The sequence below is a fragment of the Dendronephthya gigantea genome, unplaced genomic scaffold (genome assembly GCF_004324835.1).
Source record: "Dendronephthya gigantea isolate DGI-Jeju-01 unplaced genomic scaffold, DenGig_1.0 000094F, whole genome shotgun sequence".
Classification (NCBI taxonomy): Eukaryota; Metazoa; Cnidaria; class Anthozoa; order Malacalcyonacea; family Nephtheidae; genus Dendronephthya; species Dendronephthya gigantea.
In genome coordinates this window covers 839,413-911,501 of record NW_021163104.1, presented here as the reverse complement: position 1 = coordinate 911,501, position 72,089 = coordinate 839,413, and the positions used below count along the sequence as shown (strand labels likewise).

General features: G+C 34.6%; 5 protein-coding genes and 1 pseudogene across 6 annotated transcripts; all 6 read left to right on the top strand.

The window, feature by feature from the left end:
* The first annotated feature begins 7,441 nt into the window (after positions 1 to 7,441).
* On the top strand, positions 7,442 to 8,058 carry LOC114533753. Its single transcript, XM_028555347.1, has 2 exons — positions 7,442 to 7,673; positions 7,880 to 8,058. Exons 1-2 carry the CDS (start codon positions 7,442 to 7,444, stop codon positions 8,056 to 8,058), a joined length of 411 nt encoding a protein of 136 aa, XP_028411148.1.
* Positions 8,059 to 11,657: 3,599 nt separating this feature from the next.
* Positions 11,658 to 13,347, top strand: LOC114533752 (ryncolin-1-like). Its single transcript, XM_028555345.1, has 2 exons — positions 11,658 to 12,123; positions 13,056 to 13,347. Exons 1-2 carry the CDS (start codon positions 11,658 to 11,660, stop codon positions 13,331 to 13,333), a joined length of 744 nt encoding a protein of 247 aa, XP_028411146.1. The 3' UTR covers positions 13,334 to 13,347.
* A 14,097-nt stretch (positions 13,348 to 27,444) lies between these two features.
* On the top strand, positions 27,445 to 35,177 carry LOC114533767 (techylectin-5B-like). Of its 2 annotated transcripts, none has more exons than XM_028555360.1 (6): positions 27,445 to 27,508; positions 29,934 to 30,084; positions 30,791 to 31,023; positions 31,660 to 31,708; positions 33,528 to 33,905; positions 34,844 to 35,177. In XM_028555360.1, the coding sequence occupies exons 2-6, from the start codon at positions 29,973 to 29,975 to the stop codon at positions 35,119 to 35,121; spliced, it is 1,050 nt and encodes a 349-aa protein (XP_028411161.1). In that variant the 5' UTR covers positions 27,445 to 27,508; positions 29,934 to 29,972; the 3' UTR covers positions 35,122 to 35,177. The 2 variants fall into 2 exon arrangements, with proteins under 2 accessions (XP_028411161.1, XP_028411162.1); XM_028555361.1 differs by lacking the exon at positions 27,445 to 27,508 and adding an exon at positions 28,536 to 28,596.
* Positions 35,178 to 42,344: 7,167 nt separating this feature from the next.
* Positions 42,345 to 45,995, top strand: LOC114533751 (annotated as a pseudogene).
* Positions 45,996 to 46,219: 224 nt separating this feature from the next.
* On the top strand, positions 46,220 to 46,594 carry LOC114533750 (putative nuclease HARBI1). The gene has a single exon (XM_028555344.1). It carries the CDS (start codon positions 46,220 to 46,222, stop codon positions 46,592 to 46,594), a length of 375 nt encoding a protein of 124 aa, XP_028411145.1.
* Positions 46,595 to 60,321: 13,727 nt separating this feature from the next.
* On the top strand, positions 60,322 to 63,642 carry LOC114533749 (microfibril-associated glycoprotein 4-like). The gene is made up of 4 exons (XM_028555343.1): positions 60,322 to 60,492; positions 60,673 to 60,721; positions 60,918 to 61,295; positions 63,312 to 63,642. The coding sequence occupies exons 1-4, from the start codon at positions 60,322 to 60,324 to the stop codon at positions 63,584 to 63,586; spliced, it is 873 nt and encodes a 290-aa protein (XP_028411144.1). The 3' UTR covers positions 63,587 to 63,642.
* Positions 63,643 to 72,089: the final 8,447 nt, after the last annotated feature.

Sequence of the window (72,089 nt, the reverse complement as noted above, 5' to 3'; positions counted from 1 at the left end):
TATAATGCAAAAGGTCCATTAATAGGACATAGGCCCTGGGTACGAGGGCCTGTTGAAGAATTGGCAGATTTATTTAAATATATTTCGCGCCAAAACAAACTTGCGCAAAAACAGACGTAAAATAATAATGACAAAACTAACACAAAGGCATTTTTCTGCTTTGCTGCTTACTCCAGAGCATTAAGTCAAAATACCTACTGTGAAGGAGAGTAGTTTCATTTAGTTTTCGGCTCATTGACTGTCTAAAAACTGACCAATAATAGATGCTAATTCTCAAGATGCACTTAAAACAATGTATTAGTTTGCTGTTGTTATGTATATTACTGATCGTACTGTTGTCTCTACGCAAACCAGCTGTTTGAAATAAAGTCTTGAAATAATTCCAATATATCTTGATCACAGTCGTGGTAAGTCATTTTAAACATTATAATTTTATTTCACCGACTTTGCTTCAGAAAATGTAGCCAAAACTTCGATAATTTTGCTATATTTTTAGGTTATAGATGTCCTTAGATAACAGGTACTTAATCACATTTTCCTCAAGACCAAGTTAACAAAGAAACTATATAAAAAGAGTATATCAGTATAATTTGTATCAGAACATATACATCAGCTTTCTCGACATGCAATTGAAGAGACTTGGTCGGCTCCATTTAAAATTTTGAAGTAAAAAGCAAATTTTTTGAAAAATACAATAAAAATTAAATTAGTCAGCCGTTTAAGATTGCATGTTACCAGCGTTTGCCGCGAAATTACGACACACGAAACTGAGGTTATCTTAGATGACACAATAGATATATTCTTAGCTTTAGAATATTTCAAGCCTTTTATTGTGAGCAAGGCTATTAGCCGGGTTAACAAATACGGTAATGAACCACATTGTAAAGTAAAAAGCAAATTCCGAACAAACAAGACATCTTGAGAATCAATATATAATTCAAACAAGACACAGATTGAGACTGTAAATTTTCGACTTTATTACAAAGTCATCTTCAGACGGAATGAAATACAATACTTTACAACGCATATATATACAACACAGAGAGAGAGCGCACGTGTCAATCCAGCATGTAGGCGGAAGGCCGGTAAACCAAGCAGAGCGAAACATGATAAGGTTGTGAATAAAACTAAATATGTATGCTATATTTACAACAATATGTTAGATAGATTAATTTAAGGAAAGAAAGACCCGACAATTAAAATAGAGAGATTAAGTGAACAGTTGTAGTTCTTTGCTAGCTTTAAGTCCAGTGTTAAGGAAAGGTTTGAACCACATTGTATTCCTAAAGAACTACCTCATTTAAGAAAATTTTGCTTTTGTAAAAAGACTAATGTATTCAAAGATTATGTACCAGTGAAACGAAACTAACTAGACATATTTCATGCAAAGACTGCATGTTGTTATATATTTAGGAAATTGAACAATTGCCAATTTTACTGAGTTTAGTATGCACGTTTCGGAAGTTTCCTTTTTGTCGCCTAAATCAAAAGTTGGTCTATTATTTAAAAGGTCCATTAATGGGACATAGGCCCTGGGTACGAGGGCCTGTTGAAGAATTGGCAGATTTATTTAAATATATTTCGCGCCAAAACAAACTTGCGCAAAAACAGACGTAAAATAATAATGACAAAAATAACACAAAGGCATTTTTCTACTTTGCTGATTACTCCGGAGCATTAAGTCAAAATACTTACTGTGAAGGAGAGTAGTTTCATTTGATGTTCGGCTCTTTGACTGTCTAGAAACTGGCCAATATCAGACGCTAATTCTCAAGATGCACTTAAAACAATGTATTAGTTTTGCTGTTGTTATGTATATTACTGTTCGTACTGTTGTCTCTACGCAAACCAGCTGTTTGAAATAAAGTCTTGAAATAATTCCAATATATCTTGATCACAGTCGTGGTAAGTCATTTTAAACATTATAATTTTATTTCACCGACATTGCTTCAGAAAATGCAGCCAAAATTTCGAATAATTTCGGTTATATTTTTAGCTTATAGTTGTCCTTAGATAACAGGTACTTAATCACATTTTCCTCAAGGCCACTTTAACAAAGAAACCATATAAAAAGAGTATATCAGTATAATTTTTATCAGAACATATACATCAGCTTTCTCGACATGCAATTGAAGAGACTTGGTCGGCTCCATTTAAAATTTTGAAGTAAAAAGCAAATTTTTTGAAAAATAGAATAAAAATTAAATTAGTCGGCCGTTTAAGATTGCATGTTACCAGCGTTTGCCGCGAAATTACGACACACGAAACTGAGGTTATCTTAGATGACACAATAGATATATTCTTAGCTTTAGAATATTTCAAGCCTTTTATTGTGAGCAAGGCTATTAGCCGGGTTAACAAATACGGTAATGAACCACATTGTAAAGTAAAAAGCAAATTCCGAACAAACAAGACATCTTGAGAATCAATATATAATTCAAACAAGACACAGATTGAGACTGTAAATTTTCGACTTTATTACAAAGTCATCTTCAGACGGAATGAAATACAATACTTTACAACGCATATATATACAACACAGAGAGAGAGCGCACGTGTCAATCCAGCATGTAGGCGGAAGGCCGGTAAACCAAGCAGAGCAAAACATGATAAGGTTGTGAATAAAACTAAATATGTATGCTATATTTACAACAATATGTTAGATAGATTAATTTAAGGAAAGAAAGACCCGACAATTAAAATAGAGAGATTAAGTGAACAGTTGTAGTTCTTTGCTGGCTTTAAGTCCAGTGTTAAGGAAAGGTTTGAACCACATTGTATTCCTAAAGAACTACCTCATTTAAGAAAATTTTGCTTTTGTAAAAAGACTAATGTATTCAAAGATTATGTACCAGTGAAACGAAACTAACTAGACATATTTCATGCAAAGACTGCATGTTGTTATATATTTAGGAAATTGAACAATTGCCAATTTTACTGAGTTTAGTATGCACGTTTCGGAAGTTTCCTTTTTGTCGCCTAAATCAAAAGTTGGTCTATTATGCAAAAGGTCCATTAATGGGAGATAGGTCCTGGGTACGAGGGGCTGTTGAAGAATTGGCAGATTTATTCAAATATATTTCGCGCCAAAACAGACTTGCGCAAAAACAGACGTAAAATAATAATGACAAAAATAACACAAAGGCATTTTTCTACTTTGCTGCTTACTCCAGAGCATTAAGTCAAAATACTTACTGTGAAGGAGAGTAGTTTCATTTAGTTTTCGGCTCTTTGACTGTCTAGAAACTGGCCAATAATAGACGCTAATTCTCAAGATGCACTTAAAACAATATATTAGTTTGCTGTTGTTATGTATATTACTGTTAATTTCGTACTGTTGTCTCTACGCAAACCAGCTGTTTGAAATAAAGTCCTGAAATAATTCCAATATATCTTGATCACAGTCGTGGTAAGTCATTTTAAACATTATAATTTTATTTCACCGACTTTGCTTCAAAAAATGCAGCCAAAACTTCGAGTAATTTTGCTATATTTTTAGATTATAGTTGTCCTTAGATATCAGGTACTTAATAACATTTTCCTCAAGACCACTTTAACAAAGAAACCATATAAAAAGAGTATATCAGTATGATTTGTATCAAAACATATACATCAGCTTTCTCGACATGCAATTCAAGAGACTTGGTCGGCTCCATTTAAAATTTTGAAGTAAAAAGCAAATTTTTTGAAAAATACTATAAAAATTAATTAATCGGCCGTTTAAGATTGCATGTTACCAGCGTTTGCCGCGAAATTACGACACACGAAACTGAGGTTATCTTAAGTGACACAATAGATATATTCTTAGCTTTAGAATATTTCAAGTCTTTTAGAGATTTAGTGTAAAATACAAGTTTATACTTTTATCTAATAAAGTCGTTCACTTAAAAGGAAGCAGTACCTAGTTGCCTAGCGCCGTGAGAGAGGAATAAACAAACTATGTGTGCTTATTGTTACGCAAATGAATGTCAGTCACGAGTTTGCCTCAATTATGTCGCACAATTAATCTTTAACTTAACGGCTAAACTGACGTTCGAAAAATATCTGCTGTTGCAGCGTTGTTTAAGTATGTTAGAGTATTTTCCCCACGAGGCAAAAATCTCAACTTTAGCGGTAATCTGAATACATATCATGCAAAATGTCACGTTTTAATCAATTTACCAAAAATTATTAAAATACTGCTTCACGCAATTTAAGCAAGTGAATATAATTTTCTAATTACTTTTCATTCCCATGCAGTAAAGAAATTTCAGGGTTATATGAGTTAATTTTTATTTTCATTGTAGGAAAATTTTTCTTACTCCAACTGAAAGTTGAAGAACCATGCAATTTGAACATTTCTTATGCCTATATGTCCCATGTATATCACTTGTAGTCGTAAATGCCTTATCAAATGAAACAAGTGCAAACATTTGCTACAATTCTAGTCTTGAAGGTAAAGTAAAGTTTATCAGTATCAACATATTGTCAGAATCCAGGAAATTTGCACGTCTGCAGGATCTTCAGAATTTTTTGTTTTAAATAAAACTATATACCTCGCTAAAGCTGTTTCTAACTGATATAAATTACGAATGAGGACTAAATAATTCATCCCTTTTTTTATCAATCATCGAAGTATAGGCCTAATCTTGCATGGAATGATGACAGTGAACTGATCGAAAATTTGTAAAATTGATTCAGAATTTCTTCTTCATCGACATGAAGGGATAGATATATATTTCCGATGCTAGTTTTGCAAGTCACAAATTTTAAAATTTATAGATGAATTGTATCAGTATAACTGAATTGTTGGAATACAATGGTTCAATGCTTGCGGAAAACTTGAAATAAACGCATTGAGCACACCTAACACAGGTCTCGACACAAGACAAAATTGTCAAGAAATATGGTATTGTTTTTTCAGAATCATCCGATATGTGGATATATATCCCACACTTACGCCTGTATTCAAAAAGCTCACTCACACTCATACTCATCGAGTGTGAGATATAATTTTCGTTAATGCTGATCAATGAGAAAGTTTTTTCTGAATAGATGGAAAGATATAAGGTAAATCACTGAAAATCAAGCCCCTATTCGGCTGGAAATACCGCCATTGAAACTTTATGAGAAGATTAAGATCTCCCACTCAATGAGTTTGAGTGTGAGTGAGCTTTTAGAATATACAGGCGTTAGATTATTGCATGGGACGCAATTGGCGTCTCACTTACCGATCGTTTCCAACGGTTTCAAAATAGAGCAGCTAGCGTTATTACTAGCAGTAAAACTGAGCATGGCCAATCTGAACTCGCTATGGACGAACTGAGATGGAAACATTTGGGGAAATGACATTGAAATGCCTTAAAGCTTAGCAATGCGAAGGTTTTCCTTAAAATAACTATTTTACACTTTAGGATTCAGACTGAATGTAACAGTTGTTAACACAAAAATCGTTTCTGAATGGATAGATTGCGTAATGGAGTGTGCAACTGAGATATGTTGTAGATCTATCAACTTCAAGAAGATATTGGCTTCAAAAAATGATTCAAATTGTGAAATGTTACACAACGTGGTTTACAATACATCTGAGACATTACTGGAGAAGAATTCTTCCTATAATTATGTTTATCTTGTTAACCCACAGAAGGTATGATTTATTGGCATACAGTATATCTTCAACATTATATTAATTAAATTAGGCATTTGAAATAAATGACAAAATTTTAATAGCAAACTTGTTTCGACTTAACTATACGCCATCTTCAGTGCGAATGAATTACTATTTTCATTGTGAAATAATTATATAAAGTAGAAATATTATACAGGCGAGGTGATACTCGATGATTTACAACAATGATTGACAACATAACAGGATACAAGATATGCATAATAAGTAGAACAACACGACAGACAAAAATTAAACTTGAAAATAGTATTAAAATGCAGAACCTGTTTGTTAATTAAGGTCTGGTTTGTGTTTATATTTTACATTATATATTTCACAATGAAAATAACTAATTCATTCGCACTGAAGATGGCTTATAGTTAAATCGAAACATGTTGGTTATTAAAATTTTTGTTGTTTATTCAAATGCTTATAATTGCTGTTGTGCTATTCAGATCATATGGTAAGATTATATAAATCAATTCTCGCTATAACATTTAAATAAAAAGAGCTGAACATAAACCTGACGGCGTTAATAGCAAGGTTTCATTTTGTTGGATGGTTTAGCGTTGTCATCATCGTATATAGCAAAAAAGCAAGAATTCTTCTTCATTACAGGGTTACAAGAAAACCTGTTTAAAAAACACGTCGGATGAAAATGAAAGAGGTATGTGTTATAAAGATATAAAAAAATTAAACAATTCAAAACTGTAAAAAAATTGCTAACTATATTACAAGGCAACGAACGGGGAGAAATAAAACATATCTTGCATGTGAGCATAGACAATCCAGAAGACAGGGACTGGAAACGCAAGCTAAAACACTTATAATGATGACGCGCCATCCGTGATATGGCTTTATCACGTCAATTTTTAAGTTGCTACGCAACCGGGCTATTTATCCAGAAAAAAAAATGCAAAGTAGATTCAGCAAAAGTTTGCATAATTTTTTTATTTGAAGGATTTTTATTTTGAAATATTATATTTCTACCTGACCTTTAAGTCAGATAAATTTTCAAGGTAAGTGCGTTTTCATTTTTTATTTTGTGTGTAAACAGTGCTCATAGTTCCAGTTCCAGAAGTGTTTGCATAAAAAATATACACACGTAAAAATAGATAGTTTTTTTGGGACCGGGTAACTTAAAATCAAAGCTATAAATTTTCTTTGACCACTTAAAAATAGCATCTTATATTACAAAGAATGCATTAGAACCAGGACTGCAGCTTGTAACTGCATGCAGATTAGTGTGTCAGCCCAACAGTAAGAACCTTTTTCAGTCCCAACTACAAAAGGATCGCCATGTATGCACTATTAATTTGTACACTGTAACTACAATTTTGATAAATTGAGAAACTTTGCTTTATACAGTGTAAAAAAAAATAATACAGGGTATACATCTGTTATCAGCCTCAATAACTGCATGCGTCGTGATTTGATGTTAAAAGGTGACTATTAATTTTTTGTTCTCATTGAATATGTACCTAGTTGGGACCCTATAAAATCTTTTCGACCCAGTTTCATTGGATCATTTTTATATATTTGACACAATAAATGAACTAATTGTGCACTAATCGCATTTTCCAACATCGTCTTAATCATAGTTACTCTAGGGGAATGGTCTGGAAACTTCATGACGAATTCCATGGCCTATCCTATTGTCTTCCGTTTTGTGGTGTGACGTCATCATTACCGTGCACATCTGCATATGTCTTCAAGTACTTTAGCACAGAGATTTTAGCATAATTACAAACTATACACAAATTTACAATTAAATAAGGAAAATTTTAATTTTTTTTGATGCCGGGTGATAATTGTACCTTTAATCAATGCGGGACAAACCGTAGGACAAAAGGATTCGGACTGTTTAAGCTTCCAACGGCGAAGGACGATGCGAGCAAGAAATGGTGGCAAGATTTTTTGAACATCCTTACTAAATATGGAGTTAAAGACAATGATTTTAAAAGCCAGTTTGCTGCTGATTCGCTACACGTTTGTGAGAAACACTTCCTCCCTGAAGAGATCAACACTTGTAAGTCAATCAATTTAATAGATGTAATATTATACATTTATATAGCAGCAATTAAGTTGCATCATTTGCAACATAATAAACATATTGTATTACAGTGTTGACAACTGTGTATAAATCTTGAACTCATGCGGCGCACGACTGATCCTGGTTTGTTATCGTTCACTGGATTTGCATTTATATTTGAGTGTGACATTTCATAATTTCAGATCACGGCCAAAAGCTGAGCAAGAAGCAGCTTGTCCATGGAGCATTGCCTACCCGAAATTTACCAACCAAGCCATCCGACCCTTTATTACGAAGCCAGAAAAAAAGGAACGAAAGCATCAATCCATTGTGCAAGAACGTTTACCAGACTCCACAACAATTTGTTATAGGACTTTGTTAAGGAACTTGCAGGCAGGTTGAAAAAACTTGTATTAAATGAATGGAGTGTAACATGTACAGAAAATGTTGTTCGAATATGGAAAGTAGATGTCCCACATATTATTCCAATTTCCATCTTAAGACATTCAAAAAGACGATAGTTTGGGATTTACTTTAATTGTATATGGCTGGTTTTTTCCAGAAGGTCATATGATCTACAGGAGTACTAAGCGTAGTCTTAGAGATATCACAGTTTCAGATTTGATCAGCAAAATACTGCAACTTAAAATCTGTAAAAACAGAGGATGCTTTCACCGGCAACTCAGTGCATCATGTTCTGCCAATCAATACTGATCCATTTGAATGATCTGAGGCATCAAGTCCTTTTCCGTGTAACGATATAACAGGGCAACGAACTGTAAAGTACTCATCAATGAAGGTGAAAGTAACTGTAGTGTTTGTCAAGACAGCAATCGTATTTAGGAGGTGGCAAATAGAAGAAAGCGAGCCAGAGAGAATGTTCCTGCATCACACAAAGCTCCTGTAAGCTTGACATCATCCAACCGCATTAAGTTAACTCTTCAAGTTCAGAGGTTACAGTGCAAACAACCTGAGCATGAAATAGAGAAAATGAAGGTTGAGGTTGAATGAAAAAGCATACCAGTGACAAATGATCTTATAGTAATGATTTACTGAATATAATTTCTTACAATAGTGAAAAAATGACTCGATTTGTTAAACTGTTTTGGGATTAACAAAAAAAAATTGCATCACGTGCAGCTGAAGGACGTCGGTATCACCCAATGATTATTAGATAGTGTATTTCTATAGCTACTAAATCGGCATCAGCATACGATGAATGGAGGGAGACATTTAAAGATAGCACAATCATATTGCCAAGTAGAAGGGTGCTTCGAGATTACGCTAATGTTATACCACCCAAGACTGGCTTTAATCTTGGAGCAATTAAAGAGTTGGTGCAAACTACGCAAGGATATAATGATTGTCAGAGATATGTTTTCATTCTTCCTGATGAAATGAAGATTCAATGAAACCTGATTTGGGACAAACATTCTGGAAAACTTATCGGATATGTTGACCTTGGTGATCCTGACATAAGTTACGCAACTTTGGAAAAATCGGAGGATCCTGCATCTCACGCTCTTATGTTTATGGTGAAAGGTATTACAACAATTTTAAAGCACACAATTGGATATTTTGCAACAGCTGATGTTACTGCAGTGCAACTTTTTCCACTGTTTTGGAGAGCTGTTAGCATATTGGAGATGACATGTAACCTGGCAGTTGTCGGTACTACTGCTGATGGTGCCTCTGCAAATAGGAAGTTCTTTTGTATGCATGAAATGATGCAGGGCAGCAGTGACAAAGATTTAGTCCATTGTGCTAAAAATCTGTTCCAGCTTGACAGAAATATTTACTTCTTCAGTGATCCACCACATTTGTTAAAAACGGCACGCAACTGTCTCTTTAACTCTGGATCGGGTAATTATGCCTAATATTATGCACTGAAGCTTCGGTTCTTTTTACAGATTTTTATATTTTCTATTTAAACAATTAACCCTTTAAGTGGCAATACACCCTGATGCACCCACTTTATTATTTTACTATCTCTAACACCAAACAATTTTACTCATGAAGGGAAGAGAGTTGTCACTCAATGGTTAATCAGTATCCTGTAAAATAAACAACTATTTTTCCATATGATCAAATCTGTGAAAAGACAAGGCTGGAGAAAATAGTTCAGAAGAAATTGTGACCACTTTATGCCAAGGGTAACAAAGAATACTTTCGTTGATTTTGTGAGCCTTAAATTGGCATAATTTTTACTGGTGAAACATTAAATAGCTGAAAAACTGAAGGTAGATTTTCTGGCTTGAATTGATTCATATTCAATTTGCGACTCCTGATACGGTCACCCCCAAAACTGTGATCCATAGCCGCAGCTTGGAAAGCAAATTTGTGCAAACTCCTGATTGAAATTTAAACTACTGTTCTAATTTGTACACTTTACGTGTTTGTTTATTTCATCTTTTAAAAATCCAAGAATCTATATGACTGCATACAAAGTTTGTATAAAAAATTGTTATATTTTACTCTGTCTAGCTTCATAGAGACTGCCAGATAGTTTTACTCTGTTGAATGTCAAAGTACTCGCTTCACTTGCACCTTAACACCAAGCACTCTCCACTTTTCAAATAAGACAAAAGTAAAATAGCAATGTACTGGTGCACTATGAGGCATTTCAATTTGCCAGATGTCTTAACACAACTTTTTACCCTTTTAACTCATAACTATATCTATTTGCTATTTATTATTATTTGTCTTACCTTTTTTAGGTAATCACAAAAGGCTTCTTTAGAACAAAGGAGATACTCTGTTGTGGAATCATATATCAGAGATGTACTTCTCTGATCTTGAAGATGGGCTACACCTTCTTCCAAGGATAACCACCGACCACATTAACCTGACATCTTATTCTGTGATAAGGGTTAATCTTGATTCTCAAGTGTTGAGCTCAACAATGGAAAGTGTGCTGAAAAGGTTTGGTCCACTGGAAGCTGGAGGAACAGCGAAAATTTGTGAAATGATGGACAAGTTTTTCGACTGCTTCCATGTGCGCAGTTTATCAGAAGGTACCAAGACACGCAAGGCGTTCCTGCTACCATATGAAGATGAAAATGACAAAAGATTTTCATGGTTAACAGATGAGTTTCTCCACTATCAGCTTGAATGACGTAAAAGCATTAGAGAACGACCTGGTAACTTTGATGAAAACGCACGGTTAAGGTTCAATATGTTCTATAATTCAGTCAAGACAATGTCAACTTACTTGTTCAATCGCTTCTTCAAAAGCGTGTTGTAGTTCTTCCTCCCTGTCTAAAACATCAGAGTGTAACGCTCTGAAACCGCGTCGATCTCGATGATCTCATCCTCGCATGGCTCTCAGATGTCTCTTCACATTCTGCCATCTTTATTTTTGTGCACGTTGTAGTACCACGTGACACCCTAATTTGCGCGGCCCAATATTATATCGACGGCATCCTTTGAAGTTCATGAAGTCTCCAGAACATTCCCCTAAAGTTACTATGTCTAAATAGTCTAAATATATTAGAAAAGTTAAATTATCAAAAAAATGAGTCCGTTGTATTTTTTGCTACACCGAGAGTCGCCATTGTTGTTCTCGAAATATGTGCCCATTAAATTTACTTTAGGCAAGTTTTAGAGCCTCATTTGGAGATAGTTTAAACAAAAAAACAATAAACTCTTAACTTATTGCTTTTACCAACATATTCTTTGCGTTATTGAGGCTACAAATCACCTAATAACTGCGTGCGTTGTCTTTTTGCTGAGAAGTGTCTCTATTGTTGTTCTCAAAAATGGAGTTCTACGTGAACGGCAAAATATGCGGACCGTATCACGGAGGGCGCACGCAAAAACAATACTGTTTCCAGTCCCTGTCTTCTGAATTGTCTATGATGTGAGTAATAGCCTTTGGCGCTTTATTGATTTTCCATTCTTATTAAGAACGGTCATTTTAATGGAAACGATAGTCTGGTAGAGTTTGCCCTCACCAACAAGTTTGGTCAATGAGTCCGCGATATGTTGCTGTTCGATAGCGGATGCACCATTGAACACAAACAATATAAACTTATAATTTTCAAGCTAATTTCCATATGCAAATACTTAGGAAAAGACTGTGCTGATATTTATCACAAAGGTTTAAAACAAAGTGGAATTCATGTAATTAATCCTGATGGAAAGGGAAGTTTCAAAGTGTTTTGTGATATGACAACATCAGGTGGAGGATGGACTGTATTTCAACGTCGTCTTGATGGAAGTGTTGATTTCTACCGAGGATGGCAAGATTACAAACAAGGTTTTGGTAACTTGAGCGGGGAATTTTGGCTTGGTCTTGACAGAATACACATGATGGCCAATATTTCACAAAATGAACTTCGTATCGACTTGGAAGATTTCTCTGGAAATACCAGATACGCTCATTATGATTCATTTAATGTCAGCAGCGAAAATGAGAAATACAAGTTGAATGTTGGAGGTTATCATGGTAAGCATTTTACACTAAACTGAGTCTGATTTTATAGGATTCTCCAGCTCTCTTTACAATCTCTTTACAAACACCTTGTATTAAAGTCACATTTCAAAATAATGCATCCAGGTTCGTTCTAACCAATTAAAAAAATTTCAGTGAAAAATTTATCTCTCATTCTCAAGACTTTACGAACGTCGACTTTTATTCAAGTATTTAGGATGAAATGTCAGTCAGCTTGTTGTGACATTTTTATTAATATTTTTCTTCAAGAAAATGCGATATCCATTGCGTATTTTACCCCATATTCGTTCCGCATTTTATCCCCAATATCCGTTCCGTTCCGTCGATAAAGTTTCGCATTCGTATCCGCATTTCAACGCTGGTAGGCGACGAGGCGCACTGCGCAGCGTTAGCTATTAGTCATATACGACGAGTGCGAATAGAATAACTGTTTTATTATATACATAAGCGTGGGATGAAAACAAATTTCAAACTTATTCGTAATTGGAACAATGGTGAATACATTTGTTTTATAAAAATTAAATAATTAAATCCCGTATCGTGTTTTTTTCTTCCAACGTTTTAATACAGAAAAACACACACAAACAAATTAAATCGTTTTTGTAAAAACAATTTGTAAACATGTAGTTTTTAACCTACCTGTTGAATTCTTTTGGTTCAAAGTTTGTCGCTCTGTCTGTGCACTCTGGTGTACTTTTAACAAGGAAAACTTGAATTTCATCGTTCGTCACTTAACTCCCCAAATGTTGCCACAATTTTGTTCACGTTTACCTACTAGGTAGATATTAGCATTAATATCTCATTATATCTGTCAAGTAGAGAACCAATCAATTTGCACGTTAGCTCATATCTGCTTGTGTATATTGTATTTTGATTTCTAATTTTATTTTATTTTTAAGAGGTCGTGCATATACTTTTGCATTAAGGTACAGCAAAAGACTCCTTGAGAATACATGACGGAATGGCTTTCACCACCAAGGACTCTGACAATGATACTTGGGATGGTGGTAACTGTGCAGTGTTATTCAAAGGAGCCTGGTGGTATTATGATGGTCATCATTCCAATTTGAATGGTTTGTATCATTATGGCCCACACACATCGCACCCTGATAAAATCATCTGGCAGCATTGGAAAGGATATAAATATTCTCTGAAATCAACATCGATGAAGATACGACCACGTGAATTTGGAAAGAAGAAATAGAGTTGATGAACAATGAAGAACTAAAAAGAAATAAGGTTTACTTTATAAAAAATGTAGTGTTTTTTAAAAAAGTAGTTTTCATAAGTACTTGAAACAGTGTATAAAAATATATATATAGGAGATTCTTCTCCTACGCTTAACCTAATCTTAGTTAAATAGAATATACATGGTTTGGCGACCACATAAAACTTCTATACAACTCTATACAACTCATTAACTATGTTAAAGCAAAAATTTTTTCCTTTGTCATCACGTGTCTATTGTATTTTGCTTTGCACAGATAAACCAATAGCAATCTTATAATTAACATATTTTTCGTGTTAAAGTTGAGGAGCTTAGCAAAACGAATACCATTGGTACGTCTGGCTGAAATACAATAGACACGTGACGAGCCATGTTTTGCATAAACCTGTACCATAACATAGTTAATGAGTTGTATTGTACTTTTATTTAGTCTCCAAACCATGTATATATATTCTGTTAACTGTGGTCTAATCCGAGATGAAAGTTCAAAAAATGAATCGACTAAATGAAAGTGTATTTTAAGTTGTTTATTATAATTACAAGCATCTAATTTTCATGACAGCTATATCTTCGCTTGTCACAGTAAATAAAAAGAGAATAGCTACGAAGGTAATAGTAAACTTATGTAATTTGAGTTTTAAAAATAGACTATATGCATGCATGTGTGCACGGGCAGATGGGTTTGGCAGACTTTCCAAACCATCAGGTAATGACGTGCACGCAATACGAGAAAGATGGTGAATTGCCAGCAGCAATATGACATGGATGAGGCACACAACTTTGAATGTTTAGTATTAGTTTGAGCAATGTTGAGGACAAAACAAAGACTTAATTCTATCCAAAGTTGTCCCTCCTGTGTATTCTTATCCTAGTTTCGGCTTGGTTATTTTTATTATTATTTTGCTCTCGGTCGACCCCCAGCGTCGCTTGCTGCAGGCTACATCACCCTAATCCAGGCCCTAATCGGGGACCTGCGCACAAGCTGCCAGGCTATGGTTAACCAAGACTCTGTCATTGGAGCTATTGTTATATCACGTGTTGTATTCACTTAGTAATCTAATAAAACTGAATAAAATCACAATACAATCACACGAGATCCCACTGGTATATCACATGAAAACTCTAGTCATCATCATCACTTTATTTAAAACACGTTAGCCCCACTCAACTTTAGTAATAGTTGATTTCCAGGAGGGGCGTGTGAATAATACAAGGAAAAATTGAAAATAGTACAATATTTACAAGAATAGAGATAAATGTACGAAAGACTAATCAATTATTCTATATATATTACAGATTAAATGGAAGGCTTGAGATTAAACGCTTGAAGTGCCTAACTGAGGTAGCTTTTTTTGCTTCTGTCGGAAGATTATTCCACATACTTGCCGCACGTAATTGAAACTGCGTTTTAAAAAATTGGTTCTTGGTTTTGGTAATTTTAGATCAGTGTCATAATTTCGCAGATTATAGTAGCCCTCCAAATCTCGGAATTTTATAAAATTATCATTAAGGCCCGGAGCTGAAAAGTCCATTGAAAACTTTATACAACAGAACACTCTTTAATTTAGCACGTCTGACATTAAGAGTGTCTAAATTTAATTTTTGCAATATCATGCTGGGACTGGCATCGTAATTTGCACAGTTGTGTAATCGAAGTACAAGAACGAAGACGACAAGTCATATGAAAATGACTCAAAATGCGTATATCTCAAAATATAGTATCCCGAAGGTCGTGGGTTCAATTCGCAGCCAGGTCAAGTAAAGTTTTCTCTTACTTGCCCGGTATGCTTTCAACGTGACTAAAAGTAGCATTTGCCCGACAAATCTCGTATCGTGTTCTTCTATGTATCAATAAAGACCATGATTCCATGCGATGTGCTCATGTAAAAGTAAAACTTAATTAATAAGTTTGAAACGCCAACACTTCTATAAGTCAGTCAACAAGACCTCAAGATGCTAGATTTCTGTATGAACGACGCGATCTTAACGTCCAGCAGGCGTCTTGTCGACTGGTTGTATGAATAAAATGCAAATTTGTCAAACAAGCGATCGCTCGATTTTGTTCTTAAATCTAAATTTTGGTGATGGTCATGACATCAAACGAGTATTATTTTCATCAATATGTGTGTTACCACATGCAGGCTTTAGTTAAATAATAATATTAACATCGACAAAAACCTTTTTTGCTAAAAAGGAACAGTGATATTTATGAGCAGCTGCAAGTGTAAGATGTTTAAATATTTGTTGACGCTGATACAGTATTTCAGTTTTAAACAGGTGAAATGAAGTAAACTTTTTTAACTTATTGCCGTGTTTTACGGAAACATTCAAAATAAAGTGTTGAAGATAACCCAACTTTGACAAAACTGTCAAAGGCTAAAATGGCCCTGGGTATACAAAGTTTGAAGAAGAATTGACAGATGGAGAGTAAATAAATAATAAATAATAATGTAATGCTCGGCGCTATACGACTGTTCATACACTGCCAAATATTAGACGTTGATGCTTATTATGCAGCTTGCACTTAAATAATTTATTTGCTGTTGAGTGCTACTAACATGCATATTAGTATTTTACTATACTGTGCGTCCATGCATCACAAAGAGTGGTACTTAAAAAAGCTAGCAGTATTATATATCAACAAGGGTCTTAACTTCGAGTGGAATTATACAAACTTCAAATTCAAGCCAGGAATAGTTGATGGAAAAATGAGTCAACAATTAACACATATACACCAGCTTTCTCGACATGCAATTCAAGAGACTTGGTCTGCATGTATAATTTTAAAAAATCTAACTCTTAGACATGAAATCGGCAGTTTGAGATTGTTAACAGGGATTGCCGAAACTCCGAAAAACATCTTCCAGAGTTACCAAGTCAGACAAGAGACGATTTAAACGATTTTTGTAGCGGCCAGCTTAAGCTTGCTGTTGCTTGCTATTGGAAACATTTCAGCAAACCAATGTTCCCCGACGAATTACGACATAATCATCAGAGGTGAGCAATCTTTGCGCGTTTGTTCAGTAAAAATATTGTCGCGAAACACCTTTTAAATACTCCATAATGGTAAAACACATAAATTGTACCAAAAGCGCTACTAAAACACATAAATTTAGTTGAAATTTGGATATTAATTTGCAATAATTATTGACTTGTTAAAATTTTAGGAGGTCCCTCATTGCCTGAGGATGAAATAATATCAAGACACAATGTTACATCGTCAGTTGTCATGTTAGGATGTCACACTCGCTGCAAAGACGAAGACAAATGTGTTGGATTCAACTACAAAACAAAAAAAAATGTTGAAAATTGTCAACTGACCAACGTTACTAGAAAGAAAGAAGAAACGAAAACGGGAGATTGGAAATTGATGCAAGATGTTGAAGCGGTAAGATCGATAAATTAAATGATATTATATTTTGGACTCCAAATATCAGCTAGTGAACTATTATGTAAATCAATAAACAAGGCAAAGTCAGTGATATTTAACTGTTTCGATTATGCAAAACACAATCATTTCAAACATTGATAGTTGTATACCGATGATGAACATACGCAAAATATAAAGGATGAAAATAATAAATTGACATTCGACAGTTTCAGTATTTAACAAAAGGTGTTGCTCGAAATTTGTTTACGATTGTGTTTGAAGACGTCAAAAAACTGTTCCGAAGAAATTTGGAACTTAAATCTTTCGGCACAAATTAACTAACATTATTAAACTATGGTTTTGGCAGATTTTTTTTGTTCTGCGAAGAAGATTAAATTGTTCGCATAAAGCATCCGTAGTACAAGTCGATGTACGAATTTCAGAAATCCGTATATCTCCAGGCAAGGTATATTAGCCAGTCAATTTCATTTATACTTAATTAAATAATTTCTCCGCCGCCCCAAATTCCGAGGCCTTTACGTCCATGACATCAGAGATTTTCATAGCAGCAACAATGTGAAAGATAGCAGAAGTGATTTACTAGTTTTCCTCACTTCACAGGGTACTTTATGTACAATTAATGCATGGTTAATAGTTTTAGTAATAGAAAATTAACAATTTCGTCGACCGTATTTGATGCCAGACCCCTGACACCCACCTAGCTATGGCAAAGATCCTGCCTGTTTACATCAAGTTAAACTAAACGCTAACGTTAACTGGACCAGATCCAGATCGAGGCCCCGCATTCAATAAACAAAATAGTATGAAATCTGTAGAATAAGTTAAGAACGCACAACTTTCAATTTTGAATTCACGAGAAAATACTTGTTATTATTAAAATGTAAGAAAATATTTTCTTTTATCTGCGATCTTTGGACCACTCTTAATACGTGCCAAAATACCAACTCTTTCTCTCTTAATTCATTCCCGTCCGATCTCATTAATTTATGACGTAAATGTCATACTTTTTTCAAGTCTAATAACTCCGTGAGTTCGCGCGCAAAAAACAGCTTGAGAAAAGTACGACTAGGGTACCCATAGGGTAGGGAGTTCTGCCTGTGAGTAAGCCATGCAATGAAAACATTAAACTTTTAGAAGAACAGAAATCACAACTACCGTAAAATTTTTTTACGTTCAAGAAGAGATTGGAAATATAAAATATAGTACAAAGTGCTTAGCTTCAGCTTAATATCATTATTTAAGGAAAATGACAAAAACAATATTGTTCCAGAACAGAAATGTTCTACGAAACCTATCAATAAATTGTTTTTTATGCAACGGAGCCCCCAACAGAACTTAAATTTGTCAATTAACTTTTGATGATCTAGTGAGTGTCTTAACAAGACACAAAAACGAGGCGCAAATACAGCAACAAAACAGAAGAGTCAGCAACTGATGACAGACAATAATTCAAAAATCAATGCATTCAATTACTGATGCAACTGAGAACAAAGACTCCATTATATAACAAGAGTTGAAGCCTCACCTTCGGACCAAAATATCAACCTGGAAAATATAAATGAACAGTTAATAAACACCGCGCGCTAAACAAACAAAACAGACGCAATTTTTAATGATATATTCAATGATCGCTCAAATAAATGCACTATCCTAGTAGTCATAATTCGGCATAAAAGGCCATATGTAGCCAAAACGTAGAATTACGTAAATTTCACCTTCTGTCTAAAATATCAACTTATAAAATATAAAAGAACAGTTAAATATGAATAAAACATTGAATAAATATGAACTTGATTACAAAAAACTCACCGAAATAGTTTTCCTTCTTCGAAATAAATTCGCCAAAGTTTATGCAGCCAACACGTGGAATGGTATAACCTGACACCGAACTCCAACATGCAATGCGTCAAAAATTTTCACCGCATTTGACAAGAGTATTATGTTTCGTTTATATCGAAAATCTACTGGCACCCGAATACGCTAATACAATGTTCCAAAGCACGTTTTCACCTTTATTCACAATATAAATTAACATACCATACACGTGGTATCACGCACCGCACCGCGCAAGGTAAAAATCGTAGCCCTCCCCAAAATACATGAAAGAATTTCACAAACGTGTAACAATAAGGTCGTCAACAATAAGGTCGTCAAATTGCTGTTCGCCTGCTAAAATACAAAAGAAATATCCTACATTGTGTTCTGGTGAATGTTAATATTTCTCTCTTACGCTACATAACATATGCTCTCAGCGTGTCAACTATGGCCGGAACTTAAATTCAGCCACCCCCAAAATAAAATATGTTCCTCCATCCCTGCCACTGGTACCGTCATGCAATGCGCCAAAGACAAATTTTGATTTGCGCCCCCATTTCTAAATTAGGATCTGCTGCCTTGCTCGCTCGCTTCAGGCTCGCACGCTGCGGCAGCAATAACCGATTCACTTTTGTTGTAAATGGTAAATTAATAAATATTTCTGTTAATATGACACACCGCAGTGCAGCTGTCAAAGTCATCTCAAAATGCAAGGTGATGACAACCGGAAATATAACTCGCCTTTGGAATTTTGTTATATTCTTCGTTATTTAATCTTTATATTAACCGCCCTGTAATATCCGTCCCCGAAGACGGGTGAATTCAAAATATAAAAACTTGGGCAAAACGAATACTTGGGACATGAAAATTCTACAACTGAATAGTAAATATCATAATCTTACTTTTGTGTTGATTTCGTAAATTTTCATCGCGTTTTAGGCGAGTTATCGCAATATTTCAACAAACAAATGTCTCACTCAGTCTCAAAGATGCATTGTGGAAAGTATGAAGCAATGCCTTATCTTTGTAGCGTTGTATCTTCGTTTCTTTTGAGCCAAAAGCGACGGTTCGCCCACCATTTTGTTTATAAAATTCTGCTCTATTTTTGTACTAAATATCATACGCCAGAAGTACATATTTTTCCCTAAATGTGGGAATTTGAATTTGTGCAAACACTCGGTCGGGCGGAAATCTCCTTCGGGCGTCTTTCGGGCGTCTTTCGGGCTGTATGTTTTGATATGTGTATCCTAGGAAACCAGATGCCCCGGAAATCGATTTTACCGGTAAAAATTATTCAGACGACGTATTTTAGTTGATTTTCAGCCAAACGTGTGGCTGTTCTTCGCAATTTTTAACGATGCGGTCGCATGTAATTTTGGGATTATGTTCAATCCGGACGGGGATAGTTATGAATTGCAAAAACAAATACATCAGATGAAAGATCATACTTTAAGCTTTCAAATGAAACCTTCTGAGTATTCATAGGGTAAATACTTGATAAGATAATCTTATATGTTATAACCTCCTTCAAATGCTTCTCTTATGAATTAAAAAATATGCATATTCAGCTAAGGCAAGCTGTGTTGAGGTTTACATATGAGATGCCTGCGGAGGAGGCTAACTCCATAGGGGAGTGTCACTTTATGTCGTGTGTTGTGGGTAGAAAGTCGTGCGTCGTGGGTAAAAAGTCGTAGGTAAAGTCGTGGGTTAGCCTCCTCCCCAGGCATCTCTTATGTATAATAATTAAATTACATTAGACACAGCTAACCCATGCCTAATATAACTTAATACATAAGATATGCCTTCGAAGGTCGCTAGCCGTGAGCCATAAAATAGCTTTTTTCCAAATCAAAAGTTTTTAAACATTTAAATAGCTGAGTCGAACACTCTAACCACTTTTTGTATCAAACTACATGTCGCGCACAAATTTAAAGATGTTGAGGCTTAAGGCCAACACGACCGGACGCGTTTTGGCAGTGCGGCGCGATTTTTCAAAGTTTTTCATGTTCCAAAAGCAAATAAATTTTAAACTACCATTATTTAACGATAATACACTTTGACTACTCCGGCGGCCATAGAGTCCAGATTTTGTTTCAAGAAATTAATTTATGTGCTTCTAAAAATTGAAAATTCGCGATGCGGCAACGCATTCTAGCTGTAGCTACAGCCTAGAAGGAGGCTAGAAGAGTCAGTTTATATTTATCAGCAAAGAAAAGATTCACTAGAAGTAGGCGAAACCTTTAGTTACCTTTCGGCTTGCGGTTCTCACTGTTCTTAGTTGCGACTGGGCGTAATACACACAGTAAACGAATACTGTGTTACTAATAAGTTACTCTCAGTAAGCCACATGTATCCAAGCAAATTACCGGCTAATAGAAATGCTGCTGCTGGTTGTCTATATTTTCTTGACCCTTCGTGCAACATCGGTCTTCATAAATTCCCCAAAAGAAAACGATTTAGTGGGGTAAAAATTGTTGTACAAGCGTTTCAAATATACCGTAGTGATATTATATTTTTTCGCAATATCTTAACACGAGCTCCTCGCGCACGTTACTAGTACCAGTTTCCGCTTACCCCTTAGTCCACGACAGCATTCAAAGTTTGGTCCAAATATCCTAAACCAAATCGTCGGATCCTTATTATTATTACCAAACTAAACCTCTCATTTATGAAATAAAAAGAAATGGTTGATATGCACTTTAAATGTTTAAAAACTTTTGACTTAGCGAAAAAAACTATTTTATGACCCACGACGCGCGACTAAAGTGACACTCCCCTGGGGGTAAAATAAACCCGGAAATCGATTTCTGGGGTAAAATCAGTTGGTAATTTTTTGTTTGTAAGAACCTTTTTTTTTGTTTTTTGTTTTTTTTTTTTTGTCGAAAATATTGCCAAACATCGAGCAAAAATTAGTGTATTTCAAGCAAAATAGATGAAAATATTAATCAAAAAGGGGAATTTGGCACATTTAAAAGGTATAAGATCGGCAATAAAATATCTTTGGTTACAGGAAAGCTTTTGAGATAAACAAAACATATACAAATAGATAAATGTTTTGGCTTCAAGATAATACATTTTCTATTTGATTTGATAAACTTCTTGCGGATAAAATCGCAAGATAAAAGCGCGTCGATTAACAACCGGACGGAAGATAATTATGCCGTATCTCATGTTTCTTTTGTCCGTCTATACCGACAAAAATAGATATTAAGAAAAAAAAATAAAGAAATTATAATATATACAATCGTAATTTTCATAATACTCTTGTATTAGTGTGATTAGTGTAGTGATATATTAAAATCCATACTTTCCTAATTGCAGTAAATTTGTAATAAATTTTGTAGAGGCAAGAAATGGAATTGATAAAGAAAACGTTACCTTGACTATATCCGTGATGTGTTTGCAAAGTTCAAGAATAAATTAAAGTTTTTTTTCTCGTTCAACGGTAAGTTGAATTGAAACAATTAGGGCCGTCGTTATAAGCCCAACCGGGAACGGAGATGTATGTTGATACTCAGACCCGTCTTCATATTACTAACTGAAACGCGAAAAAACAATAGCTTCAAAAAAGAAAGCTCTTTCAATTTTTTACACTAATTTCAAACTTCGCAACCTAATTTGGTGGGTGGTGGTAGGGAGTGTTTATTCATACATATTGATGCACAAAAACATCGCAATGAAAAGAGATGAATCGGGCATAAGACAAATATAAAGGGAGTTCCGTCAAATTTAGTTCCCAGCGACGCCCCTGTTGGCAGAGGCCTATATATTTAACATTTCTTTTGCGTTTTACAACCCTGGATTTTAATTTTACTATACGTTTGGAATTCTCTTTATGAAATAACATGTATATAACGTGTGTTCTGATTGATCGAAGCCCGTGTTTGGCTATTCAAGCACAGAATGAACAATTAAGAATGAACTATTTAATCCAGTTGTACAGCAGAGCACCGATGAATTTTCCGAGTTAAACGTTTAGTTTAATAGAACGAAAAATATGAGTTAAGTGGATTGTTTTTGGCTAATTAGTTTTGCCAAAGTTAACGTCTGCAGAAACTAAACGTATATAGTAACATTGAAGAGACTGATGAGAGTAAAACATGTTGACTAATGATTGTTGTATTTTTAGATCGTTTTTCAGCGCACGATTCCAACAGCGAAGCAGCAAAGATTGAACCAGATCTATTATCACTTCTTCAAGACTTACGACAGAGCAATCATTTAAATAATACACTACTTGTAATAATGGGAGATCATGGACCTCGTTATGGCAAAGCACGTGCATTGATGCAGGGAAAACTTGAGGAGAGACTTCCACTTTTTTCAATGTCATTTCCTTCGTGGTTTATGAAAAAACATCCGGAAATTTCAAAGAATTTAAAGATAAACACCGACCGTCTGACATCTTGGTATGACGTTTATGCCACATTTCGTCACATGATAAGTTACCCAAACGTTCCGACGGGTCTAAAACGTGGTCAAAGTTTGTTTAAAGAAGTTCCTATTTCTCGTACGTGTTCCCAGGCTGGGGTTGAAAAACATTGGTGTCCATGTTTAGAATGGGCGAACGTGGATCTTGGACACAGTCATGTGAAGAATTCTGCACTTGCCGCAGTTGTAGTTTGTGTCACCTACAGACCGCCTGACTGTCCCACCTCTTGTTTGGAAGATTACTTGAAGCCTTCGATGATCCATGCTTTAGCATTCAATAAGCCCATTACTATCCTAGGCGACCTAAACTGTGATCTTTTACAGGAAAACCATAATGGATTAGAATTGACAAATTTTGTTTCTGAGTTAAATCTTAAACAAGTGATTGATACACCCACAAGATTACTGGAACATTAGATCATTAATAGACGTCGTAATAACCACGACCCCGGAACATAATACAGGAAAGTGGCGTTATCAACAGCTCTATAAGCGATCACTTCCCTGTGTACGTAGTCTTGAATTTAAAACTACCTAAACAACCACCAAGCTACATTACCGTGCGTAGTTACAAAAACTATAACCCTACGTCATTTACTACGGTCAACCTGGTTCAGCTCAATGTAAAATCAATACACTTATTGGATCACCAGACTGTGAAATGTTTTTTATTTATGTGTATATTATTTCTTTTCACTTAAATTGAGTTGTTGCAGCTTATAAACTGACCTTATGTCATTTTATTTATAGTTTAATATTTATATATATATATATATAATATATAATATATAATAATAATTATATATATATATATATATATTATATTTGTAAATACTGGTCACCGATTGATACCAGTCAATCTATGATTGACTGACCGGTTTATCAGTTTAAATAAAGATCTTATTATTATTATTATTATTATTTACAGCGGATCTTGCATCTAAGAATGAACAGCTCATACAATCAGTTTTCTTCGAAAGAGAAGTGAATGCTAAACTATCAAAATTCAATGATGCTGTTTTACCCACCCTGAAAATACATGCGCCAATCAAAAGAATTAGGGTCCGTCATCGACCATGCCCATATATTACCCAAAGAATTAAAGATTTGATGATTAATAGAGATAGACTGCATCGACAATTTCAACTTACACGTGATACTATAGATTGGAGAACTTATAAACATGCAAGACAATCAGTCAAAACTGCTCGGAAAAAAGCAGAAAAAGAATATGTTCGTGGCGAGGTTTTAGCTCATAAGAACAACGCCGCATCCTTATGGAAAATTATAAACCGGAGCATACCTACCAAAGAAAGATCAATTCAACGTTATAGTAAAGCCCTAGAACTGATTGCAAATGAATTTAACCAATTCTTTGTCGCTGTTGGAGAAAAATCCGCAACGCTACGGCTCAATTAGCCCTGGAGAATAATTTCGAGAATAATTTTGACGTATCAAAGACAAGTCCTATAATTCCAATACCCACTGGCTATGCGTCGCATGAAACGTTTAAATTATTACCTGTGTCTTGTACCGAGGTCGAACGAATCATCATTTCTATGTCTTCTAATAAATCGCCATGCCCCGACAAAGTAAGCATGAGTGTTTTAAAAGATTGTCTTCCTGTCGTCCTTGGTCCTATTACCGACATCATCAATTGTTCTTTTGCCACATCAACGTTCCCAGATGACTGTAAACTAGCTGAAGTCATTCCTGTATTAAGGGAAGGGGACCACGAAGTCGCCTCGAACAATCGTCCTCTCTCCCTGCTAAATGCTGTTTCGAAGATCTGCGAGAGAGTTGTTCTTAATCAATTTAATTCTTATTTAATCGGTAATAAACGATTAAGTTCACAACAAAGTGGCAACAAAAAACAACATTCTACCGAAACTTTAAATTTATCAACAACCGATCACTTGTTGGAAGCGATGGACAACAAGAAACTATCTGCACTCATTTTAATCGATCTCTAATTTTATTAGTCATCAAATTCTGCTAAAAAAATTGAACGACGCTGGTGCATCTTAGGAAACGGTTAAGTGGTTCGAAAGTTACCTAACTGGACGTACTCAGAAGGTCCGCATCGGGTCATCTTTATCTGCTGCCCTTCCTATTACCCACGGTGTGCCTTAGGGAGCCATTTTGTCACCATTGCTCTTTTGTATATATACAAACGACCCGGCTTCCAACAGTGACACAAACAAGTGAGCTGAACTCGTTTGTTGACGACTCCAAAATATCGCTGTCATTTCCCATCGAAGAAGTGCTACAAGCTAAACATAAGCTCGAGTTTGACCTTCGTTTTGTGGCTGAATGGTGTTGCAAAAACGCGCTATTAATTAATCCCGGAAAAACCAAGTTTCTCCTTGTTGGAACACGTTAGTTGTTGAACCCATTGCCAGAAAATATGTCTTTGGATTTTTCAATAAAACAATTTGAACCTGTCACCTTCGTAAATGATCTTGGAATGACCCTAGACTGCATAATAAGCACATTAGTCATCTCACATCAGCTTGTATGGCAAAACTTTGCCAAATAAACCGTGTCAAACACTGCTTCGACAGAAACACGTTGACCTACATTATTTTCGCTGTGGTCAAAGGCAAATTATATTATTGTTCTACAGTCTGGTCAAATACGAGCTCATCAAACATAAAGAAATTACAAGCCGTCCAGAATTTTGCGTGTAGAATCATAACTAACGGAAATAAGTTTGATCATATCACACCAATTCTACGGAATATTGGTTGGCTTCCTGTCAAAGAGCACCTACTGTACATGTATAAATGCATGAACGGTTAGCTCCTCCATATCTGGCTGACCGATTTCATAAACGCAGGGTATTAAACGATCGTGTTACAAGAAACAATAATTCTCTACATATCCCTCTATATTCAACCACAACAGGACAGAGGAGTTTTAGATATAGAGCTGTAAAGTTATAGAATAATTTAGATATAGAATTAAAAAACCTCCCACTAACAGCATTTAAAAGAAAATTAAAGGGTAACATGTCAAATAAATACTTTGAAAGGTTAACAAAATCTTAAGACCTCATTTTATGAACTTGTTATATATTTTAGCTTTCGTATCTTGTAAATATAGTATTAAAATAGTCATTTTATTTTAAATAGGTATTGAAAAACCCTATGGGGAATACTTATCTTTTATAATAATAATAATATATTAATAATATAATAATTCATAAACAATGCCAACGAGCAACATAAAAATAGCGTAATAAGTAAAAAGTTATCACTAAAAAGTGTAAACTACGCTGCGTTAGAACAGCCAAATGATAAACTGATGTCATTTGAACAGACAAACGATCTCTTACCTGTGTTCAGCTACAAATCACGACCCAAACACCAAGATTTTTGTCGCTATCAAATCCAATTTACGACATCACCAAATAATGGGATTTATGAAGCAACTGTTCGCTACCACAAACAATGGTTTATTGTGAGCAAAGCTATTAGCCGGGTTAACAAGTACGGTAATGAACCAGAATATATTGCTAAAGAACTACCTCATTTAGGAAAATTTTGCTTTTGTAAGAAGACTAATGTATTCAAAGATTATGTACCAGTAAAACAGTTAGTTTGTAACTAGACATATTTCATGCAAAGACTGCATGTTGTTATAAATTTAGGAAATTGAACAATTGGCAATTTTACTAAGTTTAGTATGCTTAGTAACTTTGCTGCTTACTCCGGAGCATTAAGTCAAAATACCTACTGTGAAGGAGAGTAGTTTCATTTAGTTTTCGGCTCTTTGACTGTCTAGAAACTGACCAATAATAGACGCTAATTCTCAAGATGCACTTAAAACAATGCATTTGCTGTTGTTATGTATATTACTGTTCGTACTGTTGTTTCTACGCAGACCAGCTGTTTGAAATAAAGTCTTGAAATAATTCCAATATATATTGATCAAGTCGTGGTAAGTCATTTTAAACATTATAATTTTATTTCACCGACTTTGCTTCAGAAAATGCAGCCAAAACTTCGAGTAATTTTGCTATATTTTTAGGTTATAGATGTCCTTAGATAACAGGTACTTAATCACATTTTCCTCAAGACCAAGTTAACAAAGAAACTATATAAAAAGACTATATCAGTATAATTTATATCAGAACATATACATCAGCTTTCTCGACAAGAATTGGCAGACTTATTTAAATATATTTCGCGCCAAAACAAACTTGCGCAAAAAGAGATGTAAAATAATAATGGCAAAAATAACACAAATGCATTTTTCTACTTTGCTGCTTACTCCGGAGCATTAAGTCAAAATACCTACTGTGAAGGAGTAGTAGGAGTAGTTTCATTTAATGTTCGGCTCTTTGACTGTCTAGAAACTGACCAATAATAGACGCTAATTCTCAAGATGCACTTAAAACAATGCATTTGCTGTTGTTATGTATATTACTGTTCGTACTGTTGTTTCTACGCAAACCAGCTGTTTGAAATAAAGTCCTGAAATAATTCCAATATATCTTGATCACAGTTGTGGTAAGTCATTTTAAACATTATAACTTTATTTCACCGACTTTGCTTCAAAAAATGCAGCCAAAACTTCGAGTAATTTTGCTATATTTTTAGGTTATAGATGTCCTTAGATAACAGGTACTTAATCACATTTTCCTGAAGACCACGTTAACAAAGAAACTATATAAAAAGAGCATATCAGTATGATTTATATCAAAACATATACATCAGCTTTCTCGACATGTAATTCAAAAGACTTGGTCGGTTCCATTTAAAATTTTGATGTAAAAAGCAAATTTTTTGAAAAGTACAATAAAAATTAAATTAGTCGGCCGTTTAAGATTGCATGTTACCAGCGTTTGCCGCGAAATTACGACACACGAAACTGAGGTTATCTTAGATTACACAATAGATATATTCTTAGCTTTAGAATATTTCAAGCCTTTTATTGTGAGCAAGGCTATTAGCCGGGTTAACAAATATGGTAATGAACCAGATTGTATTGCTAAAGAACTACCTCATTTAAGAAAATTTTGCTTTTGTAAGAAGACTAATGTATTCAAAGATTATGTACCAGTGAAACGGTTAGTTTGTAACTAGACATATTTCATGCAAAAATTGCATGTTGTTATAAATTTAGGAAATTGAACAATTGGCAATTTTACTGAGTTTAGTATGCACGTTTCGGAAATTCCCTTTTTGTCGCCTAAATAAAAAGTTGGTCTATTATGCAAAAGGTCCATTAATGGGAGATTGTTGAAGAGTTGGCAGATTTATTTCAATATATTTCGCGCCAAAACAAACTTGTGCAAAAACAGACGTAAAATAATAATGACAAAAATAACACAAAGGCATTTTTCTACTTTGCTGCTTACTCCGGAGCATTAAGTCAAATTACCTACTGTGAAGGAGAGTAGTTTCATTTAGTTTTCGGCTCTTTGACTGTCTAGAAACTGGCCAATAATAGACGCTAATTCTCAAGATGCACTTAAAACAATGCATTTGCTGTTGTTATGTATATTACTGTTCGTACTGTTGTTTCTACGCAAACCAGCTGTTTGAAATAATGTAAAGTCCTGAAATAATCCCAGTATATCTTGATCACAGTTGTGGTAAGTCATTTTAAACATTATAATTTTATTTCACCGACTTTGCTTCGGAAAATGCAGCCAAAATTTTGAGTAATTTCGGTTACATTTTTAGGTTATAGATGTTCTTAGATAACAGGTACTTAATAACATTTTCCTCAAAACCACGTTAACAAAGAAACTATATAAAAAGAGTATATCAGTGTAATTCATATCAAAACATATACATCAGCTTTCTCGAAATGCAATTCAAGAGACTTGGTGGCTCAATTTAAAGATGATGTAAAGTCCGTTGTGCGCATATATTCCGCACATAACAACGCTTGTTTACGTTTGTTATATAATCTTTACTTGACGTACGGGTCGTATTAATTTTCTTAGTTTCTTCTCAATCTCGCTCAACCAGCTGTGATGAATTTGCTTATTTTATATTATATTTTGAAGAAAATATTATTATATTTTGAAGAAGATATAAAGCGAAGCTTGTAAATTAACCGTTACTTTAAATTTTATATATTTTTAATTGTAGCACAGCGAGAAAGTAACGTCTGTAGCGAGTCGACGATAAATAGCCTCGCCATCTCGTGTCTTCATTCGACAAATAAATTCTTGAAGCATTCCTCTATGCATAATATTGCTTTTTTCTAGCAGCCTTATCTTCATAAATCGCAATTCGAGGCTCTTCGCCTTGCGACATAAAATAAAATAATTGTGCTCCCGAACTGTCCGTTTGTAATACAATTAAAATTTTGATGTAAAAAGCAAATTTTTTGAAAAATACAATAAAAATTAAATTAGTCGGCAGTTTAAGATTGCAGGTTACCAGCATTTGCCGCGAAATTACGACACACGAAACTGAGGTTATCTTAGATGACACAATAGATATATTTTTAGCTTTAGAATATTTCAAGCCTTTTAGAGATTTAGTGTAAAATACAAGTCTATTCTTTTATCTAATAAAGCCGTTCATATGAAAGCAAGCAGTACCTTGTTGCCTAGCGCCGTGAGAGAAGAATAAACAAACTGTGTGTGCTTATTGTTACGCAAATGAATGTCAGTCACGAGTTTGCCTCAATTATGTCGCACAATTAATGTTTAACTTGCCTAAACTGACGTTCGAAAAATATCTGCTATTGCAGCTTAATTGTTTAAGTATGTTAGAGTATTTTCCCCACGAGGCAAAAATCTCAACTTTAGCGGTAATCTGAATACATGTCATGCAAAATGTTGCGTTTTAATCAATTTACCAAAAAAATACTGCTTCACGCAATTTAAGCAAGTGAATATAATTTTCTAATTACTTTTGCTTTCCAGTAAAGAAAATTCAGGATTATATGAGTTAATTTTTATTTTCATTGCAGGAAAAAATTTTTCTCATTCCAACGGAAAGTTGAAGAAACATGCAATTTAAACCTTTCTTATCCCTATATGTCCCATGTATATCACTTGTAGTCGTAAATGCCTTATCAAATGATACAAGTGCAAATATTTGCTACAATTCTAGTCTTGAAGGTAAAGTAAAGTTTATCAGTATCAACATATTGTCAGAATCCAGGAAATTTGCATGTCTGCTGGATCTTCAGAATTTTTTGTTTTTATTAAAACTATATACCTCGCCAAAGCTGTTTCTAAATGATATAAATTACGAATGAGGACTAAATAATTCATCCCTTTTTTTATCAATCATCGAAGGCCTAATCTTGCTTGGAATGATGACAGTTAACTGATCGAGAAATTTTAAAATTGATTCAAAATTTCTTCTTCATCGACATGGAGGAATAGATATATATTTCGGATGCCAGTTTTGCCGGTCACAAATTTTAAAATTTTATAGATGAATTGTATCAGTATAACTGAATTGTTGGAATACAATGGTTCAATGCTTGCGGAAAACTTGAAATAAACGCATTGAGCACACCTAACACAGGTCTCGACACAAGACAAAATTGTCAAAAAAATTGGTATTGTTTTTTGATAATCATCCGATATGTGGATATATATCCAACACTTAGATTATTGCATGGGACGCAATTGGCGTCTCACTTACTGATCGTTTCCAACAGTTTCAAAATAGAGCAGCTAGCGTTATTACTAGCCGTAAAACTGAGCATGGCTAATCTGAACTCGCTCTGGACGAACTGAGATGGAAACGACATTGAAATGCCTTAAAGCTTAGCAATGCGAAGGTTTTCCTTAAAATTATTATTTTACACTTTAGGATTCAGACTGAATGTAACAGTTGTTAAAACAAATGTCGTTTCTGAATGGATAGATTGCGTAATGGAGTGTGCAACTGAGATATGTTGTAGATCTATCAACTTCAAGAGGATATTAACTTCAAAAAATGATTCAAATTGTGAAATGTTACACAACGTGGTTTACAATACATCTGAGAGATTACTGGAGAAGAATTCTTCCTATGATTATGTTTATCTTGTTAAACCACAAAAGGTATGATTTAGCGGCATACAGTATATCCTCAACATTATATTAATTAAATTAAGCATTTGAAATAAATTACAAAATCTTAATAGCAAACTTGTTTCGACTTAACTATACGCCATCTTCAGTGCGAATGAATTATCATTTTCATTGTGAAATAATTATATAAAGTAGAAATATGATACAGGCGAGGTGATACTCGATGATTGACAACAATGATTGACAACATAAAAGGATAGAAGATATGCATAATAAGCAGAACAACACGACAGACAAAAATTAAACTTGAAAATAGTATTAAAATGCAGAACCTGTTTGTTACTTATGGTCTGGTTTGTGTTTATATTTTACTTTATATATTTCACAATGAAAATAACTAATTCATTCGCACTGAAGATCGCTTATAGTTAAATCGAAACATGTTTGTTATTAAAATTTTTGTTGTTTATTTAAATGCCTATAATTACTCTTGTGTTATTCAGATCATATGGTAAGTTTATATAAATCAATTCTCGCTATAACATTTAAATAAAAAGTGCTGAACATAAACCTGACGGCGTTAATAGCAAGGTTTCATTTTGTTGGAAGGATTAGCGTTGTCATCATCGTATACAGCAAAAAAGCAAGAATTCTTCTTCATTACAGGGTTACAAGAAAACCTGTTTGAAAAACACGTCGGATGAAAATGAAAGAGGTATGTGTTATAAAGATATAAAAAAATTAAATTATTCAAAACTGTAAAAAAATTGCTAACTATATTACAAGGCAACGAACGGGGACAAATAAAACATATCTTGCAACGACTAGGTGCATGTGAGCATAGACCATCCATAAGACAGGGAGGGACTGGAAACGCAAGCTAAAACACCTATAATGCTGACACACCATCCGTAATATGGCTTTATCACGTCAATTTTTAAGTTGCGTCAGAAAAAATAATGCGAAGTAGATTCAGCATAAGTTTGCATAATTTTTTTATTTTGAAGGATTTTTTAAATATAAATATTATATTTCTACCTGACCTTTAAGTCAGATAAATTTTCAAGGTAAGTGCGTTTTCATTTTTCATTTTGAGTGTAAACAGTGTTCATAGTTCCAGTTCCAGAAGTGTTTGCTTAAAAAATATACGCACGTAAAAATAGATAGTTTTTTTGGGACCCGGTAACTTAAAATCAAAGTTATAAACTTTCTTTGACGACTGAAAAATAGCATCTTATATTAGAAAAGAATGCATTAGGACAGCGACTGCAACTTGTAACTACATGCAGATTAGTGTGTCAGACAGGGTATACATCTGTTATCAGCCTCTTTTTGCGCTTGTAAAGCTAAGAATCGCCAATAACTGCATGCGTCGTGTTTTGATGTTGAAAGGTGACAATTGATTTTTTGTTCTCGTTGAATATGTATCTAGTTGGGACCTTATAAAATCTTTTCGACCTAGTTTCAGAGGGTTATTTTTATATTTGACACAATAAATAAACTGTGCACTTATCGCATTTTCCAACATCGTTTTAATCATAGTTACTCTAGGGGAATGGTCTGGAGACTTCATGATGAAGATGAATTCCATGGCCTATCCTATTGTCTTCCGTTTTGTGGTGTGACGTCATCATTACCGTGCACATCTGCATTTGTCTTCAAGTATTTTAGCACAGAGATTTTAGCATAATTACAAACTATACACAAATTTACAATTAGAATGAGGAAAAATTTAATTTTTATTGATGCTGGGTGTTAATTGTGCCTTTAATCAATGCGGGACAAACCGTTGGACAAAAGGAATCGGACTGTTTAAGCTTCCTAAAGTGACAATATTAATGTCTAAATATATTAGAAAAGTTAAATTATCAAAAAACTGCGTCCGTTGTATTTTTTGCTACACCGAGAGTCGCCATTGTTGTTCTCGAAATATGTGCCCATTAAATTTACTTTAGGCAAGTTTTAGAGCCTCATTTGCAGATAGTTTAAACAAAAACAATAAACTCTTAATCATCAACATAATCTTTGCGTTATTGAGGCTACAAATAACCTAATAACTGCGTGCGTTGTCTTTTTGCTGAGAAGTGTCTCTATTGTTGTTCTCAAAAATGGAGTTCTACGTGAACGGCAAAATTATGCCGACCGTATCACGGAGAGCGCACGCGAAAACAATACCGTTTCCAGTCCCTGTCTTCTGAATTGTCTATGATGTGAGTAATAGCCTTTGGCGCTTCATTGATTTTCCATTCTTATTAAGAAGTTATTTTAATGGAAACGATAGTCTGGTAGAGTTTGCCGTCACTAACAAGTTTGGTAAATGAGTCCGCGATATGTTGCTGTTCGATAGCGGATGCACCATTGAACACAAACAATATAAACTTATAGTTTTCAAGCTAATTTCCATATGCAAATACTTAGGAAAAGACTGTGCTGATATCTATCACAAAGGTTTAAAACAAGAAATAATTATTTTATTGGACCAATAAGTAGTAATACCATGATATAAAGCCATGTAAAATCATGATATTTTTTAGGTCTCCACTGCGCTGATTTGTATGAAAACGGAAATAACCAAAGTGGAATTCATGAAATTAATCCTGATGGAAACGGAAGTTTCAAAGTGTTTTGTGATATGAAAACATCAGGTGGAGGATGGACTGTATTTCAACGTCGTCTTGATGGAAGTGTTGACTTCTACCGAGGATGGCAAGATTACAAACACGGTTTTGGTAACTTGAGCGGAGAATATTGGCTTGGTCTTGACAAAATATACATGATGACAAATACTTCACAAAATGAACTTCGTATCGACATGGAAGATTTCTCTGGAGATACCAGATACGCTCATTATGATTCATTTAAAGTCAGCAGCAAAAATAAGAAGTACAAGTTAAATGTTGGAGGTTATAAAGGTAAGCATTTCACATTAAACTGAATGTGATTTTATTGGATTGTCCAGCTCTCTTTACAATATCTTTACAAAACTCCTTGTATTAAAGTCACCTCTCAAAATAATGCATCCAGGTTCGTTCTAACCAATTAAAAGAATTTCGGTGAAAAATATTACCTCTCATTCTCAAGACTTTACGAACATCGACTTTTATTCAAGTATTTAGAATGAAATGTTAGTCAGCTTGTTGTGACATTTTTATTAATATTTTTCTTCAAGAAAATGCGATATCCATTGCGTATTTTACCCCATATTCGTTCCGCATTTTATCCCCAATATCCGGCCGTTCCGTTCCTTCGATAAAGTTTCGCATTCGTATCCGCATTTCAACGCTGGTAGCCGACGAGGCGCACTGCGCAGCCTTAGCTATTAGTCATATACGACGAGTGCGAATAGAATAACTGTTTTATCATATACACAAGCGTGGGATAAAAACAAATTTCAAACTTATTTGTAATTGGAACAATAGTGAATACATTTGTTTTATAAAAAATAAATAATTAAATCCCGTATCGTGTTTTTTTCTTCGAACGTTTTAATACAGAAAAACACACACAAACAAATTAAATCGTTTTTGTAAAAACAATTTGTAAACATGTAGTTTTTAACCTACCTGTTGAATTCTTTTGGTTCAAAGTTTGTTGCTCTGTCTGTGCACTCTGGTGTACTTTTAACAAGGAAAACTTGAATTTCATCGTTCGTCGCTTAACTCCCCAAATGTTGCCACAATTTTGTTTACGTTCCTCTACTAGGTAGATATTAGCATTAATGTCTCATTATATCTGTCAAGTAGGGATCCAATCAATTTGCACGTTAGCTCATATCTACTTGTGTATATTGTATTTTGATTTCTAATTTTATTTTATTTTTAAGAGGTCGTGCATATACTTTTACATTAAGGTACAGCGGGAAACTCGTTGAGCAAACATGACGGAATGGCTTTCACCACCAATGATTCTGACAATGATATTTGGGATGGTGGTAACTGTGCGGTGAAATTCAAAGGTGCCTGGTGGTATTATGATGGTCATGAATCCAATTTAAATGGCTTGTATCCTAATGGCACATACAAATCGGACGCTAAGGGAGTCATCTGGGACACTTGGAAAGGATTTCATTATTCTCTGAAATCAACATCGATGAAGATACGACCACGTGAATTTGGAAAGAAAAAATAGAGTTGTTGAACAATAAAGAACTAAAAAGAAATAAGGTTTACTTGATAAAAAGTGTAGTGTTCTTTAAAAAAGTGGTTTTCATAAATTCTTGAAATAGTGTATAAAAATATGTATATAGGAGATTCTCCCCTACGCTTAACCTAATCTTAGTTAAATAGAATATACATGGTTTGGCGACCACATAAAACTTCTATACAACTTATTAACTATGTTGAAGCAAAATTTTTTTCTTTTGTCATCACGTGTCTATTGTATTTTGCACAGATAAACCAATAGCAATCTTATAATTAACATATTTTTCGTGTCAAAGTTGAGGAGCTTAGCAAAGCGAATCCCATTGGTACGTCTGGCTGAAATACAATAGACACTTGACGAGAAAGGAGCCATGTTTTGCATAAACCTGTACCATAACATAGTTAATGAGTTGTATTGTACTTTTATTTAGTCTCCAAACCATGTTTATTCTGTTAATTGTGGTCTAATCCGAGATGAAAGTTCAAAAAATGAATCGACTAAATGAAAGTGTATTTTAAGTTGTTTATTATAATTAGAAGAATCTAATTTTCATGACAGCTATATCTTCGCTTGTCGCAGTAAATAAAAAGAGAATAGCTACGAAGGAAACAGGAAACTTATGTAATTTGAGTTTTAAAAATAGACTATATGCTTGCATGTGTATACGGGCAGATGGGCTTGGCAGACTTTCCAAACCATCAGGTAATGACGTGCACGCAATACGAGAAAGATGGTGAATTGCCAGCAGCAATATGACATGGATGAGGCACACAACTTTGAACGTTTAGTATCAGTTTGAGCAATGTTGAGGACAAAACAAAGACTTATTCTATCCAAAGTTGTCCTTCCTGTATATTCTTATCCTAGTTTCAGCTTGGTTATTTTTATTATTATTTTGCTCTCGGTCGACTCCCAGCGTCGCTTGCTGCAGGCTACATCACCCTAATCCAGGCCCTAATCGGGGACCTGCGCACAAGCTGCTAGGCTATGGTTAACCAAGACTCTGTCATTGGCACTATTGTTATATCACGTGTTGTATTCACTTAGTAATCTAATAAAACTGAATAAAATCACAATACAATCACACGAGATCTCACTGGTATATCACTTGAAAACTCTAGTCATCATCATCACTTTATTTATATCACCTCATACGTCATTAACATTATTTCAAAATCCTCGAAACGGATATATTTCTTAGTTGAATTGAAACGTGCAAAAGTATCTGATAAAGACATCCTACAATTCTACTCCACTTGAATTCGCCCTATTTTGGAATACGCTTCAACAGTGTTTCATCATGCACTGCCAAAATACCTCAGTGATGAAATTGAACGCGTCCAGAAACGAGCTCTCCGAATTGTCTATCCGTCTGCACATTACAAGGATGGATTGATCGAAAGTGGGTTAGAAACATTACACGCACGAAGGGAATCCGCATGTAAGAAACTTTTTAATCAAATTTTAGCTGATCCAAGCCATAAATTGAACGAGTTAGTGTGTAAATCGGAATCTCCCCTAACGTATGAGTTGCGTACGGAGAAACATTTTTATATCCCCAAATCTCTTACTGACCGGTTCAAAAACTCTTTTATTGTTAGTAGTTGCCTAAATAAATAATTAAATTTTATAATCTATACTGTACTGTAAATTTTTATAGCTATACTAGCTCAATTATTGTAAATAAAAACATAATTTTTAGCTTACTTTCACCTGTAATCACCACGTAATTCAGTGCTATGTAACTGCAATGTGTGTGAATTATTAAATTATCTATCTATCTATCTAAAACACGCTAGCCCCACTCAACTTTAATAATAGTTGATTTCCAGGAGGGGCGTATGAATAATACAAAGAAAAATGGAAAATAGTGCAATATTTACAAGAATAGAGATAAATCTACGAAAGACTAATCAATTATTCTATATTACAGATTAAATGGAAGGCTTGAGATTAAACGCTTGAAGTGCCTAACTTAGGTAGTTTTTTTTGCTTCTGTCGGAAGATTATTCCACATACTTGCCGGACGTAATTGAAACTGCGTTTTAAAATATTGGTTCTTGGTTTTGGTAATTTTAAATCAGTGTCATAATTTCGCAGATTATAGTAGCCCTCCAAATCTCGGAGTTTTATAAAAATTATTAGTCAGGCCCGGAGCTGAAAGTCCATTGAGAACTTTATACAACAGAACACTCTTTAATTTAGCACGTCTGACATTAAGAGTGTCTAAATTTAATTAAGAGTGTCTAAATAAAATATAGTATCCCGAAGGTCGTGGGTTCAATTCGCAGCAAGGTCAAGTAGAGTTTTTTCTTACTTGCCCGGTATGTTTTGAACGTGACTAAAAGTAGCATTTGCCCGACAAATATCGTATCGTGTAATAAAGACCATGATTCATGCGATGTGTTCATGTAAAAGTAAAACTTAATAAGTTTGAAAACGCCAACACTTCTATAGTCAGTCTACAAGAAATTTCTGTATGAACAACGCGATCTTAACGCCCAGCAGGCGTCTTGTCGACTGGTTGTACGAATAAAATGCAAATTTGTCAAACAAGCGATGACTCGATTTTATTTTTAAATTTGAATTTTGGTGATGATCATGACATCAAACGAGTATTATTTTCATCAATATGTGTGTTACCACATGCAGGCTTTAGTTAAACAATAATATTAACATCGACAAAAACCTTTTATGCTAAAAAGAAACCGTGCATGATATTTATGAGCAGCTGCCAGTGTGAGCAGGTTAAATATTTGTTGACGCCGATACAGTATTTTAGTTTTAAACAGGTGAAATGAAGTAAACTTTTTTAACTTATTGCCGTGTTTTACGGAAACATTTAAAATAAAGTGTTGAAGATAACCCAACTTTGACAAAACTGTCAAAGGGTAAAATGGCCCTGGGTATACGAAGTTTGAAGAAGAATTGACAGATGGAGAGTAAATAAATAATAAATAATAATTTAATGCTCTGCGCTATACGACTATTCATAAACTGCCAAATATTACACGTTGATATTTATTATGCAGCTTGCATTTAAATTATTTATTTGCTGTAGAGTGCTACTAACATGCATATTAGTATTTTATTACTGTTCGTCGATGCAGTTTCTACGCAAACTTACGTTGTGGTAAGTCATTTTAAATATTAAAATTTATCTCCAATGGATTGTTTCGTAAAAGGCAGCCAAAATTTTGTGTTAATTTGAGAGTTTGTAGGTTATAGATGCCCTTAGGTAACAGAAACTTCATTAAATTTGCCTCAGTTTACAACGAACGTACTTAAAAAAAGCTAGCGGTATTATCCTACATATATATGTATATATATCAACATGCCAGGAACAGTTGATGGAAAAATGAGTCAACAATTAACATATATGCACCAGCTTTCTCGACATGCAATTCAAGAGACTTGGTCTGCATGTATAATTTTTAAAAAATCTAACTCCTAGACTGAAATGAAATCGGCAGTTTGAGATTGTTACCAGGGATTGCCGCGCAATTACGACCCACGCGAAACCGAGTCTATTTTAGATGACGTATTGAATATTTTTCTTAGCTTTAGATTATTTCAAGCCGTTTAGAAATTTAGCGTGTGAAATAAGAGTCCTAAGTTAGTTAGCGCCAGGGATTAGAGAAAATAAACAAACTGTATCAATTAAGCAAACTACTGTGAATGTCAGTCACGAGTTTGTCTCAATCATGTCCCACAATTAATCTTCATCTTGGCTAAACTGACATTCGAAAAATATCTGCTAGTTCAGTATCGTTAATATAATATACGTTTAAATATTCTCGACACCAGACAAACTCTCTGGCTCTCCTGCATGCTTGGTCTTATCCGCATTGCCTCAATTCCTGCTGCTGCTTGCAGCTGACGGTCACTCTGCATGTTGCTGACTTTGTAGGAGTTGACAGTAACGGTTGCCTCCCTCCTTCCCTTAGCATAAATATGTGTTGTTTAAATCATATGTGTCAATAAAATTAATGTCGTTCTGTTTGATAAAAGAAACGAGCTAGGAGAACTATTTCTTGTAACCAAAATTATTCGAACAAAATTGTGCATGATTCACTGTGTTTAGATGATCAGAGAATAAAACTTCAGGAAAGCTTTGCACGCTTGTTTGTCTGTCAATATATAACAAAATTGCATTACATAAAAACAAAAAAATGCCGAAGAGTATAAACAAATCGTGAAATTCAACATGTATATGCATGAATAACAAGTCTGTCAAAAATTGCACGAGTGTAAACATTTTACTAAAAACTTTGCCTGCATTTTGCATCCTTGCATTCATTGTTAAAAAGGAACAGTAATAATTTATGAGCAGCTGCATGCCCAGTGGTGTAAAAGTTTAATATTTGCTGAAACAAGTGAAATGAATTAAATTATTATTTATTGCCGTATATTGTAAAGAAACATTCAAAATAAAGTGTTGAAGATAACCCAATCCTTGACATAACTGTCAAAGGTTAAAATGCAACTCATTAAATGGCTGACTTACAGTTTTCACGTTATTGTAACGATCAAAATAACTCAGCGGAAATGTAAACACAAGCATGCAAAGAACCAAACTATTAATATTTTGTTCCAAGAGATAGAAAAGATTAAGATTAACGTGAAGATGAAATATTTGAATGGAAGATTATACCGTCTAAATGTTTGACCATGACACTAATCAGTCATCATGTTCAGCACTTGTTGCCATAACAACGTAAATATTGTGGACTACAGAATTTGTTAAAAGAATAAAAGCGTTTAAAAATTAATAATGATAGCATCAAGAATATTTATCTTTATCGAATCAAAAAATGCTGTTTGGAGTTGATTTTGAAAATGACTTCTTTTAAAGTTTACATCCCTTAAATTTCCCTTTCCCAACACGCAGCACGCTACATTAGTACTCAAAGTTGAAACAGTAAAATAAGTCATGTAATTATTTTGTTTTATTTAATTCCTTTTTTACGCTATTCTAATTAATTCCAGTCTAATAGTTTTTCAAATTAAAAGCGTCCGCTTCCCTACTTATGAGTCGAAATGTAAGCCTATAGCAACTTAATTGTATTTTCATATTTTAATGAAACACAGCCAACATCATATCTCATGATCATTTTCTATTTGTCTTTTTCCAGGTCATAACTCCGAAAAATATCTTCCAGAGTTACCAAGTCAGACAAGAGACGATTTAAAGGATGTTTGTAGCGGCCAGCTTAAGCTTGCTGTTGCTTGCTATTGGAAACATTTCAGCAAACCAATGTTCCCCGACGAATTACGACATAATCATCAGAGTTGAGCAATCTTTGCGCGTTCGTTCAGTAAAAATATTGTCGCGAAACACCTTTTAAATACTCCATAAGGGTAAAACACATAAATTTTACCAAAAGCACTACTAAAACACATAAATTTAGTTGAAATTTGGACATTAATTTGCAATTGACTTGGTAAATTTTTAGGAGGTTTATCATTGCCTGCGGATGAAATAATATCAAGACACAATGTTACATCTTCAGTTGTCATGTTGGCATGTCACACTCACTGCAAAGACGAAGACAAATGTGTTGAATCCAACTACAGAACAACAAAAAATGTTGAAAATTGCCAACGGGAGATTGGATATTGATGCAAGATATTGAAGCGGTAAGATTGATAAATTAAATGATATTATAGTTTGGACTCCGTATATCAGCTAGTGAATTATCAAGTAAATCAATAAACAAGACAAAGTCAGTAATATTTAACTGTTTCGATACTGCAAAACACATTATTTCAAACATTGATACCTTTATACCGATGATAAACATGGGCAAAATATAAAAGATGGAAATGATAAATTGTCAGTATTTAGTTTCAGTATTTAACAAAGGTGTTGTTCAAAATTTGTTTACGATTTTGTTGGAAGAGCGTCATAAACCTGTTCCAAAGAAACTTGAACTCTTTGAAACTTGTAACTTTCGGCAGAAATTAACTAAAATTAATTAAACTATGGTTTTGGCAGATTTTTTTTTGTTCTGCGAAGAAGATCAAATTGTTCGCATAAAGTATCCGTAGTACAAGTCGATGTACGAATTTCAGAAATCCGTATACCTCTAGGCAAGGTATATTGACCGGTGAATTTGGTTCGCTTAATTAAGTAATTTTTCCGCCGCCCAAAATTCCGAGGCCTTTATGTCTGTGACGTCGAGATTTTAATAGCAGCAACAGTGTCAAAGGTAGCAGAAATAATTTACTAGTTTTCATCACTTTACAGAGTGTTTAGATCTTTATTATTATCACCTAACTAAACTTCTCATTTATGAAACAAAAACAAATGGCTCATATGCACTTTAACGCCTGTATTCTAAAAGCTCACTCACACTCACACTCAAACTCATTGAGTTGGAGATCTTAATCTTCCCATAACGTTTCGATGGCGGTATTTTGAGCGAGTAGGGGCTTGATCTTCAGTTATTTACCTTACATCTTTCCATCTATTCAGAGAAAACTTTCTCATTGATCAGCATTAACAATATTTATATGTCACACTCAATGAATGTGAGTGTGAGTGAGCTTCTTGAATACAGGCGTAAATGTTTAAAAACTTTTGATTCGGCGAAAAAAGCTATTTTATGACCCACGACGTGGCGACTAAACTGACACTCCCCTAGGGGTAAAATAAACCCGGAAATCGATCTTAGGGGTAATATCAGTGGGTAATTTTTCGTTTGTAAACACTTTTGTCGAAAATCACCATAAATTGCCCAAAAATGAGTGTATTTCAAGCAAAATAGATGAAAATATTAATCACAAAGCGAAATTTGGCACATTTACGCCTCTGTAAAATTTAATTTAAAAAGTATAAGATCGGCATTAAAATATCTTTGCTTATAGGAAAGCTTTTGAGATAAACAAAATATATACAAATAAAAAATTGTTTTAGCTTCAAGATAATACATTTTCTATTGGATATAATAAACTTCTTGCGGATAAAATTGAAATTTTCTTCGCGCGTCGTTTACAAACAGACGGAAGATAATTATGCGGTATTTCATGTTTCTTTTGTCCGTGTATACAGACAAAAATTGATATTAAGAAAAAAAAGAGATTACAATATATATGGTCGTAATTTTCATAATACTCTTGTATTAGTGTAATTAATGTAGTGATATATTAAAATCCATACTTTCCTAACAGCAGTGATGTTGTAATAAATTTTGTATAGGCAAAGAATGGAGTTGAAAAAGAAAACGTTACAAAGAAATCAGGTAATATATATATATATATATATATATATATATATATATATATATATATATATATATATATATATATTTATATATATCTTCGACCATCGATATTTCACTCGACTTTGCCTCGTAAAATATCGGCAGGTCTCGGAACCTCAGGACCTTTTTAAAGGAATTTTGATTAGCCATTTCCCAATCGAGTAGGGTACTGGGTCTAGTAGCAATCCGCAAAGCATCTATGGACTGTTTAGAGGGACAAACAATTTTAGACCTAAATATCCTGTCCTTCCAAACATTCCATAGATGCTTTGCGGATCGCGAGTAGACCGACTAGACCTAATCGCTACATGTACAGTCTAGTAATATCATTTGATTCACGATCAAATTTAAGAATTCCAAAATATTCAGAACTTTCAGGAATAGAAATATCTTCAAGCAAGTACTATGATTTTAAACTGGGATGCATTCGCACAGAGCTACATGCACGACGATCTTAGAAAGTTAATGAGTAAGCTACTGTTTCCCCGAGTTAAAACATCTCATTTAAGCAATTTCTATGTTCGCGTTCCGTAAAGGTAAGCAAGCAAGCGTTCAGTTCTCCAAGCTGGCAACTTTAGTGCGATATTAAACGTTTCTCCAATAAGAGCTTGCTATTCTACAGTTGTAGGCAATGGGGAACTGTATTTTAACGATTGTTTCGTTCAGTAATGAGACTTTGCGTTCGTTTAACGCCTTCGGTGAATGTTAACTAATTGGGCTGGGGACTAGGACCTTAGAGGCAGGGCCGTAATTTGGGTGTTGAGCTGGGGGGGTGCAGGGAAATTTTGCCCGACGAAAAAAACAAGTAAGGGCGTGGCCCAACAGCAAACATGAGACGTGAGCAGCTACTATTCAGGTCTCTGTTGATAAAAAGACATTTAACAAAACCATTAAAAAATTATATTTGCTATTGGCTTCAAGAAGTAGAATTACTAAAATACATTTATTTTAGATAAATAAACAAGCAAACTTGCAATGATTAATTTCTATAATTACAGTAATTTTATCTTGAGTTATCGACTCTTTTCGCTGCCCAAATCTTGTGAACGGAGTTTATGTAAATTATTATCCGTGATGTCCTTTTCAGTAGCAAGAATGAGTAAATCATCCAGCCGTTCACCTTCCATTGTCGATCGCAAAGCGGCTTTGATAATTTTCATCTTACCAAATGATCTTTCGTTCGTAGCAACACTCACTAGAGCAGTATAAAGCATTCGTACGCACTTTTAGACGTTATGAAAAATGCTCTCCGACGTCACGGCATCAAGACACATAGGATGAACTGCGACTGAAGGTTTACTTTTATAAAAAGTGTAGTGCATTAACCATTAACATTAACCTTTTTGGTTTTTATTAACATTTAAAGTAGGAAACTTATGTAATTTCAGTTTTAAATATAGACTTTGTGTGTATAGAAAGTGTGGCTGTGCTGGGGTAGATGAGCTTGGCAGACTTTAAGACCGCGAGGTAATGACTTGCACGCAATACGAGAAAGATGGTGAATTGCCAGCAGCAATATGAAGAGGATGAGCACACAACGTTCAACGTTCAGTATCAGTTTGAGCAATGTTGAGGACAAAGACTTATTCTGTCCAAAGTTGTCCCTCCTGTATGGTCTTATCCGCATTGCCTCAATTTCTGCTGCTAATCTGGAAATTGCATTGTGATTGATTTAAGCAACCGATAACTTTTACCAAAAAATTCTTTCGAATAATAAACGGAGGATCGAAGACGAGTTTATAAATTTTATTTACGTATCAATAAAAGGAGAAAACACGAGAGTATCAATCAATGGACCATTCGCAATACTTTTGTCGTGAGTTGGAGTTACATGGCTTTCATCAGGATTACTTCTAATTGTCGCGGCAACCTCGAGTGGGTACAGCTTTTTGATTGAACGGTTATTGTGGCCTGTGCTCGTTCTGATATTTGCTGCACGGACTAATCCATCTTTGGCAGTGATGAGACTGCCAACCACAGCTAGTCTCCAGTTGATGCGCTTCGTATCGTCATGTACCTGGACAACGTCGCCCACCTTGACACAAATCTGGTTTGCTCCGGTTGCCTGGTGGAATTCGCGGAGTGATGTCATATATTCTTTCTGCCAGCGGTTTCAGAAGTGGTCGATTAAATCAGCTCTCCTTTTTGCAAGGTGTTGAAATAATGTGGGTTCTTCATTGAAGGTTGGATCGCACAATTCGTCATCGGCAAAGGGTGCGGTAATGCTGTTATTCTATGACCGTAAAGGAGATGGGAAGGTGTCAAGGGTTGTTCATCTTCGATGTTGGATGAGACGAAGGTTATTGGGCGGTCGTCCAATATTGCCTCGATTTACATACATACATACACATACATATTTTATTTAAAACACGGTAAACCATTCATTAAAATACATGTGAAGTTGATAAATTTCTCTAAACTTATATAAATTATAAAACTACTGTTCTACTAGGTTGCCGTGTGGGAGTCGGATTAAGCTAAATAGAATTACAATTAATGGTCAAAGATCTTTTAAATGAAGAATCCACTATAACATATCGAAGGAGCGTTTAGTCATAGCATAGTCAGTTTTAGGTTTAGGAACGAATAGTTTGCCATTTGAATCTCTGAGACTATAGTGATTAACTCTAGTGACAAACAAATCTTGTAAATACATAGGTGTTAAATTGTTCCTGACTTTATACACGAGAATCGCTTTTTGCATTTTATGGTTAACATGCAAGTTATTCCATCCAAGTACGAAAGGCGTTTAAGTCGTTAACCACCGTTTAACTCGTTATCCACCGTATAAAATTTATACGCTTGAAAAATCGCGTTGTACGAAGCCCGTTTAGCGCTATCCACCGGTTAAAATTTAGCTAAACGGTGGATAAATTTAAACGGTCTCCCGAGACCGTTTAAATCGCTATCAGGCGGATAAATAATTGTGTGTTGTCAATTTTTATAACAAAAATTAAATAAAATGGCGTTGTACAAATTTCAAATTACCTGGCGTCCATTTTTATGCGCTTCCAAGAGTAAATGAACGAGCAGATAGAGTTTACAGACGTGAAATCGACAACACATTACAATATTATGATGACAATGAGCTGCGTAGACGCTATCGTTTCGGCAGACAAACCATTGTCTTCATAGTCAATCTCCTAGAAGACGAAATAAGTCCCACAACAAACAGAAGCCATGCCGTGTCCGCCACAAACCAAGTCTTAATAACACTTCGATTTCTTGCCTCGGGAAGCTTTCAGCAGGTGACCGCAGATACTCTTGCCAGCTTAGATAAATCCACTGTCTCTCGTGATAATACGCCGTGTGACCCTTGCTCTTTCCCGTAAAGTTAACCAGTTCATACGATTTCCACAAACACAAGATGACCGAGACACCGTAAAACTAGGTTTTTACGAGATTGCCAATTTCCCTTGTGTAATCGGTTGCGTTGATTGCACTCATGTAAAGATCCTAGCACCTTCACAAAACGAACCGGACTTTGTGAACCGAAAGAGGGTACACAGTATAAATGTCCAAGGAATTTGTGATCACAAAGGTAAAGAAATTAATACTTTTAATGTTTCACATTTGCGCATGCATGTACTTTGAATTTGTACTTTGTTAGTACCGGAAGTGATTAATATTCATATTTACTAAAATATTTCATTTTATTCGATTATGTATAATTTTAAAACATGCCCATTGATTTATATTTTTTACCATTTTATACTGTAGGAAAATTCACTAACATTGTAGCCAAATGGCCAGGCTCAACCCACGATAGCCACATATTTCGAACATCCTCTATTGCCCACGATTTAGCGGGAACCAATATGGAGAATAGTGTTCTCTTGGGCGATAGTGGCTACGCCTGCATGCCATTTTTGACGACCCCCTACCCAGAACCAGAAACCTATTCACAGCGCCGATTTAACCGTGCCCACAGAGTCACTAGGTGTCTCATTGAAAGAACCTTTGGTGTCCTAAAACGGCGTTTTCATGTCCTTCATGGTGAAGTTCGTATGTGCCCCAAAAGGGTATGTGCCATTGTTGTTGCCTGCTGTATCCTACACAACATTGCCATTGAACATGGTGAGCCACTGGATGAAGAAGAGGAGGAACCCTTAGTAGAGGAGATTAACAACTACTATGATGGTGTTGATACTGGAACAGCAGTCAGAAATCACATTGCAGCAACATACTTCTAACTTAATCAAACATTTTAATATTTAAATGTTAACGTTAATAATTGCCAGGAATTATTATACACATACAACCAATTATTATGTACATACAATCTGGTAAAATATGGATTATTAAAATATATACTCATTTAAAAGTGCATTATATAGGACAAGTGTTACTGATGATACTTAGTGATACTTGCTTTCTTCTCGGTTACTTCAAGTTTTAATTTTTCTTGCAATAATTGAATGTTTTGAACTTCAAAAGTAATTTTCTGTTTTTCCAACATAAGGACATCCAGTTGTGCCCTCTGGATATCCTGAGAGGTGACCTTTCTCCTCTTTTTTTTTCTGCTCCTCCCTGGCCTCTCCCACTGACATTGGCACCTTTGATACCTCCTCCACAATGGATAGTGATTCCTCTTCCACAATGGATGATGGAGTCTTGTCAACATCAATGGCAAATGATGGTGGCACATCACCAACAGTAGGAAAAATTATGTCCAAAATATTCCCAAGGTTGTTCTCCTTCTCCACAAGTGTTTCCTCATTCAAATCATCGAGATTTATAGTTGTTCCTGCAACAAAAGTGAATATATCATGAACAATATTTTTCATCAACATATTAATTTTATAAAATCATAAAAAAAGGAAATTGTTCATTATGTTTGTTTCCAGAAATCACCAACGCAATGTGTTAATTCTGGTTAAAGTAATTAATACATTCTGTTCTTATATTTATATATGAATTCAGTATTTTTTGAAATTGAAATTTTATGCAAAATAGTGAAAATACTTTATCTTTATACTACTTATCTATTATATAAAATATTGGCAACAATAATCGATGTACGTTATGTTTACGATGTAATATATGTTCATTACAACAAGAAAATGCAGCGCAAAAAAGGTGCAGCAACAACGAGGAGCCATTTGAAATTCAGGGTCTACTCCGATACCACTTATATAAACGCCCGGCATATTTATATTTTTTCGTACTCACCAGATTCAATTCCGCCTTTTATTCCACAAAAACCAGGTTCATCCCCAAAAACCTCAATTATTCTTTGACTCGTGGGCTTGAGACCGGAATCAGGCTTTCCTCCTCCTGTCTTTGTCGTTGTTTTTCTTTCTCTTCCCATATCTTTTCGAGCCTCAACTTTCATCGCTCGCCACTTTTCCCTCAAGTCATTTGGCGTTCTTTTTGCCACACCAAGTGCATTGATGGTCCGCCATCATTTGCCAAACTTCATTTTTCTTTTTGTTTGTTATGGTGTTTGAAAATTTCTCCCGAATGGTCTCAATATTTTCTTCAGCAAACTGTAAGATTAGCGCGCATTCAGCGGCAGAAAAATTTGGCTTTCGCACTCTTTTTGCTGACTCCATCTTCGCTTTAAAAATTAAAATTTCCCGCTCTTCGGCCGCATATAGCAACACCTAGCAACCACTGGGAATAACCGGTTTTAACCTGTATTAGCTTGTTAAGATTGAGTTTATCCAGCGGATAGTTACACGCGAGACTAAACGGGCTTCGTACAACCCAGTTTTAACGACCGTTTAACTATCCGCAGGATAGGAAATTTATACGGTGGATAGCGACTAAACGCCGTTTAAGCTAAACGCCGTACGAACAACCGGCCCCAGAGCTAGAGGAGGCATCATTAGGAGAGCAAGTTATAACACGTGCAGCTCTATTTTGGAGTTTTTGAAGTTTGTCGCTCAATTTACTACTAATACCGTCCAAAACAGGAGCACAATAGAAAAAACATGGCTCGATTAATCCCTGATACACTCTAACTGCTGTATCGTGATTGACATAACTTCTTATTCATTTTAAAGCACTTATTCCGGGTGATACTTTTTGAGAAATATCTTCAATATGTTTTTTTCCAGGTCAAATTTTCGTCATTAGAAAGTCCTATCCATATATAAGTAAACGAGTTAGATACTGCATATGTAGGTTTAATAAAAGAGATGGGATCAATATTTGAGTTATCTATGTTGCTTGCAAGATTTTTACCTATCGAAGTGAAAGTATGAATTAAAAGCACTTGCAATAACAAGTGGATCAGTTATCACTCTGTCTGATTGTTTAATTTATTTAACTGAAGCTACGTTACTAATTTTACGAAAACTTGATTCATTTCCGAGCGAACAAGATACACGTACGAGTGATCCACTTATACCAAGCTTATACCAAGTTGAGACTGATATCTTGTTCGGGGTGTTTGTAACACAGAGATTAAGTAAAGACTACTAAGTATTAGTCACTCGTGTTGGTTTCTCAATAAGTTGAGTAAGATTGTAAATTTTGAAAATATCCAAAAGGTCAAGAGTATTAGCGTAGGGCGTTTTAGCTGATAAATCACAATTTAGGTCACCGAGTAGATACATTTCGGCGTTTTCAGAATCAATTTTATCAATTATCTGCTGGAAGAGAGAGAATAGATGCTGTGCAGAGTTAGGGGATCTATACAAAGTCCCTACCGGAAGAGGATTAGAACGAAAGCTAGAAATCTGAACAAACAGTAGCTCAAGTTCGGAGTTTACTATATCACTATGGACTTTATTAAAGTTTAAATTACTTCTAACATACAAACACACCCCATGCACCGCCGTTACGACCAAGGTGTTGTCTATCACCTCTAACAACGTCGTAACCGGGGATTTGAATTTAGTTATTTGTAATCGAGGAATCCAGTTTTGTTTCGTTAATTGCTAGTACATCAATGTTTGACCTTATACTTTGTTTATAAATACGTAACTGATGAATGTGGGCATGAGACTGCTAATATTTAAACATGCAACAGACAGCCCACGACTACGAAAATTAAATAAAGACTTGGCATTAGAATTCGGCCTCGAAGAACGACTAGCTACCGTAGTAACCGACTCCCCAGTGGCATATTCCTAGCTTGATTTGATATAGTTTGATATGTTCTTAGCTAGTAGAGATGTTCCTTTATAATTCAAGTGTTAGCCTCCTGGGGCCGGTTGTTCAAAAGCAGGTTAAATTTAACCCTGGATTAGTGCTAAACCTGGGTTAAAATCCTTAACCCTAGGTTAGCTAAACCTGGGTTAAAACTGTGTTGTTCAAAGCAGGGTTAGTGGTAGGGTTAGTTAACCCAGGGTTAAAATATTTAACCTAAGATTAAATATATTTTAAGGACTAAATTGGATATAAGAACGTTTTCGATTGGTCAATAAACGAGCGTCAAAACTTTACCCGACGAGGATATATTGTCAGTCGAAAGATTATATGCCGTGAGGGCAGGGTCGCAGGAACGTTGTTTTGAACAGCAATTTCCGTGCATGGAATTTTGGAAAGATTCGAAATGAAAGGCCATTTTGTATAATAAACAATGTCGATGTGAAACAAAATTAAGCAAATTATATATAAACAATCTATAATCTATTTTAAAATTTCAGGCATTCTTTGATCATTCAAAATTCAGGAACAAACGTAGCCTTACCACTTGCTGCCAATCAAAAGAATCGAATTTTGGCATCCGAAACAAATATTTCGATTACGATGTTTCAATTTGTACGGTTGTATTCATTTATCGTGTATTGCGTTGAAGCGAAGATAAATAAATCAATACGTCAGCCGAAACCGAACGAAGTCAAACTTAAATAATTCTTTGCTGTCGAAATTATTCGTAAAACCTTTCAAAAGTGTTTAATTCATGACGAATTATACGTGTTTACATGTTTCAGCTCCTTATTCATCCATTTTGAATCGAAGTTAACTCAGGATTAAAAAGTTAACCCACCTAGCTAGCAGGGTTAATTTTTTAATCAATTTTAACCCAGGGTTAACGCTAACCGAGCTTTGAGCAACGCAAATCAACCAAGGTTTAAAATTTAACCCTGGGTTAGGCATTTTTAACCCTGGGTTAGCGTTAACCGGCTTTTGAACAACCGGCCCCTGAGTTCAAACAAGTTGCATTAATAGATTTATGATCAATAAACTTCCACTTACCTTTGCTGCAAATAGCATTATTTAACTTGTTTGTTTCGTTAACTTTGGTTGATAAACCTGGCTTGTCTGATCTTGTCAATAAGCTTGATATAACTATACTTCTGTTGTTGACGAATCTTCTTGGATTTGAGTTGATATAATTATTCGCAATCCCTTCCGCTACACGATTAGGAGATAATTTCTTTAGGTCATTTGTGTCAACATGCAAAATAAGTAATAATATAACTTTTTGAGGCTCTTTCCGGATAACTGGTTTAGTATAATCTTTTATATATCTGAAGTAGTGGCACCGGCAAAACTTAATTTTAGCAACAACATGATTCTCTGGCGTGGAAAGACGGCATCCTTGTAGATTTTTCAGCATCGTTTCACCAATAACTATCACTTTCTTCGCGTGGTTATACGTAATGATTTCCCCTTTGTCGAATCATGCTCAATGCTATAAACTGAATTAGTGGCATGTTAATTTGACCGACAATTTACTGTGTTTGAACTCAATGAATTAATATCTATGTTATTTTGCTCTTGAATATTAAATGACTGATTTGACTGCCCAGCTGGGTCGTTAGAATTTGAATTCGTATTTGTTGAGGGATTAACAGCCAGTGGCGTAGCCAGCCTGACGATTCTGTCCCACTATGTAAATTTCGAGTTATTATAATTATTAATGTCTTTAGAAATCTAATGTTTTCACAGTCAGTAAAGACAAAAATATTAGCATAGAGGCGGAAAAATCGACAGGCTGGCTACGCTACTGTTAACGGCATGATTTTTCTGTAGATGATTCTTTCCCTAATAGTTGACAAAGATTTCTTCTTTTTATAATTGCGTTTCAACTCTTTTGCTTTTGGCGAAGACAGACTTTCTTCAACAAAAAATTAGACGAATCCTTATTTTTGTTTACCGCGGTTGACTTCGGATCTGAATCATTAATTGAGGATTTTGATGGATGTTTTGCCGCTCAATTATTCTGAATTTGAATAAGTCTAATGGCAATTAACAGACTAGATTTTTCTTCTTCGAGGCACTTGATACAAGAGTTCAGGCCAGACACAACACAATTTAGGCTATTGCATGAGCTCTTCTTTTAGATTGATGTTATCATTCCTGAGCGACGAGTTTTCCTCCTGTAGGTTTGCGTATATTAAAACGGTGTCCGAACTACCGGGACAGCAATATTTTAAATTTGCAAAATGTTCATATATACGGCCAAATTTGTTGCTACAAATGGCAGCCAGTTCATCAATTTTTGAGAGTAGCGTTGCTTGTTGCGACTCGTCTTTGACACTCAAATTATTTTCTCGGTCATCGCTATCAAATTTAGTCGCTTTTCTTGCCTCACTAAACAAACTCTCAAACGATTTTGGTAAACACTTATCTGGGTTGTGCCTCAGTATAACCAGCTTCTTTGATCTTTGCCATTTTACTGAAAGTTATATTGCGTATACCTCGTGTAAGGAGGTCGGCGAGGCTCTCAGCTGATGGACAATAGTGCCTGGGAAAGTTGGTGGTGGCAGACGTGATTTCTTTTACACGGTTGGAGACGAATCTGTTGAGTTCCTGACTTGACGATATAGCCAATGTAGAACGATCTGGCTGTCAGACACCAGGTACACTGTAGACGGTAGGAGAATGGCTCGAAGGTATGAGTACAATCTTGAACCGTTTACGGCTGCCATTAACTCAAATCGTGGTAATATTAGTTTCTTCAGCGTGGCGATTCGGGATTTGGATGGAACTATTGATGCATTAGTTCCATCAGAAATGTGGGCAGTTGCTCCGTAGGCCTTGACACGTCAGAAAAGCCTTGACGCGTCAACAAAGATGTGAAATATGTGGTGGATGGCCAGGTTGGCGAGAATGGAAAGTATCGACTTGGGAATTAGGTTTCGCTTGCAGTGTCCAAGTCTTTTGCCAGGGTTAACTAATTCTTTTGGATTTCATATATGGGGTTCCAACTAAGTTCGTCTTTCCATAATTGTTGGAGTAGAATGTTGGTTCGTAGTGTAACTGAAGTAAGCAGTCCGAGTGGGTCGTATATCTTAGAAGATTCGTGAAGGATTTCCTTTTTGGTCATGTTGTTGGTGTCGATATCACTGGTGGTATGACTGTGCTGAAACTGGAGTGATATGAGATAAACTGATTCAAAATACGAATATTAAAAAAAATGATGATTATTCATCAAAAACACAGTCAAATAACGTGTAGGAAAACATAGAACATAATTTAATCTATTTTTATATCATTTTTATCTATTTCTATCTATTTAGTTTTACTGCTGGAACACCAAACTCTGGTAGCTACATTTTAAAAATATATTTTCATAACTGCATAATATTCATTAAATTTTCATCAGTGCACAGAAAAGAAACAATTCTTTTGAAACCTTCGACTAGACTAGAATGGTAAAAAAAACAGTCTATAGAAACCAATCACCTTATTATAAAACCATGCATCTGGTTTCATCAAGAATGGAGAGAACTTAATTTCTATATGCTGTATATATCTCATTCTTATAAGACAGAGTAATGTCAGAGTAATGTAAAGATATATTTAGGTAAACAAATGTGCTTGACAGGGGATCACGAGGTTGACCTTATTACATCATGCTAAATCTGATTACCAGAAATTCTCGAAGAGAAATAGTTCATTACGTAATTATATGAAAAAAATGGCAAATCAGTCGAACATAAAATTTCTAAATTTTAATTTTGGTGATGATCATGAAATAAAACGAGTTTTATTTCCTAAGGGACGCACTTTAAATAATAACGTTAAAACACATCTTTAGCCTTGCTTCGATCATTTCAAAATAAAATGATAAAATACCATAGTAAAAGGATATCTTTTTGCTACACTATCAGGCTGAATACATGTTTAACATTCAGTCATGTTTAATAATTCAACAAAAAGATTGCATCAGGAATATTTATTTTTACACAATCGAAAAAATAATGCTGTTTGGAGTTGATTTTGAAAATGATTTGCTCTAAAGTTTACATCATTTGGACTCGTCTTAGCGACGATGTAAATTTCCCATACCCAACATTACCTGTTACGCACAGACATAGTTATCATTATAAATTATTCAAGTATGCATACCTAACGTTTACGTTATCGGATTATTCTCAAGTAGAAATTAAATTAAAGAGGAAAGCACTATTTAACATGCAGCGTGCCCACTGCCATTATATAAAAGTCGGAGTTGAAAACAGTAAAATAACTGTATATAATTGTCTCGTTTTACTTAATTACTTTTTGCGCTGTTTTGATTGACTCAAAACCGAACTAGTTGTTATCGCAAAAATGCAAGATTAAGATACTTCAAACTCGTCTTCAGACTTCACATTACGTGCACAATCATCGAGTGACATATTTTTAACGTGAATAAATAATATTATCATCACAATACATATACGATGGAAGACAGGCCTTGGGTACGGGTTTGAAGAATTGGCAGTCCATAAACTGCCAAATAAGAGACGTTAATATTTAACATGCAGCTTGCACTTAAATAATTTATTTGCTACTAATAACATGCATATTAGTTTTTTATTACTGTTCGTCCATGCAGATTCTACAAACCAACTCCTAAAAAAAGTCCTGAATATGAAATAATTTCCAATATATCTGGTAAGTGATTTTAAACATTAAAATTTATTTCCACTGATATTGTTATGCAAAATGCAGCCAAAAATTTGTGTTAATTTGGAAGTTTGTAGGTTATAAAGCGCTTTGATAACAGAAACTTAATTAAATTTCCATCGGTTGACAACAAATATACATAAGATTTCTAGACTTGAAATTCAAGAGACTTGGTCAGCATGTATAATTTTTAAACAATACAATTCTCAGACTGAAATGCTGTTTGAGATTGTTGCCAGAGATTGCCGCGCCATTACGACCCGCACGAAACCGAGCCTATTTTAGATGACGCATTGAATATTTTTCTTAGTTTTAGATAATTTCAAGCCGTTTTGCAATTTAATGTGTGAAATAAAGGCCCACACAAACAAAGACGCGTTTTCAATGTTTTTCTTTTTCCAAAACCAAATAAATTTTAACCTATCATAATAATCTTGAACATTACTTAACGATAGTATCTTTGACTGCTCTGGAGTTCATACACTCCAAAATTTGCTACTTGAATTTAATTTACATGCTTTAAAAACTTAAAATTCGCGTAGCGTTGCCAAATCGCGTCCGGTCCTAAGTTTCCTAGCGCCAAGCATTACAGAAAATAAATGTTATCCGCATTGCCTCAATTCCTGATACTTGCAGGAGACGGTCACTCTATGCATTTTGATGACTTTATAAATTGTAGGGGTTGACAGTAACGGTTGCCTCCCTCCTTCCCTGAACATAAATGTGTGTTGTTTTAAACATATGTGTTGATAAAATAAATATCGTTCTGTTTGATAAAAATAAACAAGCGAGGAGAACTTGTCGCGATACATTTTACTAAAAACTGTGCCGATATTTACGGCGCGACGTTGTGTGAAATTTGTAAAAACATTTATAAAAACATTCAATTTTCAACTAGAGTTCCCTTAAAGAACAAAACCCCGAACCTCGCTCAATGCCACTAAAAGTGAGAAAATGCGAAACTCGAATGCTATCATGTATAATTACATGAGTGAATAAAATGCAAATCAGTCAAACATGAAATTTTTCAATATAAATTTTGGTGATGATCATAAAACGAATTGTTTTCATGAATATATGTGTTACGACGTATTTTTGTAAAATAATAACATTAACATACATTCTTAGCTTGGCTTCTATCATTTTAGAATAAAACTGATGATAAAATACCATAATAAAAGCACATCTTTTTGCTACACTATCAGGCTAAATAGATGTTTAACATTCAGTCTGGTCAAGTTTGAACCAAAAGATTGCATCAGGCATATTTATTTTAACCCAAGCGAAAAATGCTGTTTGCAGTTGATTTTGAAAATGACTTGTTTTAAAATTTAAATCCCTTGGACTTGTTTTAGCGACGAATTAAATTTCCCTTTCTCAACATATCTTTTATGCACAGCTGCCTCAGACTTAGCCTTTACGTTATCGGATAATGATAACGAGTAGTAAAAAACGGCCAGCTTATTCTCAAGTCGAATTTAAATTAAAGCGGAAAGCATTATTTAACACGCAGCGTGCACACTGACATGAGGGAGCTTTAGCAGTGACTACTAGTACGACTACGACACAGTTATGATATACAGTTATCCAACTCGCGGCAGAACCCTTTGATGTTGCTGTCCCCCTGCCTACGCCATTCCACGCGCCTCGCAAATTGCTCTGGCAAATGTATTTTGACTCTAAAGTAAGGGAAAAAGGTGTTCGAAAGACGAAAAATGTTAATATTTTAAAGCTGACTCTATCGATCTCCATTTTGCGCCTAAATTTTAAAACCGAACGGTGAATGGTTGTTTTTTTGTAAAAAATATATGCGTTAGGCTAAAGAGGTAAGAAATACAAGCACGAATGATTTTCTTTATGAATATCAAGCTGATGGCCAACATCGTCGCCGATTATAAATTAGGCAGTTATTTTTCCATCCAAAAAACATCTGAGCTGATCTTAAAACAAGCATGATTGATGCGTTATTTCTACAATTCAAACACACGAAAAAATTTCTTTGAAAGTAATTTATTTTGCCATAAAACTAGCAAAAACTACATGTTTTTTATTCGAATCTTGAACTTAAATTCAAAGGATTTACAATAAATAAATGCAACTTTTACCTATACATACAATACTTTTTACATGAGTATAAATCCAACTTCACACACAAATGGTAAATGCTAACAGATATTAATTTCAGTTCATACATGATTGTAATATTCATGAAGGACATGCAAATTAATTTCCAATCTAATCTATGCAATGCTGTGTGGCTTCTATGAGAAGATTGAAAGCTATCTTCCAATTTTTGGATGTGAATATAATGAAAAATATAAATATTTTTTGCTCTGAAACTCTAATATAGTGATGAACTCAATGTGTCCTAACCTTCTCTTAATCCCTTTTACATGGAGTTTTAATGTTGTAGAATGTGCATTGCATGGATAGATTCAAGAACAAGGCTTTTTGTTGAGATTAATTACAAGAATGAATTTAGACCAAGCCTAAATAATTTGAGCAATTAATGCATAAGAATGGTAATATAAAAGCTTACCTATATATGAATAACATAAATTTCTTATGAGTTATTATGCTATATGTGAGACCTCATAGAGTCCAAAACATTGCTAATGGACTAAGTTTTTTCAACATTATATAATTTAAATACCTCTTCTTATAAATTAAAGGCTCAACAGTATTGTTCATCCTTTATTTTCCTTCCTGGTGACCTTTTCAAAATACGAAACAAAACATGTCAAAAATAGTGGACACATGCAATGTCAATTTTACCACTTTGGCGCATTTTTCCTATGTTCAATCTTAATACTAATAAAACGACTATAGATAAAACTTTGATTTAAGCCTAATTTCAGGGTGTGAGGATACCCTAATTTTCGAGCTTTACTTCAATGAAGATAGGTCGATTTGCAATAAAATTCGTTATTAGAGCCTGTAGAGGTATATTGACAACTGTGTCATCCGCAAGATTGAGCTTTAGAACCACTTCTGAGACATTTCACTGACCTTTTAATTTATGAAGAACAAATGTGACTTACTTTTTGAACTCAGCTTGAATCCAACCAGCTCTGCAGCTGTGGCAAAAATCCTGTATTTGGTGTCGAGATGCAATTATTTGATTTTTCGCCAGCAAAAATACATTCCATTTCGTAATAGATTTCCACGCATTTTAGTTTATCGTAAACCGCTTTTTTTTCTCAACAACAGTAGCGAATTTTTAGTGAACATGCTTTAGAGTAAATAGCAAAAATATTGCACTAAAGTCTGTATTTTTTATTGTTCTTCGAAGCGAAAATGCGAATTGAAGACGAAATAAGCCCGCAATTTTCGGTCAGCGCGAACAAAATGCTCACCTGTTACCACAGCCTAGTCCCTAGGCCTCTTATGAGGTCATTATACACGCGGCAAGGCGGGAACTGAGAGGCCTGGAACAAAATATGTTTTGTATTTTCGCTCACTGAGTAGTTGAGGATCAAAGAGAAATGTTATTTACAACAAATTAGACAAAATTAATAACGAGTATCTGGAGTCAGTAGCGTAATCAGCCTGACCATTTGTCCCGCTATGCTAATATTTTGGTGTTCATTGACTGTGAAAACAATAAATTTCTATAGACATGAATAATTATAATAACTCGAAATTTACACCGCGAGACAAAATCGTCAGGCTGGCTACGCCACTGTCTGGAGACTTGTTTTATGGCCATTCCGATGTTAAAATGAAAATTAACATATCTACATAAAATTATGTAAATAAAACTTAAACTCATCTCCACACCATGTGGAAACGTGAATAAACCACGTGAACAATCATCGAGCGACAAATACGTATACAATAGATACAATGGGAGACAGGCCCTGAGTACGAGATTTGAAGAATTAACAGACTGATTTAAGTATATTTCGCCCCAAACAGACTTGCCACGTAAAATGATAATGACATAATGCAACAAAGCCCTGGCATTTTTCAATTGTCGCTGGAGTAATGAATAAAAGATCCATTGCATGTTTGGGACTACAAATAATGAGAGTAAATTCATTTATTGCTCGGGGGAAACTAAATAATCCCTCAATAAGGGTCGTCAATATTCAATATGCAGCTAGCACGTACGTGCCTTAAATAATTTATTTGCTGGTGTTAAAATGTATATTAGCTACTGTTTCCCCGGTTTCTACGCAAACAAGCTGTTTCAAATAGTGTCCCTAAATAATTTCCAGTATATCTTGATCACAGTTGTGGTAAGTCATTTTAAACATTAAAATATATTTCTAATGAATTGTTTCGAGAAATGCAGCAAAAGGTTGGGTTATTTTAGAACGTTGTGGGTTATATAGATGCCCTTTGAAAACAGGGACTTAATTAAATTTTCCTGATTTAAAAAGAAGGTAGTTAAACGTCAAAAGTGGCTGGCAGTATGATGTTATTTTAGATGATGCTTTCAATATTTATTTGCTTAGGACTATTCTTCCAAACAGGGGAGTAACTAGAACGATAATTGGGGGGGGGGTGAATATTCATATATTCAGTTCTGCCCGACGGATTTCTATTTTAAGCTATTGCAATTACAAAAGAAATCCGTAGGGCAGAACTGGATATATGAATATTCACCCCGCCCCAATTATCGTTTTAATTACGCCACTGCTTCCAAAACGGTTAAAATTTAAGTGTGTGAAATATCAGCGTACTTTTATCTTGTAAAGTCGTTCACATGCAGCAACACTTAGTTGCCTAGAGCCGTGAGAGAAAAATAAACAAACTGTATCAATTAAAGCAAAATACCTGCATGCTTATGCAAATGAATGTCAGTCACAAGTTTGCCTCAATCATTCATCTCCATCTTGGCTAAACTGTAACATTGTAATATCGTTATAATATATGTTTAAGTATTCTCCCCATGCACGAGGCAAAAATCTCTCGCTCTGCTGCATGGTCTTATCCGCATTGCCTCGATGCCTGCTTCTTGCAGGAGTCGATCACAGGTCACAGGCATGAGACTATTGCATCGCCGTTTAAATATTTTGGGGTATTCTCCTCACGGATAATCTGAATATGGCGAAGTGCTGGATTTTAATCATTTGCCAAATTAAAATTTTGCTCCATGCAATTTAAGCAGTAAATATATATTTCTATAATTACGGTTCATTCCCGGGCATTTCTCATCTAAACTGAATAACCCTGGCTTAATTTCTATTTTCATTGCAGGAATATCCCTTCTTTGAGCAACTGAAAGTTGAAGAACCATGCAATTAAAACATTTCTTATTCCTATATGCACCATGTATATCACTTGTACTCTTAAATGTTATATCAAGTGAAACAAGTGTAAACATTTGCTACAATTCTAGTCTTGAAGGTAAAGTAAAATTTATATCAACATAATTATTGTTGGAATCTTTGAAAGAAACATGCATTTAAGGTCATTACGTTTACGTTGTTCTTCAGATACGTTGGAGATTTTTTTTAGTTAACTGTCCCTGCATCTATAGCTACTGAGTGATAGAAATTAACAATGAAAATTAATTCATCACTCTTTTGTCAATCATCGAAGTATAAATCTATTCATGCATGAAAATGTGGGACAGATCAGTGATTTGTAAACATAATCCACGTATCTGATGTGTGGACAAAATCAAATGAGGGGAATGTCAGAAAATATATCACAATGTCAGAACCCTCTGCACTGCACGAGAATATATGTCAGTAAAACCGAGAATTTCCACTTCTTTCTATATCCGTTCACTATCCGTCTATCCCTCCATTTACACTGTGCTCAATTTATTAGCTATGAACGCACTTGATCATTGTCCTTTTTACGAAAAACTTCACGAAAGATTTTGAATTAAAAAAAAAGAAAATAACACAAACCAGACGAAAAATAAATGAAGAATGTCCTCTCAATAAATATTTCAAAGTTATCTATCTGCCTATATACCTACCCAATGACCTACTCACCTACCCAACTACCTACCAACCCAATAACCCACCTAACCAAACACCCACCCACCAAGGCACCTACCTTGGCAATGTGAAGGTTTTCCTAAAAATTATTTTACGCTTTAGGGTTCAGACTGAATGTAACAGTTGTTACGAGAAAAGTTGTTTCTGAATGGATAGATTGCGTAATGAAGTGTGCAACTGAGATATGTTGTAGATCTATCAACTTCAAGAAGAAATTTGCTTCAAAAAATGATTCAAATTGTGAAATGTTACACAACGTGGTTTACAATACATCTGAGAGATTACAGGAGAAGAATTCCTCCTATGATTATGTTTATCTTATTAACCCACAGAAAGTATGATTTTGTAGCATAGCAGTTATAGCTGTTGCGTTATTTGAGATATATTAACTACATTTTACCCTAAAACATTTAAACATAAACCTGACTGCTTTAGCAAGGATCAATTTTGTTGGATGGTTTAGCGTCATTATTATCGTACACTGCCAAACAAGGAGTTGATATTCTTCATTACAGGGTTACAATAAAAGCTGTTTAAAAAACACTTCCCATGAAAATAAAAGAGGTATGTGTTGATGATAGGAAGAATTTAAACAACTCAAAACCAGGAATTGGTAGTAAACCTTTGGTCAGTTTAATGCCGACAAAAAAGAAATGTCCTTCATTCATTTTGTAATTCTTATAAAGTAATTTCAATGGAAAATATAGTCAGGGAGAGTATGCCAAAAGTGTTTAACATATTCTTATTCTGAATAATTTAGTCAAAGACTGCGCTGATATATACCATAAAGGAATAAAACAAAGTGGTGTTTATGAAATTGATCCAGATGGAAAGGGAAGTTTCAAAGTGTTTTGTGATATGACAACATCAGGTGGAGGATGGACTGTGTTTCAACGTCGTCTTGATGGAAGTGTTGACTTCTTCCAAGGATGGCAAGATTACAAACAAGGTTTTGGTAACTTGAGCGGAGAATATTGGCTTGGTCTTGACAAAATACACATGATGACGAAACTTTCACAAAATGAACTTCGTATCGACATGGAAGATACATCTGGAAACACCAGATACGCTCATTATGATTCATTTAAAGTCAGCAGCGAAAATGTGAAGTACAAGTTGAATGTTGGAGGGTATCATGGTAAGCATTATGCATTAAGCTGAGTCATATATTTCAATGAAATTATAGGAGAGTCCAGGTCTCTTTACAATCAACTTTCCAGTGAACTAAAAATCCACGTTATTAAATAAAATCCAGGAAAATTATCAATGAGTTATGGATATATATATATATGTAGTTAAAACGAGGCAACTTTGATATTTTGCCCATTAACCCCACAAATTTAAAATATCTTCATTTTGAAAATTAAAAAACTTTTAGAATTATAACAAAACAATATCAAAACAAATGTCTCAGGATATTCGAGGTGATCTGTATATAGTGCATATAATGGAACATAAGGCTGCATAGAATTGTTCCCAAATATAAACCCAATATTCACAGTGTTGTCGTCGTTTTTGCAGTCTTACATTTTTAAATTAGCTGCTATTTATGAGAGAGATTTGATCAAACGACATAATCTGTATTATTTTTTAACTTTGATTAACAATATTATATCCTACGACAACCATCATCAAGCCTTCGCTTTCTGCTTGGATTTCATCAAGATTACTGTTCAGTTTCCGTACAGCATGCTTTACAATGACGAGATGAAACAGTGAACATGATAATATATTTGCGAAATCACAACTTCAAATCACTAATTCACTGATATTGAGGGTCATAACGCTGTTAAGTACCCTGGCAACAGAAATGACTCTATATTAATTTATATTTATTAATGTTGCAATTTCTTTTCGACCAGCGGGACAGAATAAATGTGGAAGAATGGGTTTTCGGTTGAAGTACTTCCGTAATAGTTATTTACAAGAATTGTTTCACCATTGACCTTACTAAATTCATCCAAAATAAGCCTGGGGTTGTCATCCACTTCCTAGCCTGAATGTTTTAGGGGCGATAATCCCTTAGAAATTAAGGCTAGTTTCCACTCAGGAAAATTCTCCTTTGGATCGGACAGGACAGGAAAGCTTCCTTTGTATAAACGCCGCCTGAGAACTCACCTAAAAAGGAAATTTTTTCTGCCCGTTCCGATCTAAAAGAGATTTTTCACTGCTGTGATTTTTCATTTCCTGTTGAGTTTTCACTGATATTGAGGTCATAGCATTTGACGTGTAAATAGCAAAGCGCTGTTAAGTACCCTGGCAACAGAAATGACTCTATGTTAATTTATATTTATTAATGTTGCAATTTCTTTCCGAACAGCAGGACAGAATAAATTGTGGGAGAATGGGTTGCCGGTTGAAGTACTTCCGTAATAGTTATTTACAAGAATTGTTTCACCATCGACATGGCTAAATTCATCCAAAATAAGCTTGGGGTTGTCATCCCCTTCCTAGCCTGAATGTCTTAGGATTGATAATCCCTTTTCTGTCCGTTCCGATCTAAAAGAGATTTTTCCTGAGTGGAAACTAGCCTTTAGGGGTGATAATCCCCTATAATTAAAGGTGGGGTTATAATCCCCTGTGAGGAAGGGATAATAATCCCCTGTAATTGTTGTAAAGAATTTATTGACACACGGGGATTGCCAGGTGCTTCGCCGCTGTTTCCATCCTCTTCATTGACTCATCAGGTGATACGCAGTAATGGCTTCCATCAATTTTCCCCCAAGGACATTTCCCCATGTAGTTTCTTTTCACCGTCAAGTTGTAATTGCACTCTTACTCATAGCCAATAAAAATCACTCTAGTATATAAAACTAGCCAATCACCATTTAGGATAGCAAATGTGAATTTTAAATTATGCTAAATACTAATAATTCCGAATGTCCTATTTACCAAGCATTGTTGTTATAAAATTTGACAATTATATTGAAGTTCAATAAAATTAATTGTATTATTAGATTGCAGAAGATATAAAATTAATAAGTATCAAATTAGGTAACAAAAACGAATTAAGAATACGTTATTATTGCCAAATCATACTCGTGTTTAACAAATCGCAAGTTGTAAAACACACGTAGGATTTTGGCATTAATTGCACTCCTATTCGTTCTATTACATTATTAATTTTTAAGACGTGATATTCCTTTACATTAAGGTACAGCAGGAGACTCGTTGAAAAGACATAACGGTATGGCTTTCACCACCAAAGATTCTGACAATGATATTTGGGGTCGTAACTGTGCAGCGACATTCAAAGGAGCCTGGTGGTATAGTGATTGTCATCATTCCAATTTGAATGGTTTGTATCATTATGGCAATCACACATCGCGCGCTGATGGAGTAAACTGGTTCAATTGGAAAGGTCATTATTATTCTCTGAAATCAACATCAATGAAGATACGACCACGTGAATTTGGAGAGAAGAAATAAAGTCGTTGAAAGTTAAAAGACTGAAAAGAAATAAGGTTTACTTCATAAAGAGTGTAGTGCTTTTTAAAAAAGTAGTTTTTATCAATATTTAAAATAGTGTAATATGTGACCGTATATTTACAAAGAGGAGATTCTTCTCCTACGCCTAGCCTAATCCAAAGTGAAAGTTAAGAAAAATAAACCAACTATATAACAGTGTATTTTAAGTAGAGTTCAGTAGAATCGGCAAGCTATATCTTCGTTTGTCACATTACATATAAAATAGAATAGCTACGAAAGAAATAATAACTTGTGTAATTTGAGTTTTAAAAAATAATAGTTTCGCCGTGCTGGGGGTAGATAAGCTTGGCAGACTTTAAGACCGCGATGTAATGACGTACACGCAATACGAGAAAGATGGTGAATTGCAAACAGGAATAATTTTTGAAAATTAATGTATGAGGCAAACAGCTTTCAACATTTCAGTATGAGCACTATTCGGCCATCTTAAGCCATTTTAGGTGAGGGATAGCCTGCTTTTGAACAACCAGCCTCTGATGGTCAAAAGAGGTTTCGGTTATCCTGGTTAATTAGGTGTATAAAGTATAGCATCAAGTTCATTTTTGTTAAAACATTGTGTGGTTAATTATTCACCATTGCCTCTGAGAATGTCATAATCATCTTAGCCTTGTAATTTATCCGAAAATCATCCAATATGCGTCACGTCACGGAGTAGCCGGAGTGCTGCAAAAACGCAAAGCAAGTTAGAGGAAATCTCGGAAATCTCATCAATATTGATTTCATTTGAAGCTTAAATTCAATTACAAATAGCTGTCTTCGGCTGCAAAACACTGTCTCTGATCGTCTGATCGTTCATATCAGTCACCTGAAACACGTCTCCAGATCGATCACGCCGAATTTCCACGATTTTTGTCTGCATGAAATCTACCAAATCGGCCAATCAAATTGATCACAAAACGCTTCCAATCAACTCTAGAACGATCAGACCCGGCCACTGAGCTCTACCATTATTCCTGGAGGATTTACTCTCGATCAAAACGTAAAGGAAAAAACATGTCATTCGGGTCTTAATTTCATTATGTTTACTCAGACGTGTGATCCAACGTATTAAATAAAGACGTTATTATTCTTATTAATGATCAATTTTTGTAAGAACTTTTCCACTCATCGTAAAAACCTGCTGGCAAGCTCGCTGCAGCCTCCAAGTGGTTGCATGTAAAAGCATTTTCATTTCATGAAAACCTGGAAGTTAGGCAGGCGCAGGTTGAGGAATAAACAATTACTTAATGGTTTCCTGTTGCCTTTCCTTTATGGCTTATTGCCATACTTATTACAGAAAATGAAAAATTATTTTTTATGCACGGCTTGTAGAAGAATGTTTTGTATCTTTGCACATAGTTTGTGGGAGTAAAACTTGAAATCCTTCTAATTTAAGGTGGCTATAAAATTAAAACGATAATGTTGTGACGTAATTACCGAGAAGGTCTATTATCCAATCACGGGCTTCGCCCAATCAAAACACGCGTTATATCCACGTTATTTTATGATAAAATTTGAGAAGTCTCCGTCGTATAAGATTTCTAACGACGCGTCAAATTGCGTATTTTATAGATTCATTATACAAAGCATATTAGTAAAATACTATGGCAGATCTTAATTGAAAATAAATGCTTTTTTGAGACCAAGCAGTTGGTGATGAAAGAGATTTGTTATTCACAACAAACTAGACAAATAACCAATATCTGGAGACTTGTTTTATAGCCTTGCCGATGTAAAATTAACATGTCTACATAAAATTATGTAAATAAAATTTAAACTCGTCTCCGCACCATGTGGAAACATGAAACTGATGAACCACGTGAACAATCATCGAGCGACAAACACGTATACATTACATACAATGAGAGACAGGTCCTGGGTACGAGGTTTGAGGAATTAACAGACTGATTTTAATATATTTCGCCCCAAACAGACTTGCAACGTAAAATAATGACTCAAATAAAACAAAGCCCCGGCATTTTTCAACTTACGCTAGAGTAATGAATAAAAAATGCTTTTTTTGGGACTGCTATGAGAGTAAATTTATTTAATGGTAGGGGGAAACTGTAAACCCAATCCTGGAATAAGGATCGTCAATATTCAATATGCAGCACGTACGTGCACTTAAATAATTTATTTTCTGTTTTTAACAAGTATCTTAGCTACTGTTCTTCCGGTTTCTACGCGAACCAGCTGTTTCAAATAAATTCCTCAAATAATTTCCAATATTATCTTGATCAAGGTTGTGGTAAGTCATTTCAAACATTACAATTTATTTCCAATGATTTTGTTTCGTGAAATGCGGCAAAATGTAGTTGTTTTATTTTAGGAGTTTGTCGGTTATATGGACGCCCTTTGAGAACATATATTTGGGAACAAATATCTGATGTAGACAATATATATATATATATATATATATATATATATATATATATATATATATATATATATATATAAAGTCTACTACGAATCAAAGTATATTTGAATATAAATATTAAAGCTTATATATTAAATTTTCGATTGTATTCCAGAACCTTCATCAGAACTAAGACCTAATACAAAAATCAGCTAACGTTTATATAGTAAAATCTAGCCCATTGTGTGGCTTGTGATTTGCAGGGAGTTGGGTCTACAGCTAATTTTAAATTTAGACTGTCTAATTACAAGTCACGTAAGTAAGCATAAGAAACGAACGTGTGGGATAGTTAATAACTTTATTGATTGTCATGGGGCAGGTCACTCGAGTCTTAAATTTATGTTGATAGATCAACATTGAGAATGTTAGACAAGGAGAGAATTTTTGGATAGGTGCCTTAATTACCAACTTGAAAGGTTTGAATAGTAGCCACGATTTTGTACAACAATAGCATTTAGCCTTAGGTTTTCTTATTATTTATGCAAGTTTTTTACTATATAAACGTTAGCTGAATTTTGTATTAGGTCTTAGTTCTGATGAAGGTTGTGGAATACAATCGAAAATTTAATATATAAGCTTTAATATTTATATTCAAATATACTTTGATTCGTAGTAGACTTTGTGCTTGATATATCTTTATGTTTCGTCTACTGAGCAGATCTTGGACATTTGTTACTTATATATATATATATATATATATATATATATATATATATATATATATATATATATATATATATATATATATATATATATATATATATATATATATAAATAAATAAATGTTTAATCTAGAAATATTGTCATCGCTACACGGTGTTTCACGCTTATTCATTTGCTCTATTTATTGATATTGAGCACTCTTTGTTCAAGTACGGACAATATTATATATATATATCTTAGTTCTGATGAAGGTTGTGGAATACAATCGAAAATTTAATATATAAGCTTTAATATTTATATTCAAATATACTTTGATTCGTAGTAGACTTTGTGCTTGATATATCTATATGTTTCGTCTACTGAGCAGATCTTGGACATTTGTTACTTATATATATATATATATATATATATATATATATATATTATATATATATATATATATATATATATATATATATATATATATATATATATATATTTATATATATATATATATATATATATATATATATATATATATATATAGTGCATGTCAAAAAGGTTGTCCCTTCATATAATAAAATAGCGATATATATCAGACAAGTGACTCAAACTCAAACTCATCGAATATTTCTTGGCATCTAATATTTTTTGTTGGATATATACTGCATGGGGAGGCATATATTTAGACAAGGTTTTGAGCACCTACATCTTTTTGTTCTCAAAACAACGCGTACTGAGTTATATAGTAAAGGTTGTGCGAGTAAAATAGATGTTAAATTAATAAACCCACAGCACAACTACATGCACATACATATATATAAGTATTTGTTAAGTTGCCTGTTTACTATAAATTCTAGCCTATATGTTTACTTGCAGTCACATGAACTCACAGTGTATATAGCGTAATCGTAAAGTGTAACACACAATTAGCATAACAACAACTGAAAATGAATCCTTGCATGAAAGAATGGTAATATATAGTTTAGTCTCGACGAAATATGTAGCTATAAGACTATATGTTTCATCTTAGAAAATATATCTCCTGATACCGAACCACTTGAATTTTTCCATGCATGCATGTATTCTGAGACATGCATGCCTAAATAGATGGGTATAATAAGTTTCATTAATCATGGAGTCAAATCATTGAGCACATTGCATAATATACAGTAGATTAAAAGATTAATGCAAGAAGTATATTAATCAACATTGAGGTTTGCCTTGCCATTAAAATTCATGTACGGACAGTACTCTTGCATGACAATAAACATACAAACATATAACCAACAATAAACATATCCATAACAGTTAATAAACCAGTTAATTTATTCCATATATGTGGTCACGTGTCTGATATATATACCTATTTACTATATGTGACCTTCCACGGGAAAACGTACGTTAACGATATTTCGTTGAAACGGCAAAACGAACGGATAACGAACGGGTAGTGAACGATCTGTAATAACGTTTCAACGAACCCAAAAAACGTTTTGACGAATTCAGCTAAAAATGTGAACGTTTAAAGTCGAGAATACGAACGGATAAATAAACGTTCAATCTGAAGCCGTTTGAACGATTTATGTTTATGAACGGTTTTAACGAATTAGTCTGAACGCCTGTTGCGCGTATGATTGACGCAAGATATTATTGACTAATTAAAAGAATAGGAAATATTTTCAAACACGTAACATGTGTTGGCGCAAGTATGCGTGTACATATAAATAGCTATACCTTCATTTGAATGTTTAACTAAATTTATTAGCTAAACTACCTAAATCACATTATTTTATACTTTATATACATATATACATTTGCATTTTGCATCAAAATTCGGGTTTATTAATCGTTAGAAAGCCTTCAGTTATTAGTACAAATTATCATCGTTACGTCAAATTAATCAATGCATCATCTGCAACTATACCCATCAAAATATTCAGCGTGTGTTTATTTGCAACAACGTAACAGATTTTGTAAATCTCTCCACGGACAAACTATATGTATGGGTGGTTAAGGACATATAAACACATCATGCATGCATCCGTTTTATTAACACGGCTCTAAACCGAGAGTAAACGAAGATTGCCATAAATGGCCTGGCTTCGATAATAATATCATAGGCAATGTCATTGGTCACCGTCTAAGTTTGGTTGAGTTTCAGCTACTGGATACATATTTTATGTTAAACTAAACACAAGAGATTCCATTGTACACTATTGCTTATACTCTTTGACGCGCAAACGACTAAATTAATTATCGCAAGGATCAAGTTGTTTACAGATGATAACCAGACATTAATAACAGTTATACAGAATATCGCATACGCAAAGCTCGTTTGTATACGAACCAGCGTAGTAACGTGTGCTTGCATGCTGTCAAAACTTATTTGGTATAAATAGCCTACTACATTAAATATCCCAACCATTTATGCACGTGAAAATCCACATTTCAATTTCAGCAATGCATTGCGCGGTAATAAAATATTTAAAATATAAGCTTGGATATTTACCTAGTGCTCACAATATGTTCCGTGCGGCAATAGCCTCTAGCTGCGGTCAAGCTTGTCGCGGAATGTCGCCTATACACAGTACTGTCAGTAGCAACTAAGGGCATCATTATACCTTAAGAATATTTAAAAATTTGATAATAATCTATTTTATCCACTGCATGCACCATCGCCATATTTTCTTCGCAAAGCTAAAGCTGCAATGTCCCTATTTCTGCCGCCATATTTTTTCATGTAAGTGATATGTTTTGTGACCATACGACCACATATGCATGTGTTACTTGTGATATTAAATTAGCTAACTAAATTCCTGGTGGTCATATTCATCAGGAAATATTTTATTTTCCCCAAATATTCGACCATCTACATAGGTAACTGTGTAAATACCTATGCTACCTGCATGAGCCTAACAATAGTGACCTAAAGAAATAGAACGCGCGTAAATTAATGGGATAATTTTCGAAATCTTCATTTCAAACCACCGCGGCAATCCGCAATCCCGAAGGTCCGAATTCAGTTCCGCCCTGCAAAACAACTTAATACTCAACCCCGGCAGCAAGAAAAGATTGCACAGTATTTTCACTAAAGCATATAGCAATAGCAGACGCCCATATAGAAACCGGGTTTTTAAATCACAAAGAGTGCAAATAATTTTTTCTGCAAAGCATATAGCAATGCTGCCGCCCATATAGAAACGACAATGCCAAATGCATGCACAGGGGAGTTTATACTCACCATTTTAAGAAACAAACGATCCTCAACATCTTCGAGACATCTACTTGTGACACAATTTGTCCTCCTGCTTCAGTAAAATTAACTAATCAAGATTATTAAGACATGCATGAAAGCACTAATCCATTTTGTCTGGCGAAATCTTTTTATATCATATAATTATATATATTTCGAGGTAGCATCTACCCCTTTTTTATGAAAAATGTCAGCAAAGTTTGTAAACAATTGTTGTTTCAATGTAAGTAAATATATCCTATAAATTGTAACCACCACGGCCCAAGCTAACAACTTTTCTAACCTCAGCCAAGCCATTTTCAATGTCTGGCAACCTTTCATGTCATGTTTATTCGGAATGATTGGATGATCGTGGCCCAACTTGATTCCACCGGCCATGATAAGCAATCTAAAGAGGTATATTGCAGTGCGCATTTATATCCGAATACATTTTACTCGCGTTAACATATACATAAAATGCAATTGAGAACGTCTTGTTATATACAATTGCATGATCATCTATATGAAATCTTACTTCGAATGCGTGTCATATTTCGATATATATGCATGGTCAATAGAGAGCTACAGTTTAGCCAAGCAAATACACTCAAGGGAAAAAAACTTTAGTTTAAATCGAGAGAACCGTTATACGAATTCTGTTGATGATTTCATCAATAAGCCTGATTTCAATGCTTGGAGGAAAATAATTGCAAGCGCGCCTAATAAAGTGGCCAAGTCATGACTTTCCTTATATCATAGGTAATGTTTCATTTAGTGTTCATACCTGGTATTAACCTTTATATATGCTTGCGTTAAAACGCCTTGACTTCTCCATAGATGCTAATATCCAGCAAATATTTGGGACAGTCAGAAATTATTGGTAAAGATCTTTACCCGCGCGCTCATGCACGCATAAACAGTTGACAGGCGCCATTTCAAATTTGCTCATTTTGCCGCTCTAGCTGGCAGGCTTCAAGGTACAATGACCATGCATAGTTGCAATTTAATATCCGGAATGTAATTTCTAATCAAGGGAGGCCAAATCAAAATTAGTGAAAATTTTCCTGTTGCCCAACAGCTGATATGTTGTCCAAGCAAGATAAATTCCAATGCTCCTTTTCTGATGAATTATTATAGCGAAATATATGTGGCAAAATATCTGAAAGGTCAAACTTAAATGTTTGTAAACGTTAGCTTGGCAACTTGCCCTTTGGGCTTGTGTCAGCCCAGTTGTGCGCAATGAAGGACTGCACGCACTTTAAAACATAGCGCAAAACTCAACCTCACAAAACACGGAATTTTTTTTGTAATAAAAAAAGTCACACAATGAACATCATTGATATAGGTTCATTACTCTCATACAGTCTCTATCATTTATACGATTTGAGCCTTCTCCGCGTTCCACGTTTCCGATTCGAGGAGCAAGTCGAGAGAAATCAAATTACAACCAAAATATACATGGGGAGTGAATTGTGCTGAAATGTGCATATATCAATATATATAAAGTATTTTTTTGTGAATTAAGAGTCTAAATAAATATTTACAATGCATGAGTTATATTTATGCCATGTATAAGTTATATTTATGCAATTGCCACCGTTCAACATGCCAGCAACGATCGAGCCAGATGGCTTAGATCTGGGGAGACAAAGATACCTTTTTAAGGAAATAAGACAATTTTGTAAGCGGGGCACTGAGGATCTTGTTGCTCCGGCTCTAGTTTTAGACTAGATGCACGTACATATTTAAATTGCTATTATATTCATGCAGTGGCGTAACGAACAGAGCTGAGGATGGGGTCTTGAGGTATACTTGGTACTGCGGGGTCCCTTAATTCGCTGTTTGTCATAAATCACGTTTTGCTTATACTATGATATTTCGTTATCTATCCTGGCCTCCAATAAATGAGGATCTCTTAGTTCTCGTCGTAACCCTACCGAACGCGCGTTAGGTCACTGTATTTATGTCTTCAAATATTACCTATAGGGTATTTCAATTGTTGTATAATTTGTAGCTATGTCAGACTGCATTAAAGACAACGAATTTCAAGCTGAAAGGTCCGTCCTAGGATGCGGTCCTTAATTTTGAATAGATTTTAATCAGTAGCTGCTTCGTACGGAGGCCAGATAAGTTTATCAGATGTAAATAAATTAGCTATATATACACATGGT

What these genes read in the sequence shown, in the direction of transcription:
- LOC114533767 (XM_028555360.1), top strand. Translation starts at nt 29,973, where the DNA reads ATGCAATTTAAACCTTTCTTATCCCTATATGTCCCATGTATATCACTT. An exon ending in GTCGGATGAAAATGAAAGAG is followed by an intron (nt 31,709 to 33,527) that starts GTATGTGTTATA and finishes GATATTTTTTAG; the next exon opens with GTCTCCACTGCGCTGATTTG. An exon ending in AAATGTTGGAGGTTATAAAG is followed by an intron (nt 33,906 to 34,843) that starts GTAAGCATTTCA and finishes TTTTACATTAAG; the next exon opens with GTACAGCGGGAAACTCGTTG.
- LOC114533749 (XM_028555343.1), top strand. Translation starts at nt 60,322, where the DNA reads ATGAAGTGTGCAACTGAGATATGTTGTAGATCTATCAACTTCAAGAAG. An exon ending in TTCCCATGAAAATAAAAGAG is followed by an intron (nt 60,722 to 60,917) that starts GTATGTGTTGAT and finishes TGAATAATTTAG; the next exon opens with TCAAAGACTGCGCTGATATA. An exon ending in GAATGTTGGAGGGTATCATG is followed by an intron (nt 61,296 to 63,311) that starts GTAAGCATTATG and finishes CTTTACATTAAG; the next exon opens with GTACAGCAGGAGACTCGTTG.
- LOC114533753 (XM_028555347.1), top strand. Translation starts at nt 7,442, where the DNA reads ATGCCGGGTGATAATTGTACCTTTAATCAATGCGGGACAAACCGTAGG. An exon ending in CCCTGAAGAGATCAACACTT is followed by an intron (nt 7,674 to 7,879) that starts GTAAGTCAATCA and finishes TCATAATTTCAG; the next exon opens with ATCACGGCCAAAAGCTGAGC.
- LOC114533750 (XM_028555344.1), top strand. Translation starts at nt 46,220, where the DNA reads ATGGAGAATAGTGTTCTCTTGGGCGATAGTGGCTACGCCTGCATGCCA.
- LOC114533752 (XM_028555345.1), top strand. Translation starts at nt 11,658, where the DNA reads ATGTTGCTGTTCGATAGCGGATGCACCATTGAACACAAACAATATAAA. An exon ending in GAATGTTGGAGGTTATCATG is followed by an intron (nt 12,124 to 13,055) that starts GTAAGCATTTTA and finishes TTTTGCATTAAG; the next exon opens with GTACAGCAAAAGACTCCTTG.